The 72089-nt window shown below is 42.1% G+C and overlaps 1 protein-coding gene and 1 long non-coding RNA gene across 2 annotated transcripts; both read right to left on the reverse strand.

Annotated features, from left to right (window-relative positions):
• Positions 1-1865: 1865 nt before the first annotated feature.
• On the reverse strand, positions 1866-4713 carry LOC145877295 (uncharacterized). The gene is made up of 3 exons (XR_014391641.1): positions 4467-4713; positions 4279-4359; positions 1866-4127 (listed from the first exon to the last, which is right to left on the reverse strand). It is a non-coding gene; the product is annotated as an uncharacterized LOC145877295 (long non-coding RNA).
• A 16071-nt stretch (positions 4714-20784) lies between these two features.
• Positions 20785-23747, reverse strand: LOC145877289 (haptoglobin-like). The gene is made up of 4 exons (XM_082972598.1): positions 23611-23747; positions 23170-23282; positions 21735-22003; positions 20785-21549 (listed from the first exon to the last, which is right to left on the reverse strand). Exons 1-4 carry the CDS (start codon positions 23613-23615, stop codon positions 20986-20988), a joined length of 951 nt encoding a protein of 316 aa, XP_082828724.1. The 5' UTR covers positions 23616-23747; the 3' UTR covers positions 20785-20985.
• Positions 23748-72089: the final 48342 nt, after the last annotated feature.

Genomic DNA, 72089 nt, shown 5'->3' on the forward strand with positions numbered 1-72089 from the left:
CTTATCAGCCTGACTAGGGCTGGGCGATATATCGATATAAAAAAATATATCGATATATATTTTAAATGTGATATGAAATTAGACCATTTCGCATATATCGATATAGTTGAAATTTGCGCTTTGATTCTTGCTCCAAGCAAGCTGCAGACCCGGAGCTCTCTGCGCTGCTCCCCGCGCCTCCTCTTTCATGCATAGAGGGCGGAGGGGCAGGAACAGACACTTCAACAAACATGGAGGAAGCAACAGCGTCTGCGGAGCGTTTTGACGAGGAATTGGTTAGTAAAAGAAAAAGCATTGGCTCAGTCATTTGGAGATGGTTCGGATTCAAAGTATCAGATGAGCAACAAAATCACGTTATATGTAGGCAGTGCCATAAAAAAAAGTTACAGCCAGGGGTGGAAGCACTACAAATCTTTTTCACCACCTAAAACAGTGGCACAAACTGCAATACGAAGAGTGTGTGAAACTGCGCGCTGCAGAAGCCCCAGCCGCAAGCCGTCGACAACCCGGAAAAGCTCCAGCCCCGAAACAAAGCTCACTGCAAACTTCATTTTCCCGCAGTGAGCCTTTATGAAAAGAAAATTGGCAAGTGGTGTACTATAACTACAGCGGTGTCCTATCACATTGCTAAAGATATGGTCCCTGTTGCAACTGTGGAACAAGTCGGATTCAAAAAGCTACTGAAAACTATGGACCCGAGATATGAGCTTCCCAACTACTTTACACGAGAAGCACTGCCACAAATGTCCACTGAAGTCAGGCAGAGCCTTGCTGACCGGCTCGCTAACGGGACCCATTTTGGCGTTGACCAGCGATATGTGGTCGAGCAGGACAATGTGAGCCTTTACATGAAGCGTGACATGTTCACTTCATTCAACGACTGGGGGAGATGAAAACAGCGTCGTGTCTCCAAAACAAGTTATTTCCCCCCAGGATCACACCGGTGAGCATATAGCTGAGGCCTCGCAGGACGCAAGCTGGGAAACTCCAAGAAAAGCATCCGGTTGCTATAACAACCGCCAACGGGAGCGACGTGGTCAGAGCGGTGGAGCTGAACGATGAGGATGCAGTGCTTCGGTCAGACTACACTTGGCTATTGGGGAGTGCAGTGTTTTATTAAGGAGTATTCACATATTTTACTTTAAAGAAAAAAACATATTCAAATATTAGTTTTTTATTATTTTCCTTTGTGTCTGTCTGCAACTTTTTTTGTTTTATGCTGCTGTCTTGGCCAAAAATTGATTAATAAAACACAAAACATAAAGTGCTAAAAGTAAAATCACTTACAATACAGGATGGTAGATTTCAGAACCATATTTATTAGGTTATTGGATAAGAATTAGTGATGCATTGATGTGTTTACCACTTTAATGTTACAGCTGGTAAATGTGAGGTAATTATGACTTTAAAATGCTGGTTAGCCTGTTGATATCATCAAGGTAACATATTTAGTTATTATGATAGACTATAGTTTTTTCTCTGGATTGAAGAGCCAACTGCAAAGTAACTAGAAACTAATGTTGACACGTAGGTAGGCCTAAACATTGTGGAGTTTTTAGTGGAGTAGAAATATGAAGTAGCATTAAATACTAAGCATAAATACTAAGAACAACAACAAGAACGAAACATCAGTAAATGTACATACAGTATAGTCATCATTTATAAATTATACACAAATAATAATACATAAAAATCACTTACAGGATTCAAATTCACAAAATAAATGAATATAATATTTGATATTTATGATTAGGACTGGCGTTGATTAAAAAAAATAAACTATGAAACAAGAAAATATTAATGTAGAATATTTCTAAAGCTTGATTTTGGAAAGCACTTAGTTGTGTGAGTGTGTTAAAGTGAAAACAGAGTCAAATTTTCTCGCATAAGCACATTTGTTTAATAGTTTTTTTTATGATTCTGACAGGACATGGCATGAATGACAAGCGCGTCACCCGGGCCATTTCTCTGTGCAAGAGAATTGTAAGCTGTTTTTGGTTCAGCTGGAAGAAAAGGAGACATCTTGCTGAAGTCCAGATTCAGCTGGGTCTGCCAAGTCACCAACTCATAACCGAGTCTGCCACACGCTGGGGATCAAGGCAGCAGATGATAGAGTCCTGGAGCAGGAAGGAGCACTGGCCAAAGTCCTGTCTAATGACAAAAAGACCAGGCACCTTGTCCCTACCTGGCAGGACTTAGAGGTCCTAGAAGCAGTCCAAAAGGTCCTGAAACCTCTCCAGGACTTTACCGATGCTTTGTCAGGTGAGGAGTACGTCACTCTATCATATGTAAAACCTGTGCTGCACCTTTTTAACGAAAGTCTCCTGGCATGTGAAGAGGGTGATAGCGAGCTTTGCAAATCGATCAAGACCGGCATTGTTGAGTACCTCAACCGCAAGTATTCTGACCCAGCCACTACTGACCTATTGGAGATGGCTTCATTTGTGGATCCACGCTTCAGGGCCACCTATATCCCAAGTGAAAAAGTTGATGCATTGAAGCACAGAGCTGTCTTGGAGGTGGAGACGCTACTGGCTGATGAGAGCAGCTGTCAACCGCCTTACCTACGTGTGCCAACTGTGCCTGAGCCTGCAGATGGAGAAGCAGCAGTGGCACCAAAAGCTAAGACACTGGCAAGCTTCTTCAAGCAGCGCACAGCCACCACCACTGCACCACCAACCAAGAGGGAGGCTATTGAAAATGAACTGTCAAGTTACTTGCAGTCAGCAAGTGTGGAGAGTGACACTGATCCCCTCAAGTGGTGGAAGGATCATGAAGTTGTCTTTCCAGCTCTGAGCCACCTGGCAAAAAAGTATCTCTTGGTACCAGCTACCAGTTCACCCTCCGAAAGGGTTTTCAGCTGCAGTGGCAATATCGTGACCTGCCACAGAGCATCTCTGAAGCCGGATGCCGTTGACAGGCTGGTGTTTCTCGCACAAAATCTTTAAACGAAGGAGGACACGCTTGTCTTCTAATGTCTACCTCAAGACAGCATTACTGTTTATCAAAGTAAAAAAAGAGGGGGAAAATGTTTATTGAGTTGATAGTCTGTTTCTTGTGCAACTGGTTGAGGCTGTTCAGATAAGAAATTGAGTTAACAAAAAGCAAATGGTAATCTCAGGCTGATGTTTAAAAAACATTTTCTCAAACTGAGCACTTTATTTTGTTCTTTATTTATATATAATTGCTGCCCTTAATAGTGTTTGTCATAGTTTATTATTTTGTAATGTTCGTTATTTGCATCTGTGGATTTGTTAGAAAGGAGAAGAAATCTGTAAATTGATTTTAATAAGCCATTTAAAGTTGTCAAACTAAAAAAAAGTTGACTTTTCTCATAAATATATATAATATTTATTTCAGAAAAAGATAGGCCTATTTTATTTTATAGGCTATTTTTGTTTAAGATATTTGTATTTATTTAAATGTGCACCTTATGGAGCTTTGATTTCCAAAAAGGTCGTCCTGTTGTTCTACAGTGTTTATGTTTACATGTTGTTGTTATTTGAACAGCTGAGCATTTAATCTGAACCAGGTGAAGAGCCCTGTTTATTATTTATTCATTTGATTTTTCAACTGTTCACTGAAATAGCCGCTTTCAATAAAACTACTTGAGACATGTCATATCTGGCTTTGACTTTGACTGAACATTTGCTCTCACTTTGCGGAAGAAATATCAGGATATATATCTTATATCGATATTCAGACTAAATATATCGGGAAATGACTTCTGGTCCATATCGCCCAGCCCTAGCTCAATACAGAGAGGAGCACCACACCCTTTGTAATTGGATGTACAGTTCACATACAAATCCATTATGCAATTACAGTGACAATATCTCACCAACCTACCCACTGCCTCATCATCCTCTAACTTTCCTCATCCTCCCCACTCCCTCATAGGTAAAGTAATTACCTACCAAAAATACAGAGAGAACCTCATGAGAGAGCTGTTGGAGGAGCACCACACCCTTCGGCGCCCCTCCACTGGGGGGGGGGGGGGGGGGGGGGGGGGGGGGGGTCGCCCTGCTGTAGACAATCCCCTACGCCTCACTGCACGGCATTTTCCCTGCAAAGTCCCTCAAACTGCTGCTCAAGGTAGTCGCACACGGAGGCACTGCAAAGTCTGCCTGTCTGGCGCCAGGAGAAGTAAGCAGAGGAAGATGACAAAATACATGTGTTTAGCTTGTGATACACCTCTATGTATTTCACCATGCTTTGAGGAGTATCACATGCTCAAGCATTATTGAGCACATCTGCAGCAATAAGTGACTGACTGACCTGACAGGTGACTTGACAGGTGACCTGCCATGATACTATGCCTTTAGAGGTGGGGGTGGAAAGGCAGTTGTTGTTCAGTCACTGCATGAATATTAAATATGGGTTATGCATATTCCATTTTTTTGTCCTCTAGTAAAACAAGTTGTTGAACCAACTACCAATACTTCAATAAAATAGACGACTATTACATATTGGCCTATGTGTTTTCTTGCTGTGTTTCCATCCAGTAAAACTGTTAAGGAGAGAACGTTAGCATACAAAAGCTGTCCTCAATCTTCAGCTGGAAAGATGTCCAGTTCCAGTTATGATATTGGCAAATACTGTTTGTGGTTTCTGAAAGTACAGAATAAAGAGGAATTATTCATTAGAATACAATATAAGGATATAGCAATAAAACAATATTACAAATAACATAAAAATAGTTTATTGCATTGACAAAATCACAGATTTGAGTTATAACAGTAAGAAAGTAACTTTTGAGCTCCACAAGGGGGCAAGGCAGGGCAGAACAGAGCCATGCTGAATAGACCAATCAGGATATATATCTTATATCGATATTCAGCCTAAATATATCGGAATATGACTTTTGGTCCATATCGCCCAGCCCTGCCTACCAGACATCTTCTATAGAGAAGATAAGGTCAGGGACTCCTGACTTACTCTCTGTCATGTTGAAATAGGTTCTCCTGTCTTACTCTCCGTCATGTTGAGATGGGTTAGTTCTTCTTGAGAGAACTAACCCAAAATTAGTCCAACTAACCCAAAATTAGTCGAAAGGCTAAGGGATTCTCTTCCTGAGAAGAAGCTGACAGCCTTCAAACAGAGCAAAAAAAGTGGTCCCAAACAATATGTCAAAATGAATAAAATAATTATACCTTAAGTTGCAACTTATTCTGTTTAGGTTTAACCTCTATGGGCTAGGTGGGACGCTTGCACCTACTAAAGTGTTTTTAAATAGGCATCCTATCATTTGAAAATTAGTCGAAAGGCTAAGTGATTCTCCTCCTGAGAAGAAGCTGACAGCCTTCAAACAGAGCAAAAAAAGTGGTCCCAAACAATATGTCAAAATGAATAAAAAAATGATACAGCTGTCTTTAATAAGATCAAACTGAACTAACTGCTATCTTGAAATGTTGAAAAAGTGTTTTTAAATAGCTCAGTCTTATCACTCAATATGAGTCAAAATCTGTCACTTCCAGGAGTGCTCATTATGTCAAAAATGAAAAAACAGGTAGAACTGGGATAGAAGCTGTTCTAGAACCTGTGGTCCAGAAACTGATTTAACAGGCAGATAGAACTGGGATAGAAGCTGTTCTAGAACCTGTGGTCCAGAAACTGATTTAACAGGCAGATAGAACTGGGATAGAAGCTGTTCTAGAACCTGTGGTCCAGAAACTGATTTAACAGACAGATAGAACTGGGATAGAAGCTGTTCTAGAACCTGTGGTCCAGAAACTGATTTAACAGGCAGATAGAACTGGGATAGAAGCTGTTCTAGAACCTGTGGTCCAGAAACTGATTTAACAGGCAGATAGAACTGGGATAGAAGCTGTTCTAGAACCTGTGGTCCACAAACTGATTTAACAGGCAGATAGAACTGGGATAGAAGCTGTTCTAGAACCTGTGGTCCAGAAACTGATTTAACAGGCAGATAGAACTGGGATAGAAGCTGTTCTAGAACCTGTGGTCCAGAAACTGATTTAACAGACAGATAGAACTGGGATAGAAGCTGTTCTAGAACCTGTGGTCCAGAAACTGATTTAACAGGCAGATAGAACTGGGATAGAAGCTGTTCTAGAACCTGTGGTCCAGAAACTGATTTAACAGGCAGATAGAACTGGGATAGAAGCTGTTCTAGAACCTGTGGTCCAGAAACTGATTTAACAGGCAGACAGAACTGGGATAGAAGCTGTTCTAGAACCTGTGGTCCAGAAACTGATTTAACAGGCAGATAGAACTGGGATAGAAGCTGTTCTAGAACCTGTGGTCCAGAAACTGATTTAACAGGCAGATAGAACTGGGATAGAAGCTGTTCTAGAACCTGTGGTCCAGAAACTGATTTAACAGGCAGATAGAACTGGGATAGAAGCTGTTCTAGAACCTGTGGTCCAGAAACTGATTTAACAGGCAGATAGAACTGGGATAGAAGCTGTTCTAGAACCTGTGGTCCAGAAACTGATTTAACAGGCAGGTAGAACTGGGATAGAAGCTGTTCTAGAACCTGTGGTCCAGAAACTGATTTAACAGGCAGATAGAACTGGGATAGAAGCTGTTCTAGAACCTGTGGTCCAGAAACTGATTTAACAGGCAGATAGAACTGGGATAGAAGCTGTTCTAGAACCTGTGGTCCAGAAATTGATTTAACAGACAGATAGAACTGGGATAGAAGCTGTTCTAGAACCTGTGGTCCAGAAACTGATTTAACAGGCAGATAGAACTGGGATAGAAGCTGTTCTAGAACCTGTGGCCCAGAAACTGATTTAACAGGCAGATAGAACATAGAACTGGGATAGAAGCTGTTCTAGAACCTGTGGTCCAGAAACTGATTTAACAGGCAGATAGAACTGGTATAGAAGCTGTTCTAGAACCTGTGGTCCAGAAACTGATTTAACAGACAGATAGAACTGGGATAGAAGCTGTTCTAGAACCTGTGGTCCAGAAACTGATTTAACAGGCAGATAGAACTGGGATAGAAGCTGTTCTAGAACCTGTGGTCCAGAAACTGATTTAACAGGCAGATAGAACTGGGATAGAAGCTGTTCTAGAACCTGTGGTCCAGAAACTGATTTAACAGGCAGATAGAACTGGGATAGAAGCTGTTCTAGAACCTGTGGTCCAGAAACTGATTTAACAGGCAGAGAGAACTGGGATAGAAGCTGTTCTAGAACCTGTGGTCCAGAAACTGATTTAACAGGCAGATAGAACTGGGATAGAAGCTGTTCTAGAACCTGTGGTCCAGAAACTGATTTAACAGGCAGATAGAACTGGGATAGAAGCTGTTCTAGACCCTGTGGTCCAGAAACTGATTTAACAGGCAGATAGAACTGGGATAGAAGCTGTTCTAGAACCTGTGGTCCAGAAACTGATTTAACAGGCAGATAGAACTGGGATAGAAGCTGTTCTAGAACCTGTGGTCCAGAAACTGATTTAACAGGCAGATAGAACTGGGATAGAAGCTGTTCTAGAACCTGTGGTCCAGAAACTGATTTAACAGGCAGATAGAACTGGGATAGAAGCTGTTCTAGAACCTGTGGTCCAGAAACTGATTTAACAGGCAGATAGAACTGGGATAGAAGCTGTTCTAGAACCTGTGGTCCAGAAACTGATTTAACAGGCAGATAGAACTGGGATAGAAGCTGTTCTAGAACCTGTGGTCCAGAAACTGATTTAACAGGCAGATAGAACTGGGATAGAAGCTGTTCTAGAACCTGTGGTCCAGAAAGTGATTTAACCCTTCACGCGTGAGTTCCAAATATCTCTATCGGTCGCCCCAGCGTGAGTTCCTAATATCTCTATCGGTCGCCCCAGCGTGAGTTCCTAATATCTCTATCGGTCGCCCCAGCGTGAGTTCCTAATATCTCTATCGGTCGTCCCAGCGTGAGTTCCTAATATCTCTATCGGTCGCCCCAGCGTGAGTTCCTAATATCTCTATCGGTCGCCCCAGCGTGAGTTCCTAATATCTCTATCGGTCGCCCCAGCGTGAGTTCCTAATATCTCTATCGGTCGCCCCAGCGTGAGTTCCTAATATCTCTATCGGTCGCCCCAGCGTGAGTTCCTAATATCTCTATCGGTCGCCCCAGCGTGAGTTCCTAATATCTCTATCGGTCGCCCCAGCGTGAGTTCCTATTATCTCTATCGGTCGCCCCAGCGTGAGTTCCTAATATCTCTATCGGTCGCCCCAGCGTGAGTTCCTAATATCTCTATCGGTCGCCCCAGCGTGAGTTCCTAATATCTCTATCGGTCGCCCCAGCGTGAGTTCCTAATATCTCTATCGGTCGCCCCACAGCGTGAGTTCCTAATATCTCTATCGGTCGCCCCAGCGTGAGTTCCTAATATCTCTATCGGTCGCCCCAGCGTGAGTTCCTAATATCTCTATCGGTCGCCCCAGCGTGAGTTCCTAATATCTCTATCGGTCGCCCCAGCGTGAGATCCTAATATCTCTATCGGTCGCCCCAGCGTGAGTTCCTAATATCTCTATCGGTCGCCCCAGCGTGAGTTCCTATTATCTCTATCGGTCGCCCCAGCGTGAGTTCCTAATATCTCTATCGGTCGCCCCAGCGTGAGTTCCTAATATCTCTATCGGTCGCCCCAGCGTGAGTTCCTAATATCTCTATCGGTCGCCCCAGCGTGAGTTCCTAATATCTCTATCGGTCGCCCCAGCGTGAGTTCCTAATATCTCTATCGGTCGCCCCAGCGTGAGTTCCTAATATCTCTATCGGTCGCCCCAGCGTGAGTTCCTAATATCTCTATCGGTCGCCCCAGCGTGAGTTCCTAATATCTCTATCGGTGGCCCCTAGTGAGTTCCTAATATCTCTATCGGTCGCCCCAGCGTGAGTTTTTTATACTCATGATGTTAGAATGTTCTCTCCATTCCAGAATGTGATTGTTACGTCACAGTGCATTTAATCCGCGCTGCCCTCAAACCAAAGCACGCAGACTGTTTTTATTTATAGGCTGTTTTCAAACTTCAATTTCAAATGTTTTTCTTAACAAGTTTTTATTTTCTAAGAACAGTTTGAATTGAGGTGTGTTCCGGCTCCTCATTCATTCACATAAAAATAGTCTCTTTTTTTTTTACTTTTGCGGACAATTACATTTTTGGGACATTTCTGACCGGGACAAAATTCCCCAAGCACTTTCCAATTGTTTGTGCAGTTCAAGTCTGCAGACATTTGCTCATCTCCCGTCAGAACAGGATCTGCACACGTGTTGACATTTTCCATCTGTTGCCCTCATTGTTTTCCTTACTAATAATAACTTTGGAAATGTGTGCGTTTCTATCAAAGTAAGTGCATTATTACGTATGTCGTTTCTATTGTAGCATAATAGATTTGTGTATATTCTTTATAACCGCGGACACGTGAGGTAACGTTACTCATTTTATAACCTTTATGGTGTTATATTCAATCGTGCTTAGGTAGCTAGCTACATTTTTCTATCAGCTCTGTAAAACAATGCTAATTGCGTCAGAGAAGTATTATCTTGTGTTGTATTTTGAAGCTACATGGCCTTATGACTCCCTAGTGGCGCAGCGGTCAAAGGCACTGCACATCAGTGCTAGAGACGTCACTACAGACTCCCTGGTTCAAATCCAGGCTGTATCACAACTGGCTGTGATTGGGAGTCCCATAGGGAGTCCCATTGGGTAGCCTGGTCCTCGGAGGCGTACCAGCGACCAGATGCGCTGCGCAGGCATCCTCCTACCATGCTGGATGCCCGCTCTAGCACGGCACCTGCGAGGGGCTGGAATAATGCGCACCGGACTGTGCGTGCGTATGGGTGAGAGAGTGCGCTCCTCAGCGAAACATGGCGCTCTCCACCTCATACGCTCCTCCATATAACCACGGGTAGCTGGCTAAAAAATTTAAAAAAAAAAAATTTGAAAAAAAAAAACGGGTAGCTGGCTTCCGGCTCTTCCTAGGCCAAACTACCCGTGTGCCCCCCCCAAAAAAAATTATTGGGGGTGCCTCTCGTGCTTCAACGCCAGTCGTGTCCCTCGGAAACGTTCCCGGTCCATACCAGCCTTACTCCATGGGCCTTCTCCGGCCATAACCTGCTCCCAAGTCCATCTCTCCCGTTTGTCCAAATCAAAATTCCTCTGCTGCTTGGTCCTGGTTTGGTGGGAGATTCTGTCAGGGATTTCTTCGTCGGAGGACGATATGGCGAAATCATCATCGGAAAATGAGGACCAATATGCAGCAGATTTGAGATGGTTCATTTTGAACTTTTAATAAATTCCAAAACGAACATACAAAATAACAAAAACGAACGCACGATACACTGACAGTCCTGTTATGTTTACACACACTAAACACGGAACAATCTCCCACAAATACACAGACAAACACACCCAACTAATATAGGACTTCCAATCAAAGGCAACACCACACAGCTGCCTTCAATTGGAAGTCCATCCCAATTAACTCAACATAGAAACAGATCAACCAGACTACACATAGAAATACATCAACATAGACCATAACTCAAAACCCAAAAATAATAAATCAAACGCCCTCCTAACTAACACACCACCCTGAACCACATAAAACAAATACCCGCTGCCACGTCCTGACCAAACTAAAATGACAATTAACCCTTATACTGGCCAGGACGTGACACATCTTGTCTTTTATTATCTTCGGTTTCTGTGGGGGAAAAAAATGCATGGCTGCGCGCTGAAACTAATCTCGGATAACTTTCCATTTCTAGAAAGTGTTTTACCTAATTATTTCGATCAATGGTGAGCTCACCCCGTGATGTGATTAATTATACATAGTAATTGCAAATAGCTAATTCATATTGTAGTTTACGTCAGCCGAGAGTTAGAAAATATGACTGCTTGTGTTGGGTCAATCTTTCTTCAGTTAGCGCTACGACAAATGTAGCCTACATTTTTTCCGGTTAGGATGATTGTGTTGTGCTATATATATATATATATATATATATATACTTCTGTGAATATCTGAACCATTTGAATCCAAAAATAAACTGCTCACATTCAGGAGATAAACTTTGTAAGGACTGTGTGTGTTTTTGTGTAAATAGTTTCTGAAAAAAGTGTGTCCAGCTCAAACGCTGATTGTTGCGTCATTGGAAACTGTCCGTTTTAAAGAGAGTTCTAAACGAGCGTTCTAAATAAGCGTTCTAAATGAGTGTTCTAAAACAGCGTTCTAAAGAAGCGTTCTAAATGAGCGTTCTAAATGAGCGTTCTAAAGAGCGTTCTAAACAAGCGTTCTAAACAGCGTTCTAAAGAGCGTTCTAAATGAGTGTGTCCAGCTCAAACGCTGATTGTTGCGTCATTGTAAAGTGTCCGTTGTAACGGGGTTCCAACCTACTAATCAACCCGCTTCACTGTAGAACGGCTGGTATGAATAATAACAATGGCTGGGCTGATGGGCACTTCAGTGACTTGGAGCCTTTGATTGCCCTGCCTCTGGGAGCCTGTCGACTTGTTACATGATTACTGAGTGAAAGAGAGCCTATGAAAGTTTTCATGGAGGGTGGGGGACCCCTGGTGGCTGAACCTGAGATCAATGAGAGAACTTGTCAGAAAAAACGACAGAGTCCCACTTCTCTGTCATTGTACAAAGTAGAGAGTGGGGGACAAATGTGTAAAAATGTATACAGAGGCTCTTGAATTTGTCATAAAAAAATTAAAATAGTGAAAAAGGATTAAAATAAAGTTCCAACAGTACATGAGATGATCAGACTGAACCAACTGCTATCTTAAAATGTTTATTCAGTTAGGAAACAGAGGATGTATTACATAAAGTTATCACAGAATTAAAGTTATCACACAATTAAATAATACATCCTCACTCACACAAGACAAACATGGCTTCATTATTGTTGGCAGTTTATTATCATAGTTTCTCACAGATCCTGGCTTCCACTGTTAGAATGGCTGAGCGAGAGGAGGTGGGGCTTTTTTCATAGCCTGAGAGAGAGAGAGAGAGAGAGAGACATTCAGTTTTACTAGAGGGGTTGGGTGGCGCCCCCTGTTGGCTGAACCCGGGTGGGAGGTTCCCCCTTAGCAAGCAATGGACCCCAGCACACCACTGAAGCCATTAAGAACTATATTCAAAAACACACCTGGTAACCTGTTCAATCACCAGGCACACGGCTCAACATAGTTCAATGACAGAGACTGTGGACTTCGAATAATTTTGGGTAAAAAAAAAAAAAATGGTGAAAATTAATAAAATGAAGTAGCAGCTGTCTTTGATATGCTCAAAATTAACTAACTGCTATCTTGAAATATAGAGAAAGTGTTTTAAAATAGGCATCCTATCATTTCAAAATTAGTCGAAAGGCTAAGTGATTCTCTTCCTGAGAAGAAGCTGACAGCCTTCAAACAGAGCAAAAAAAGTGGTCCCAAACAATATGTCAAAATGAATAAAAAAAATGATACAGCTGTCTTTAATAAGATCAAACTGAACTAACTGCTATCTTGAAATGTTGAAAAAGTGTTTCTAAATAGCTCAGTCTTATCACTCAATATGAGTCAAAATCTGTCACTTCCAGGAGTGCTCATTTTGTCAAAAATAAAAAAATGAAAAAAATAACAACTCACAGCTGTGTTAATAGACCCAACTCAAACATCTGCTATCTTGAAATGTCCAAAAAAGGTATTTAAATGGGCCTACCAGACATCTTCTTGAGAGAAGATAAGGTCAGGGATCTCTCTGGTCACCCACAAAGCCATTTCCTCCTTTGGCCGCCTCTTCTTCCAGTTCTCTGCTGCCAATGACTGGAACGAACTACAAAAATCTCTGAAACTGGAAACACTTATCTCCCTCACTAGCTTTAAGCACCAGCTGTCAGAGCAGCTCACAGATTACTGCACCTGTACATAGCCCATCTATAATTTAGCCCAACTACCTCTTCCCCTACTGTATTTATTTATTTATTTTGCTCCTTTGCACCCCATTATTTATATTTCTACTTTGCACTTTCTTCTACTACAAATCTACCATTCCAGTGTTTTACTTGCTATATTGTATTTACTTTGCCACCATGGCCTTTTTGCCTTTACCTCCCTTATCTCACCTCATTTGCTCACATTGTATATAGACTTATTTTTTTACTGTATTATTGACTGTACGTTTGTTTATTCCATGTGTAACTCTGTGTTGTTGTATGTTGTCGAACTGCTTTGCTTTATCTTGGCCAGGTCGCAATTGTAAATGAGAACTTGTTCTCAACTTGCCTACCTGGTTAAATAAAGGTGAAATAAATAAAAATGTATATACTGTATTCCAGTCATGGTTCATCCTATATAACTACTGCTGTCCACTTCATATGTATATACTGTATTCTAGTCCTGGTTCATCCTATATAACTACTGCTGTCCACTTCATATGTATATACTGTATTCTAGTCCTGGTTCATCCTATATAACTACTACTGTCCACTTCATATGTATATACTGTATTCTAGTCCTGGTTCATCCTATATAACTACTGCTGTCCACTTCATATGTATATACTGTATTCTAGTCATGGTTCATCCTATATAACTACTGCTGTCCACTTCATATGTATATACTGTATTCTAGTCCTGGTTCATCCTATATAACTACTGCTGTCCACTTCATATGTATATACTGTATTCTAGTCCTGGTTCATCCTATATAACTACTGCTATCCACTTCATATGTATATACTGTATTCTAGTCATGGTTCATCCTATATAACTACTGCTGTCCACTTCATATGTATATACTGTATTCTAGTCATGGTTCATCCTATATAACTGCTGCTGTCCACTTCATATGTATATACTGTATTCTAGTCCTGGTTCATCCTATATAACTACTGCTATCCACTTCATATGTATATACTGTATTCTAGTCATGGTTCATCCTATATAACTACTGCTGTCCACTTCATATGTATATACTGTATTCTAGTCCTGGTTCATCCTATATAACTACTGCTGTCCACTTCATATGTATATACTGTATTCTAGTCAAGGACTATCCTATTTAATTATTGCTGTCCACATACTATTCTTCAGATATACTACATATTTGATCCATATTACCTATACATCCCTTTACATTTATATATACACTACCGGTCAAACGTTTTAGAACAATTAAGGGTTTTTCTTTATTTGTACTATTTTCAACATTGTAGATTAATAGTGAAGACATCAAGACTATGAAATATCAGATATGGAATCATGTAGTAACCAAAAAAAGTGTTATATTTATATATTTTATATTTGAGATTCTTCAAAGTAGCCACCCTTTGCCTTGATGACAGCTTTGCACAATCTTGGCATTCTCTCAACCAGCTTCATGAGGTAGTCACCTGGAATGCATTTCAATTAACAGGTGTGCCTTGTTAAAGTTAATTTGTGGAATTTCTTTCCTTCTAAATGCGTTTGAGCAAATCAGTTGTGTTGTGACAAGGTAGGGTTGGTATACAGAAGATAAGCCCTATTTGGTAAAAGACCAAGTCCATATTATGGCAAGAACAGCTCAAATAAGCAAAGAGAAACGACATGAATGTAAAAATAAAGAAAAACCCTTGAATGAGTAAGTGTGTCCCAACATTTGACTGGTACTGTATATACACTGCTCAAAAAAATAAAGGGAACACTAAAATAACACATCCTAGATCTGAATTAATGAAATAATCTTATTAAATACTTTTTTCTTTACATAGATGAATGTGCTGACAACAAAATCACACAAAAATAATCAATGGAAATCCAATTTATCAACCCATGGAGGTCTGGATTTGGAGTCACACTCAAAATTAAAGTGGAAAACCACACTACAGGCTGATCCAACTTTGATATAATGTCCTTAAAACAAGTCAAAATGAGGCTCAGTAGTGTGTGTGGCCTCCACGTGCCTGTATGACCTCCCTACAACGCCTGGGCATGCTCCTGATGAGGTGGCGGATGGTCTCCTGAGGGATCTCCACCCAGACCTGGACTAAAGCATCCGCCAACTCCTGGACAGTCTGTGGTGCAACGTGGCGTTGGTGGATGGAACGAGACATGATGTCCCAGATGTGCTCAATTGGATTCAGGTCTGGGGAACGGGCGAGCCAGTCCATAGCATCAATGCCTTCCTCTTGCAGGAACTGCTGACACACTCCAGCCACATGAGGTCTAGCATTGTCTTGCATTAGGAGGAACCCAGGGCCAACCGCACCAGCATATGGTCTCACAAGGGGTCTGAGGATCTCATCTCGGTACCTAATGGCAGTCAGGCTACCTCTGGCGAGCACATGGAGGGCTGTGCAGCCCCCCAAAGAAATGCCATCCCACACCATGACTGACCCACCGCCAAACCGGTCATGCTGCAGGATGTTGCAGGCAGCAGAACGTTCTCCACGGCGTCTCCAGACTGTCATGTCTGTCACATGTGCTCAGTGTGAACCTGCTTTCATCTGTGAAGAGCACAGGGTGCCAGTGGCGAATTTGCCAATCTTGGTGTTCTCTGGCAAATGCCAAACGTCCTGCACGGTGTTGGGCTGTAAGCACAACCCCCACCTGTGGACGTCGGGCCCTCATACCACCCTCATGGAGTCTGTTTCTGACCGTTTGAGCAGACACATGCACATTTGTGGCCTGCTGGAGGTCATTTTGCAGGGCTCTGGCAGTGCTCCTCCTGCTCCTCCTTGCACAAAGGCGGAGGTAGCGGTCCTGCTGCTGGGTTGTTGCCCTCCTACGGCCTCCTCCATGTCTCCTGATGTACTGGCCTGTCTCCTGGTAGCGCCTCCATGCTCAGGACACTACGCTGACAGACACAGCAAACCTTCTTGCCACAGCTCGCATTGATGTGCCATCCTGGATGAGCTGCACTACCTGAGCCACTTGTGTGGGTTGTAGACTCCGTCTCATGCTACCACTAGAGTGAAAGCACCGCCAGCATTCAAAAGTCACCAAAACATCAGCCAGGAAGCATAGGAACTGAGAAGTGGTCTGTGGTCCCCACCTGCAGAACCACTCCTTTATTGGGGGTGTCTTGCTAATTGCCTATAATTTCCACCTGTTGTCTATTCCATTTGCACAACAGCATGTGAAATGTATTGTCAATCAGTGTTGCTTCCTAAGTGGACAGTTTGATTTCACAGAAGTGTGATTGACTTGGAGTTACATTGTGTTGTTTAAGTGTACCCTTTATTTTTTTGAGCAGTGTATATAAATATATACACACATATATATATATACACACATATACACACAGTATATACTCACAGTATATATATTTATATTCCAGGACTGCAACATTGCTCATCCTAATATTTCTATATTTCTTAATTCCTTTACTTTTTACTGTCACGTCCTGACCAGTAATAGGGGTTATTTGTTATTGTAGTTTGGTCAGGACGTGGCAGGGGGTGTTTGTTTTATGTGGTTCGGGCTATGTATTTAGGTAGAGGGGTGTTTGGTTTATGTGGTTCGGGCTATGTATTTAGGTAGAGGGGTGTTTGGTTTATGTGTTTCGGGCTATGTATTTAGGTAGAGGGGTGTTTGGTTTATGTGGTTCGGGCTATGTATTTAGGTAGAGGGGTGTTTGGTTTATGTGGTTCGGGCTATGTATTTAGGTATTGGGGTGTTTGGTTTATGTGGTTCGGGCTATGTATTTAGGTAGAGGGGTGTTTGGTTTATGTGGTTCGGGCTATGTATTTAGGTAGAGGGGTGTTTGTTTTATGTGGTTTGGGCTATGTATTTAGGTAGAGGGGTGTTTGTTTTATGTGGTTCGGGCTATGTATTTAGGGAGAGGGGTGTTTGGTTTATGTGGTTCGGGCTATGTATTTAGGTAGAGGGGTGATTGGTTTATGTGGTCCGGGGTTTGTTAGTCTATGTTCTATGTTAGTGTATTTCTATGTTCTGTCTTGTCTATTGTAGTTCTTTGTTTAGTTAATTGGGGTTGGACCTTCAATTGGAGTCAGCTGGTTATCGTTGCCTCTGATTGAAGGTCCTATAATTAGGAGGTTGTTTGTCATGGGGGTTTTGTGGCAGATTGTTGCTGTGTATAGCTTTGTGCCTTACTGGCCTGTTCTTTGTCGTTTTGGTTTTCCTTCTTTGTCCTTTAATAAAAGAAGATGAGTGTATATTTTCCCACTGCGTCTTGGTCTAAACCCTACGACACCTGTGACATTTACATTAGGGTGTATTGTTAGATATTACTGCACTGTTGGAACCAGGAACACAAGCATTTCACTACACCCACAATAACATCTACTAAATATGTGTATGTGACCAATAACATTTTTATTTGATTGTATTTTTGAAAGTGTTACATAATTCTCAATCCGCTTTGCGTCGTGCCTAAAAACAGCACTTAGCCGTGGTACTGTATATTAGCCATATACTGTCACCACTTCCACCGAAGTCATTTCCTCTCCTTGTTCGGCGGTCGGCGTCACCGGTCTTCTAGTCATTGTCGATCCACTTTTTTCATTTTCCATTTGTTTTGTCTTGTTTTCTTACACATCTGGTTTCCATTTCCATCATGAATTGTTGTGTATTTAACCCTCTGTTCCCCCCATGTCCTTGTGTGGAATTGTTTGTTTGTAAGTGCTTGTACTCTGTTACTGGTGCGCATCGGGTTTTGTACCCATGTAGGTTCGTTTTGTATTAAACTGCTCCGGCTATTACCTATCTCTGCTCTCCTGCGTCTGACTTCACTGCCACCAGGTCCGCAATCCTTACATATACCACACCTCCTCAGGCCTTATTGCTTATTAGAACACATAAGTGTATTATAAGGCATTATAAAGGTCATTAAAATAATTCTAATATGTACTTCATAGAAACTGTTACCCTTTATATTCTAATAACTCACATTTTAAGATTCATTATTTCATTTATTCCATGTTAAGGGCTCTAACCAAGGAACAAGACTATTTGTCTCCCTCTTGCTGTTGCATGCAGTTCCTCTCTCTCTTCCTCCCTCCCTCTAACCCCTCCCTCCCTCTAACCCCTCCCTCCCTCTAACCCCACCCCTCTGGCAGAACCAGGAAGTCCCTCCCCCTCCCACAAACTCTCTTCTGAGGAAACGAAACTGATCTGAGTCTCTGTGTCGTCTGTCTGTGTGAGAGTGAACAACCGTCCAAATGGCTCAACAGGGAGTTCTGCTGGACCAGGACCAGTTCTGTTGTTCTGTCTGTCTGGATCTACTGAAGGAGCCGGTCACTACTGCCTGTGGGCACAGTTACTGTAGGAGCTGTATTGAGGGCTGCTGGGATCAGGATGTTCTGAAAGGGGTCTATAGCTGTCCTCAGTGCAGACAGACCTTCAGTCCGAGGCCTACGCTGAGTAAAAATAACATGTTGGCTGAAATGTAGAGAAAGTGTTTTAAAATAGGCATCCTATCATTTGAAAATTAGTTGAAAGGCTAAGTGATTCTCCTCCTGAGAAGAAGCTGACAGCCTTCAAACATAGTGCAAAAAAAGTGGTCCCAAAAAATATGTCAAAATGAATAAAAAAATGATACAGCTGTCTTTAATAAGATCAAACTGAACTAACTGCCATCTTGAAATGTTGAAAAAGTGTTTCTAAATAGCTCAGTCTTATCACTCAATATGAGTCAAAATCTGTCACTTCCAGGACTGCTCATTTTGTCAAAAATGAAAAAATGAAAAAAATAACTACTCACAGCTGTGTTAAAACCTCTTGGGGATAGGGGGCAGTATTGAGAATTTTGAAAAAAAATATGTGCCCATTTTTAACTGCCTCCTACACCAACTCAGAAGCTAGAATATGCATATTATTGTTCAGGTTTGGATAGAAAACACTGAATTTTCTAAAACTGTTTGAATGGTGTCTGTAAGTATAACATGGCAGTCAAAACCCATATGGCAGTCAAAACCCTGAGACAAATTCTGACAGGAAGTGGATACCTGATGTGTTGAATTACCTTTAAGCCTATGCCATTGAAACACACAGGGGCTTATTAATCGTTGAGCACTTCCTATGGCTTCCACTAGATGTCACCAGTCTTTACAAAGTGTTTTGAGTCTTATACTGTGAGATCTGACCGAACAAGAGCCTTGGAACGGTGATGGCCGATTAGACTCTGGCGCGCGAGTTCATGTTGGGTACTCTCGTTCCAATACGTTTTAAAAGAGAATGCAATCGTCCGCCTTGAATAGTATTCATGTTCTGGTTAAAAAAGGCACTAATGATTTATGCTATACAACGTTCGACATGTTTGAACGAACGTAAATATTTTTTCTCCCTTCTTTCATGAAGAGAAGTCCGGCGGGCTTAGATCATGTGCTAACAACACGGAGCTTTTTGGACATAAATTATGAGCTTTTTCGAACAAAACTACATTTGTTATGGACCTGGGATTCCTGGAAGTGACATCTGATGAAGAGAATCAAAGGTAATGGATTATTTACATAGTATTTTCGATTTTAGATCTCTCCAACATGGCGGTTAGTCTGTATCGCAAAGCGTATTTTTATGGGCGCAGTGCTCAGATTATTGCAAAGTGTGATTTCCCAGTAAGGTTATTTTTAAATCTGGCAATCCGGTTGCGTTCAAGAGATGTAAATCTATAATTCTTTGAATGACAATATAATATTTTACCAATGTTTTCGAATAGTAATTATTTAATTTGTCGTGCTGATTTGACTGGCGGTTATTGGAGGGAAACGATTTCCTCAACATCAACGCCATAGTAAAACGCTGTTTTTGTATATAAATATGAACTTGATAGAACTAAAAATGCATGTATTGTCTAACATAATGTCCTAGGAGTGTCATCTGATGGAGATTGTCAAAGGTTAGTGCATAATTTTAGCTGGTTTTCTGCTTTTGGTGATGCCTGTCTTTGAATTGACAAAACATTACACACAGCTATTGTCAATGTACTCTCCTAACATAATCTAACTTTATGCTTTCGCCGTAAAGCCTTTTTGAAATCGGACAACGTGGTTAGATTAAGGAGATGTTTATCTTTCAAAGGGTGTAAGATAGTTGTATTTTTGAGAAATTTGAATTATGACATTTAATAGTTTTCAAATTTGGCGCTCTTGATATTTCACCTGTTGTTGATAGGGTGTACCAGGGGTGGGACGCATGCGTCCCACATAGCCCCTAGTACATAGAGATTAAAGGAAAAAGCTTCTACCAGTCCGTGGTGAGTAATCCCAGTTCTGATGTCCAGAAGTTATTTTCGGTCGTAAGAGACGGTAGCAGCAACATTATGTACAAAATAAGTTAAAAAATAAGTTACAAACAACACAAAAAAATGAACAAAATAGCACAATTGATTACGGGCATGTAAAACATCAGCCATACTCTTAGGCACCATTTCTGAGATATCTCTTGTTGAAACTGAACAAATTGTGGTACAGCAGGCTGCTCCAAAGCAAGAGAGCTATTAACTAGTGTTGAGCTGTGATGACAAGCCTTTTGTCTTCTGTATTTAAATTAGTCACTAACCAGGAGTGACATGACCTCCATTCCCCTGCTGGGAGGGATTCTAGACCCTCGTTTATGTAGCTCTATTTTAGAACAAGTTATTTCCTTCTTGAATGATTTTCATGACAAATCTACTAAAAAACCCTTGCTGGTCTCAACACAATATCCTCCTTGGCCAGATAACAATTTTCCTTACTAATTCCATTACTTAAATGAACTTCAAAATCGTCTCATGTCCTAGCTGTAGGTTACTTGTTTTAATGGCTCTAACATGCTCTAAGGTTCCAGCTTGTAGAGATGATCTAAAACATGTTTCCCAGCATTCTAAAATGAGTTGAAGAAAATGTGAATAAAAGTTATAAGGTGAAACATCGGAAACCAAACTTCTTAGGAGAGATTAATTTATTGAAAATCCTTTGAAATCAACATCGGAAGACACACTCAATCAGGCGGGGGCACACACTCAATGAAAGTCGAAACTTGAGAGAGTTTTACAAGATCAAGTCAGAAAATTACTTTGTTAGCAAAGGCATAATGGAGATTATGAGCCCCGGCTCTCATATCTGAAACTGTGCTGAGTGGAGGCTACAACTGCCTCGAAAACATCTCAGACATTACACTGGAGCGGAGACTGGCTGATTTCTCACTGTCACCCCTGAGGACACTGTTGATCCAAGGCATGTAGGCAGAGAGCTTCATGTAGACAGCGTATTTCCTCACGGCACAGGCCTTATCGAAGGACAGGATCCCTGCAGCATACACTCTGCCGTCTTTGGGGTCCTGGACTGCCAGGGCACCGCCTGCATCCCCAAAGCACACATTCTCCTGGTACTTGCTGGCTCCAGTACAGAACATGTTGTCGTCTATGGTTGGAGTGCTGCCACCACGGTTGTACTCTGCCTTACAGAAGCTATGCGATGCCACAGGCAATACCAGGTGTTTCAGTGACTCAGCGGGGGTGAAGTGGACCCCCCAACCCCAGCCTGTGATGATGCCTTTCTCCTGGGCTGCCTCAGCCAGGTCCTCACCCCTCTCAGGCAGAGGGATGGGCATCACAGCCTCGCTCAGGGTGAATGGCTCCTTCAGCTGAATCAGAGCCAGGTCGTTGTCCCAGTCTGACACGCTCTGGAAGCCTGGGTGCAGAACCACCTAGAAGGGGAAGGGAATAATTCATAGGACCTTTTTTTTGACGATCTACTGTATTTGTGCTCTAACTACCTATAAGACTGAAAATGATGATGTAGGTGAGAGAGCCCAGTGCAGTTCTGCTTGCTGTAAATACTGAATTGTCTGTATATTGTTTGAAAGAGATGGTAATGGGTATACTAGCTCACCTTTTCTACAGCAACTTCTTTGGAGTCATTGGCTTGGGAGTATCGCGTGATGCCTAGGTACACCTTGGGGATGATTGGTTCTTTCCCCTGGGTGTCCTGCCTACTCTTCCTGACAAACAAGTTCCTGCCAGCGGTCAGGACCCAGCGGTCAGAGATTAGAGCTCCCCCAGCGAAGCCCCCGTTCATGACGTTTTTACTCAGATAGACCATGGCCTGCCAGGGGACATGAGGGGCCAGGGTGCCCCCAACCATACGCCTGAAGCGCAGGTCTGGGCAAGAAACACAACAACATTATTTCTATACAATCTCTATATGGTTAAAACATCCCCAACTCAGCACCACCTAGCACTTACTGCTGTGCAACTCAAACACAACCATAAAAGATTATTGCAGAAAAATGAAATGTGCCTCAATACAATTCCAGCCTTTGTTTTAGTTTGAGTTTGAGTTTGCTAAAATCAACACTATTCACTTGAATACACATAACATTTGGTAGTAGCTTTCTGGAACCTTTTAGCTTTGACCTGACAAAAGTTCAGTAAATTCATTAATCATCTACTATTATCTAAAAAAAATAAGTGTTGTCATGACTTGAGCCAGACAAGGCTAGCTTTCACAGAATTACCTTGGAGGTCACAATACGCAGAAACCTAGATGAGGATGGAATTAGTGTCATTTCTCTTCTCAAACATTTTCCTGAAACGTTTGATGAGAGGTGGATTTTGAGGAATTTTACTTTTCAAGGCTTTCATGCTCTGTAGATTTTCCTAATGACATATTTTACCATCCAGCTTGGAGGAAGCTGAGACTGAGGATCTCTCCTTCCTTTCCTCCCTGCTTGCCTTCTCTTTGATCCCTGTCATCTCATGTGTGTCGCTGCTGAATCGATTTTTAAGATAATCGGGATAATAGCTGTGAGCCGTGAGACTTAACAAGGTTCTCACTTGAAAGTGATGGTGACATCCTCATTTTGGCCACAGCTACTGTATTCTCCAACAGGCTGAATAGGAACAGCTTGTGTCTGCTCAGCTCAGAGTTGCGTAAGGGGATCCATAGTGAAGATTGGCTTCAGAACATCCGATGAGAGTGACAGTGTAATTGAAATGTGAGTGATATCCTTACACGAACCAGTCACAATGGGCCAGCAAATATAATATGTTTCGGAAATAGACAAATTGCACGTGTGAAAACACACGTGTAATGTGTAAGTCCAATATTTTTGGGCGATATTCTGCATCAATGGTGTCACTAACACCCACCTTAACATAGACATGGGACAAGAAAGGTTGTCAATGATCTTTAAAATGTACATGTTTTTGTTTGAAAACATTTCATCCCTCTCACTTTGTTGACATTTCAATCTAAATCAGAAAAAGTAAGCCCGTATTGGCATAAGGCAGGGAGTTGGTTATGTGTCAGTTAGACAGATAGCTACCTGAATTGTCTGACATCTCATCAATTGATTTGGTTTTGATTTTGATTTTGATTTTGATTTTGTCCTGTTCCAGACAGACACAGGAGGCCGCGAGGAGCACTACCAGGGATGACCTGCGGACAGAAGGAACACATAAGTACAGTACACACACACAGAGCCAACTGACAGACAGCGCCCAAACACTCACTAGTACCACAACTAACGGTTCCTTTACTTAGGAAGTCTCTGGGCTTGCTTGTTAACCTATATTTAGAAAAGGTCTCTAGCTAAAGCAATTTGAATGTTTTTTGAAAGATTTAAGTAGCTGTGTTTCCCTGCCATTTTACAAAGATCCATTGTCCAAAGACATTTCAGAGATTCATTTGGATTGGTACTGCAATGACAACAATTGCCAGGCAACTAGGGTTTTGTTGAAGAAAGAATATGAAAAGTATAACATACCACATTTTGATGGAAATATCTGTTTATCAGTTTGTATGTTGAGCTGTGTCTCCTCTGTAAAGACGATGTACTCCGTGAGAAGTTATAGGACCAAGGCCTTATATCTGCTGAGGAGAGAACTCACCCCCTGTCTGCCCACCGCTGGGAATTTTGCTGGACACAGCTTCAGTTCTGATTCCCGAAAATCGGAGAGATTGCAAAATCTCTGTTCATGCCAACCCATTATTGGAATCGTGTCCAAACCCTAACCCTGACCCCATCTGGAGCTCAGCCACAGCCAACTAGTATCAGAGAAGACCATCTGAGGGATAAATCATTTCATAGGGTATGAATTATGAAATCAGAACAGGACACAGCACATCTATAATTTGTGTGTCAATTTGGTTTATTGAAAGTAAATGAGGTGCATATAAATGCCGCATCAGAGTGTGTTATTTAAAAAATGTGATACCGTCATAGTTGTTGTTGTTTGTTGTTGACTCACATTTGCTGTTTACGACTCACTTTGGTAACACTGTACTTGACATCCAGCGTCATAAAACATTATGACACAGTCATAACCATGTCATAATATGTCATAACAGCTGACATAACTTGTCATAGCCTGTTATAATATGGTCATAACACTGTTATGACACATATTTGGACCTGTTGTGACATATATTGAGTTATTTTATGGCTGGTTATAACACCTACATAAGAGTGTCAAAACCCACAAAACCTACCACACAAGGCAAACCATTCCATTACACCATAGCCTACATGTCAACAGTATGTTTATGTTATATACAAATGTTTGAAATTGACCATATTCAATTATTGTAGTTGCTCACACATTGATGTCAGACATTTTTTTTTATAAACAAAAACATTTATTTCACCTTTATTTAACCAGGTGGGCCAGTTGAGAACAAGTCCTTTATTTAACCAGGTGGGCTAGTTGAGAACAAGTCCTTTATTTAACCAGGTGGCCAGTTGAGAACAAGTCCTTTATTTAACCAGGTGGGCCAGTTGAGAACAAGTTCTCATTTACAACAGCGACCTGGCCAAGATAAAGCAAAGCAGTGCGACACAAACAACAACACAGAGTTACACATGGAATAAACAAACACACAGTCAATAACACAATAAAAAAATCCAGTGTTATTAACACTGGAGTGATAGATGTGCAGATGATGATGTGCAAGTAGAAATACTGGGGGGCAAAAGAGCAGAAAAAGTAAATAAAACAATATGGGGATGGGTTGGCGCCCCCCCTTGGGTTGTGCCATGGCGGAGATCTTTGTGGGCTATACTCGGCCTTGTCTTCGGACGGTAAGTTGGTGGTTGGAGACATCCCTCTAGTGGTGTGGGGGCTGTGCTTTGGCAAAGTGGGTGGGGTTATATCCTGCCTGTTTGGCCCTGTCTGGGGGTTTCATTGGATGGGGCCACAGTGTCTTCTGATCCCTCCTGTCTCAGCCTCCAGTATTTATGCTGCAGTAGTTTATGTGTCGGGGGGCTAGGGTCAGTCTGTTACATCTGGAGTATTCTCTTGTCTTATCCGGTGTCCTGTGTGAATGTAAATATGCTCTCTCTAATTCTCTCTTTCTTTCTTTCTCTCGGAGGACCTGAGCCCTAGGACCATGCCTCAGGACTACCTGGCATGATGACTCCTTGCTGTCCCCAGTCCACCTGGCCATGCTGCTGCTCCAGTTTCAACTGTTCTGCCTGCGGCTATGGAACCCTGACCTGTTCACCGGACGTGCTTGTTGCACCCTCGACAACTACAATGATTATTATTATCTGACCATGCTGGTCATTTATGAACATTTTAACATCTTGACCATGTTCTGTTATAATATCCACCCGGCACAGCCAGAAGAGGACTGGCCACCCCTCATAGCCTGGTTCCTCTCTACCCAGTACAGCCAGAAGAGGACTGGCCACCCCTCATAGCCTGGTTCCTCTCTAGGTTTCTTCCTAGGTTTTTGGCCTTTCTAGGGAGTTTTTCCTAGGGAGTTTTTCCTAGCCACCGTGCTTCTTTCACATGCATTGCTTGCTGTTTGGGGTTTTAGGCTGGGTTTCTGTACAGCACTTTGAGATTTCAGCTGATGTACGAAGGGCTATATAAATACATTTGATTTGATTTGTAGGTAGTTGGATGGGCTATTTACAGATGGGCTGTGTACAGCTGCAATGATCGGTAAGCTGCTCAAATAGCTGATGCTTGAAGTTAGCCAGGGAGCTATACCGTTGAAGTTGGAGGTTTACATACACCTTACCCAAATACATTTAAACTCAGTTTTTCACAATTCCTGACATTTAATCCTAGTAAAAGTTCCCTGTCTTAGGTCAGTTAGGATCACCACTTTATGTTAAGACTGTGAAATGTCAGAAAGATAGTAGGGAGAATAATTTATTTCAGCTTTTATTTCTTTCATCGCATTCCCAGTGGGTCAGAAGTTTACATACACTCAATTAGTATTTGGTAGCATTGCCTTTAAATGGTTTAACTTGGGTCAAAGGTTTTGGGTAGCCTTCCTCAAGCTTCCCACAATATGTTGGGTGAATTTTGGCCCATTCCTCCTGACAGAGTTGGTGTAACTGAGTCAGGTTTGTAGACCTCCTTGCTCACACACACTTTTTCAGTTCTGCCCACACATTTTCTATAGGATTGAGGTCAGGGCTTTGTGATCGCCACTCCAATACATTAACTTTGTTTGTCCTTAAGCCATTTTGCCACAACATTGGAAGTATGTTTGGGGTCATTGTCCATTTGGAAGACCCATTTGAGACCAAGCTTTAACTTCCTGACTGATGTCTTGAGATGTTGCATCAATATATCCACATAATTTTCCTACCTCATGATGCCATCTATTTTGTGAAGTGCACCAGTCCCTCCTGCAGCAAAGCACCCCCACAACATGATGCTGCCACCCCCGTGCTTCACGGTTGGGATGGTGTTCTTCGGCTTGCAAGCCTCCCACTTTTTCCTCCAAACAGAACGATGGTCATTATGGCCAACAGTTCTATTTTTGTTTCATCAGATCAGAGGACATTTCTCCAAAAAGTATGATCTTTGTCCCCATGTGCAGTTGCAAACTGTAGTCTGGCTTTTTTTATGGTGGTTTTGGAGCAGTGGCTTCTTCCTTGCTGAGCGGCCTTCCTTTCTGAGTGGCCTTATGTTGATATAGGACTCGTTTTACTGTGGATATAGATACTTTTGTACCTGTTTCCTCCAACATCTTCACAAGGTCCTTTGCTGTTGTTCTGGGATTGATTTGCACTTTTTGCACCAATGTACGTTCATCTCTAGGAGATTTTCACCAAAGTTGATTTGTCACGTGCGCTGAATACAGCAGGTGTACAGTGAAATGCTTACTTACAGGCTCTAACCAATAGTGCATAAAAGGTATTAGGTGAACAATAGGTAAGTAAGTAAAGAAATAAAACAACAGTAAAAAGACAGGCTACATACAGTAGAGAGGTTATATACAGTAGCGAGGCTATAAAAGTAGCGAGGCTACATACAGACACCGGTTAGTCAGACTGATTGAGGTAGTATGTACATGTAGATATGGTTAAAGTGACTATGCATATATGATGAACAGAGAGTAGCAGTAACGTAAAAGAGGGGTTGGCGGGAGGTGGGTGGCGGGACCCAATGCAGATAGTCCGGGTAGCCATTTGATTACCTGTTCAGGAGTCTTATGGCTTGGGGGTAAAAACTGTTGAGAAGCCTTTTTGTCCTAGACTTGGCACTCCGGTACCGCTTGCCATGCGGTAGTAGAGAGAACAGTCTATGACTGGGGTTGCTGGGGTCTTTGACAATTTTTAGGGCCTTTCTCTGGCACCGCCTGGTGTAAAGGTCCTGGATGGCAGGCAGATTAGCCCCAGTGATGTACTGGGCCGTACGCACTACCCTCTGTAGTGCCTTGCGGTCAGAGGCCGAGTAGTTGCCATACCAGGCAGTGATGCAACCAGTCAGGATGCTCTCGATGTTGCAGCTGTAGAACCTTTTGAGAATCTCAGGACCCATATCAAATCTTTTTAGTTTCCTGAGGGGGAATAGGCTTTGTCGTGCCCTCTTCACGACTGTCATGGTGTGTTTGGATCATTCTAGTTTGTTGTTGATGTGGACACCAAGGAACTTGAAGCTCTCAACCTGCTCCACTACAGCCCCGTTGATGAGAATGGGGGCGTGCTCGGTCCTCCTTTTCCTGTGGTCCACAATCATCTCCTTAGTCTTGGTTACGTTGAGGGATAGGTTGTTATTCTGGCACCACCTGGCCAGGTCTCTGACGACCTCCCTATAGGCTGTCTCGTCGTTGTCGGTGATCAGGCCTACCACTGTTGTGTCGACTGCAAACTTAATGATTAGGTTGGAGTCGTGCCTGGCCATGCAGTCATGGGTGAACAAGGAGTACAGGAGGGGACTGAGCACACACCCCTGGGGAGCTCCAGTGTTGAGGACCAGCGTGGCAGATGTGTTGCTACCTACCCTCACCACCTGGCCCGTCAGGAAGTCCAGGATCCAGTTGCAGAGGGAGGTGTTTAGTCCCAGGATCCTTAGCTTAGTGATGAGCTTTGAGGGTACTATGGTGTTGAACGCTGAGCTGTAGTCAATGAACAGCATTCTCACATAAGTGTTCCTTTTGTCCAGGTGGGAAAGGGCAGTGTGGAGTGCAATAGAGATTGCATCATCTGTGGATCTGTTAGGGCGATATGCAAATTGGAGTGGGTCTAGGGTTTCTGGGATAATGGTGTTGATGTGAGCCATTACCAGCCTTCCACTAACTGTTGCTACGGGTCGGTAGTCATTTAGGCAGGTTACCTTAGTGTTCTTGGGCACAGGGACTATGGTGGTCTGCTTGAAACATGTTGGTATTACAGACTCAATCAGGGACATGTTGAAAATGTCAGTGAAGACACTTGCCAGTTGGTCAGCACATGCCAGGAGCACACATCCTGGTAATCCATCTGGCCCCGCAGCCTTGTGTATGTTATTTTTTATTATTTTTTACCCCTTTTTTTCTCCCCAATTTCATGGTATCCAATTGGTAGTAGTGACAGTCTTGTCTCATTGCTGCAACTCCCATACGGACTCTGGAGAGGCGAAGGTCGAGAGCCATGCGTCCTCTGAAACACAACCCAACCAAGCCGCACTGCTTCTTGACACAATGCCTATCCAACCCGGAAGCCAGCAGCACCAATGTGTCGGAGGAAACACCGTACACCTGGCGACCTGGTCAGTGTGCACTGCGCCCGGCCCGACACAGGAGTAGCTAGTGCGCGATGAGACAAGGATATCCCTGCCGGCCAAACCCTCCCTAACCCGGACGATGCTGGGCCAATTGTGCACTGCCCCATGGGCCTCCCGGTCGCTGCCGGCTGCGACAGAGCCTAGGCTCAAACCTCGAATCTCTGGTGGCACAGCTAGCACCTTAGACCACTGCGCCACCCGGGAGGCTAGCCTTGTGTATGTTGACCTGTTTAAAGGTCTTACTCACGTCGGCAACGGAGAGCATGATCACACAGTCGTCCGGAACAGCTGATGCTCTCATGCATGCCTCAGTGTTGCTTGCCTCGAAGTGAGCATAGAAGTGATTTAGCTCGTCTGGTAGGCTCGTGTCACTGGGCAGCTCGCGGCTGTGCTTCCCTTTGTAGTCTGTAATAGTTTGCAAGCCCTGCCACATAAGACGAGCATCGGAGCCAGTGTAATATGATTCAATCTTAGCCCTGTATTGACACTTTGCCTGTTTGATGGTTTGTCACAGGGCATAGCAGGATTTCTTATGAGCTTCCGGGTTAGAGTCCCACACCTTGAAAGCGGCAGCTCTACCCTTTAGCTCAGTGCGAATGTTGCCTGTAATCCATGGATTCTGGTTGGGGTATGTACATACAGTTACTGTGGGGACGACGTCCTTGATGCACTTATTGATAAAGCCAGTGACTGAGGTGATGTACTCCTCAATGCCATCGGAAGAATCCCGGAACATGTTCCAGTCTGTGCAGCAAAACAGTCCTGTAGTTTAGCATCTGCTTCATCTGACCACTTTTTTATTGAGCGAGTCACTGGTGCTTCCTGTTTTAATTTTTGCTTATAAGCAGGAATCAGGAGGACAGAGTTGTGGCCGGATTTACCAAATGGAGGGCGAGGGAGAGCTTTGTATGTGTCTCTGTCTGTGGAGTACAGGTGATCTAGAATTTTTTTCCCTCTGGATGCACATTTAACATGTTGATATAAATTTGGTAGAACTGATTTAAGTTTCCCTGCATTAAAGTCTCCGGCCACTAGGAGCGCCGTCTCTGGGTGAGTGGTTTCCTGTTTGCTTATTTCCTTATACAGCTGACTGAGTTCCAGCTTTGTGAAATCATGTGAATTCCACTTGGCTGTTGACAGAGGGAGAGAGAACAGGTAGCCTAATAGTGTAAAGTTGAGTAAACTATTAGTCTGTCCCTTTGCCATGCTTCTTGTCTCTCAACAACATTAGGAAAAGTCCAGCCTTGCAACTAAAGAATTTGCTGGTGTTGGGGAAAGAAATTGTAGTATTATGTGACTTTCTTCCACTGGGAGATCTGGTCATTATCTGATGTATTCAATTCTGAGTTTGCATCCCAATATTACACTTTATATACGTCATAGAATACTGAATATAACAAAACTGTTAGACATAGAAACACCGGATTTTCTGCATTAAAAAAAATAGAATAATGTTTATAAATGATTAAATTATGAAAAATAAGAATATCACTCCACCCGTGAGGCCACTAGATAATTTGACTGCAGGACAGGGCTACTACCACATCCCAGTTGAAAGCACCTTCTGACATGCATCAGTGTGCGATCTCATTCTTATGGCCACTCGTTGGAGTGGAGTAGTTTGTTCATAGCCATCCTCCTTTTTGTCCGTGCAAAATTATTTTGCTATAGTATCGATTAAATGTAAAATGAGAGGCTTTCATTGACAAACAGAAAAAAAGCTGCAGTGCTTTGTAGCAAAGAGGTGAGCGTACAACGTACAGTATGTTGTCGTGTACTTATATTGCTGTAGATCTAGGGATTGATACTGGCTGAACAGGTCATGTACCTCATCAGTGTAATTAAAGCATATACAACAGCCATTGTTAATAGGAACTGTGTCAGGGCTAACGAGTTAGCAGATTGTCTCTCAGATGGTCTCATCGGTATCATTCATTCATGTTTCTGAAACATGAACGGGCTGGCATAACGCAATGACTGATGCAAGGACAGAGGGATGGATTGCCTGGCACTGTAATGCTGTTGATGTCTCTGAACTGTCATGCTCTTAGTGCCTGATGTTACATAAGACTGGTAACGTCATTGTGGCTCTATGTCACACTGTCACAACCACTGATTGTCCTTAGTGCTTGTGATTCCAGACTGGAACCTGTGTGTTGTGTTGGGTATCACACTACAGGACAGGACATGATGTACAGGTACGTGTACAGATAAAAACACCCATCTGCCAGCAGCCATTACATTACATTTAGCATTTCACGTGTGTGTGTGTGTGTGTGTGTGTGTGTGTGTGTGTGTGTGTGTGTGTGTGTGTGTGTGTGTGTGTGTGTGTGTGTGTGTGTGTGTGTGTGTGTGTGTGTGTGTGTCAAATCAAATGTTATTTGTTACATGCGCCAAATACAACAGTGAAATGCTTACTTACAAACTCTTTCCCAAAGATGTAGAGTTTTAGATAAAATGATAAAAAAAGCGAGAAATAAAACACACAAGCATGAAGCTATATACAAGGAGTACCAATACCATATCAATGTGCAGGGATACGTGGTAGTTGAGGTAAATATGTACATGTACAGGAGGCTGGGGCTCCCGAGTGGCACAGCGGTCTAAGGCACTGCATCTCAGTGCAAGAGGTGTCACTACAGTCCCTGGTTTGAATCCAGGCTGTATCACATCCGGCCGTGATTGAAAGTCCCATAGAGCGGCGCACAATTGGCCCGGTGTCGTCCGGGTTTGGCCGGGTAGGCTGTCATTGTGAATAAGAATTTGTTCTTAACTGACTTGCCTAGTTAAATAAAGGTTAAATAAATATACACTGCTCAAAAAAATAAAGGGAACACTTAACAATGTAACTCCAAGTCAATCACACTTCTGTGAAATCAAACTGTCCACTTAGGAAGTAACACTGATTGACAATACATTTCTTTCACATGCTGTTGTGCAAATGGAATAGACAACAGGTGGAAATTATAGGCAATTAGCAAGACACCCCCAATAAAGGAGTGGTTCTGCAGGTGGGGACCACAGACCACTTCTCAGTTCCTATGCTTCCTGGCTGATGTTTTGGTCACTTTTGAATGCTGCCGGTGCTTTCACTCTAGTGGTAGCATGAGACGGAGTCTACAACCCACACAAGTGGCTCAGGTAGTGCAGCTCATCCAGGATGGCACATCAATGCGAGCTGTGGCAAGAAGGTTTGCTGTGTCTGTCAGCGTAGTGTCCAGAGCATGGAGGCGCTACCAGGAGACAGGCCAGTACATCAGGAGATGTGGAGGAGGCCGTAGGAGGGCAACAACCCAGCAGCAGGACCGCTACCTCCGCCTTTGTGCAAGGAGGAGCAGGAGGAGCACTGCCAGAGCCCTGCAAAATGACCTCCAGCAGGCCACAAATGTGCGTGTGTCTGCTCAAACGGTCAGAAACAGACTCCATGAGGGTGGTATGAGGGCCCGACGTCCACAGGTGGGGGTTGTGCTTACAGCCCAACACCGTGCAGGACGTTTGGCATTTGCCAGAGAACACCAAGATTGGCAAATTCGCCACTGGCGCCCTGTGCTCTTCACAGATGAAAGCAGATTCACACTGAGAACGTGACAGACGTGACAGAGTCTGGAGACGCCGTGGAGAACGTTCTGCTACCTGCAACATCCTCCAGCATGACCGGTTTGGCGGTGGGTCAGTCATGGTGTGGGGTGGCATTTCTTTGGGGGGCCGCACAGCCCTCCATGTGCTCGCCAGAGGTAGCCTGACTGCCATTAGGTACCGAGATGAGATCCTCAGACCCCTTGTGAGACCATATGCTGGTGCGGTTGGCCCTGGGTTCCTCCTAATGCAAGACAATGCTAGACCTCATGTGGCTGGAGTGTGTCAGCAGTTCCTGCAAGAGGAAGGCATTGATGCTATGGACTGGCCCGCCCGTTCCCCAGACCTGAATCGAATTGGGCACATCTGGGACATCATGTCTCACTCCATCCACCAACGCCACGTTGCACCACAGACTGTCCAGGAGTTGGCGGATGCTTTAGTCCAGGTCTGGGAGGAGATCCCTCAGGAGACCATCCGCCACCTCATCAGGAGCATGCCCAGGCGTTGTAGGGAGGTCATACAGGCACGTGGAGGCCACACACACTACTGAGCCTCATTTTGACTTGTTTTAAGGACATTACATGAAAGTTGGATCAGCCTGTAGTGTGGTTTTCCACTTTAATTTTGAGTGTGACTCCAAATCCAGACCTCCATGGGTTGATAAATTGGATTTCCATTGATTATTTTTGTGTGATTTTGTTGTCAGCACATTCAACTATGTAAAGAAAAAAGTATTTAATAAGATTATTTCTTTCATTCAGATCTAGGATGTGTTGTTTAAGTGTTCCCTTTATGTTTTTGAGCAGTATATATATATAAATATAATAATAAGAGTGAAAAGTAGCAGCAGTGTATATGCTGGGTGTGAGTCTGTGGTGGCGTGTGTGTGTGTGTATGTGACATCAGTATGCGTGAGTGTGTTATGTGTGTGTGTTGTGTGTGTGGATAGAGACATGTGTATGTGTATATAGCCAGTGCAGGTAGAGTCAGTACAGATAGTCTGAGAAGCTATTCAGCAGTCGAATTGCTTTCAAGATAGAAGCTATCTTGGAGCCTGTTGGTCTGAGACCCATTGCTCCGGTAGCACAGAGAACAGTCCATGTGCTTAGGTGGCTGAAGTCTTTGGCAATTTCCTGGGCCTTCCTTAGACACCGCCTGGTATAAACGTCCAGGATGGCATGGAGTTCGGCCCCAGAGAAGTACTAGGCTGTCCGCACCACCCTCTGTAGAGCCTTGTGGTCAAGGGCGGTGCAGTTGCCATACCAGACGGCGAAGCAGCCAGTCAAGATGCTCTCATTGGTGCAGCTTTAGAACTTCTTGAGTATCTGAGGACCAAATCTGTGTGTGTGTGTGTGTGTGTGTGTGTGTGTGTGTGTGTGTGTGTGTGTGTGTGTGTGTGTGTGTGTGTGTGTGTGTATCCTGTGTGTGTGTAGTGTATAGTGTGTGTGTGTGTGTGTGTGTGTGTGTGTAGTGTATAGTGTGTGTGTGTGTGTGTGTGTGTGTGTGTGTGGTGTGGGTGTGTGTGTGTGTGTGTGTGTGTGTGTGTGTGTGTGTGGTGTGGGTGTGTGTGTGTGTGTGTGTGTGTGTGTGTGTAGTGTATAGTGTGTGTGTGTGTGTGTGTGTGTGTGTGTGTGTGTGTAGTGTATAGTGTGTAGTGTGTGTGTGTGTGTGTGTGTGTGTGTGTGTGTGTGTAGTGTATAGTGTGTGTGTGTGTGTGTGTGTGTTCTTTGTTATTGTTTTTGTTTTGTTGTTGAAACAGAGGAGAGGAGACTCCGGCAGCGACGTCAGAAAATTGCAGTACATATTGTGCTGTTCTATCACGCATGCAATAATGTCAGAGGGAAAAACAGTGTTGGTTGTTTGCAGTAACTTCTTTGTTGTTGTAATCCCAAACGGATGTGGCAGTTTCACCAATTAAGGATTCCAGCTGTAGCCCTTTCCTGCAGTCAAATGACCTAGTGGCCTCAAAAAGGAGGATGGTTATGAACAAACCACTCCTACGAGTGGAGTACTTTTGTTTCAAAGTAGAATTGTTTGACTACCAAGAAACACTCTGTGTGACACTGATGTAGTCCTCTGCAGTAAAAGGTTTTTAAAGCAGGAGAAAGAGACGAGTTGGTGCACTGTTACCAGCCTTTACTCTTCAGCTGTATGGTTGCACTTTCACGTTGCTGTACTATGCATTACTGTACTATGCATCCTCTCTATTTTCGCTGCAGCACAAATCAGGATAGCTATGTCTGTCTATACAAAGGTCTTAGTCAGGAATGTTTCAAGCTATTCACGTTGATTCAATCACTGCTATTCAATACGGAATCAACAAAGGTTTACACCACACACTGATTGCCAATCAGAGGATGGTGAACTGTCCCTTTGAACCAGGTGACTCAAATGCCTGAGTCATATGTGATCATATAACATTCAAAACCTCCTGAGATCAACAAGTTATCACATAGTCTTGAATGACAACTACAGGAATTTTGTAACTCTGGACGTCATTCATTTCTTTGATATTTTATTTTGAAAGAATATTTCAAATCCATTGCTCTGAGTCATAAGAGTTCATTGTATTTCAGTTGAATTAATTGTATTCACAAGTGCTGCTCCCATTGAGGAGCCTCTCTATCTATGTAAATAGTGTTGTGTATTTTTCCAGACCCTTAATAAAAAATTGTACTCTTCTGAATAGCAGGAGTCAGGCAAGTGGGCTATGGACTTTCTTGACTTTTCTTGACGTCTTTTAGTTTGATTGACTCCACCAAGGGGCAAAGATATAATCCTGTCAACAGTTTAATTTATAGATTTGTTGCTTCAGAGTGCAATCATTTATGATGCTTACGCATTTGACCTTCACTGTCCTCAAACCTCTGTCAGACCACATACAAACAGACATCTGTTGTTAGATGTTCGTTACAAATATGAAATATTAAATCAGTGACTTTCTATATATTTCTGTGTTGGTATCAAAGCAGAGCACAGCTTGTGTGAGCAGACAAAGGTGCTCAGGCAGCAGTCTGGAGGACTGGCTGCTGGCTGCTTGTCAACAACTTTTCAATACATCTATTTATGACCTTAGTTTAACTGTTGTACCCCATCAGAATGCAAAATATAATCTAGTTTAACTCCATTGTTTGGAAACAATGTGAATGTAAACAAACACTGTATAGCCTCAAAACATGGTTAAAACTATAACTTTGATACCGTGGAAGGTCAGTCCTTGCATTCATAACTCTGTCTATAATTTTGAAAGTGGTTTCATTTCTCCAGTGCCATCCCTCATCCCTTTACTAAAACGTTGTTATGGTTCAAACTGCACATTACCATTGGCTACATCAGAGTGCTTCTGAGACAGGATGGAATAATTCACAAATGACACGAGGAGAATCTACATAGTAAAGCACTCGTAGCAAAAATATCAATAACACCACTCTCAGTACAGATGCTATGACTCTACCTGACAGCCATGTGGTTGAAAATACAGTACATTCTTACCAGAGTGCCGTACCTTTAAAGAGATAGGGTGTGCTGTGGGGGACCATATGTTGTGTTGTCTCTCTTGTTTTGATGTGTGTTTTGTCCTATATTTATATTGTTTTTATTTTTTATTTTTAATCCCAGGCCCACGTCTCTGCAGGAGGCCTTTTGCCTTTTGGTAGGCCGTCATTGTAAATAAGAATTTGCTCTCAACTGACTTACCTAGTTAAATAAAGGTTCAATTAAAAATAAATATGGTGAGAGGACACCAAGGGACTTTGCAGATCATAATGAGGTATGGGGTCATTAAGTGGGAGGGGGTGGGGAAAAGGGTGGGTGGGGTGCTGTGACTGACCGAGAAAATGGGCGGAGGGCATGGGAAGGCAATGGGAGCAGTGCTTCCCAGGTCTGACATTGTGATGTCAGCGTAGTAATCTACCGATCAGCTGCATTCCCCAGTTGTCTCTCATTGTGGGTCATATGACCATAGAATTATGAATTAGAATACTAGAATAGTTATTTAATAGGATCTCTATACATATTATTCAGCTGGAGTGGACCGACAAACTCATTAGCTAGCTACATCGCCTCATGAGAAACAAAAGTCATTTCAGAAAATTAGTCAAATTAACCGCATGGGTGAGCTTACTTTCATTCAGAGCATAATTTAGTTACATGGAGAGTTTTTCTCCTGGAATTTCTATTTTGCATCAGGCTATGTCACTACATGCTGATTAGCTTTTAAAAGAGGATAATAAACTGTCTTTTCTCTGGGTATTGTTTTGCTATCTTGTCTGTGTAATTCAAGGACAAGTTGACTGAGTGTGATCGTGGAGGGAAGACACTGTGCTGAAAATATACATATAAATAGCAACTGTCAGGCCCATTGACTGCACTGATACAGGTGGAGACTGTTGTATTATTCATTACATGAGCTTGAAGCCACAACAGACAGTGAAGTCATATGTTTGTCCCACTCCATTAACAGTCAGCACGCCATTTTAATTTAGCCTTCTGGATTTGAAGGTATGTGGACTCCATACCACACAAATGCATTATAAGACAAGACAAACATGGACATGCTAGGGGAATGCTTTGACGTTGCCAGATTATCCAAATCGGAAAGAAGAATGACCTTGTTATATTGCTATGAGATTGAGTGTGTGCATTTATATGACGTTCATTTATATATTGTTAACAATTATGTGGTAAGTCATTAATAGTTCACCACCCCAGTATTACAATCTAGTGATTAAAGAAGTGTTTACCTGGCTAGGTGGATCTACCGTTGACTGCAAGCTGTTGTTATTTTATTGTGATAAGTTATTATGATTGGGTGAAGCAGCCATGAATGCTCAGTGCTTACACATGAAGTGCAGTGATAGTGGAGGGGGGAGTTGACTAGGATGGTGCCTCCCTGAAGGCTGCGGCAGGGCCGTGGCAGGATGTGACCCATGCCAGGGCCCCTAAGCGATATGCTGCTACCTCATCAACTGGAGCTGGGCTGACGGTCGCCAGCGTATGCTCTCTGCTCTACAAGGGCATGGACTCTGGCGGGGGGATTAAGAGTGCACTGCCAGGGGTGGAAGAATGAGAGAGGAACAGAGTAGAGAGGGGGAGAAAGGAGAGAAAGGGGGAAGAGGAGAGAGCGAGTAGGGGAGGGAGAGAGTGCCCAAACAAGGAAGCCAGGGGAAAGAATACAAGCCACAGAGAGAGAGAGAGAGAGAGCTAGGTAAGGGTTAGTCACGTGTCAAACTCATTCCACAGAGGGCCAAGAGTCTGCAGGTTATCCCTCCACCCTTGTACTTGATAGATTAATTAAGGTCACTAATTAGTTAGGAACTCCCCTCACCTGGTTGTCTAGGTCTTTATTGAAAGGAAAAACCAAAAACCCGCAGACACTTGTGAATCGAATTTGACACCCCTAGGCTAGACGTTGTTGACTGTGGAGTTGTTGACTGTGGAGTTACTGGAAAAAGACTGACTGAGGGAGAAAAAAAGAGCTAGACAGTGCCTAATTTGTAAATCAGGAGTTGCCGGAACAAGTGAGCACGAGAGGGGGGTGACCTGCATTGCATGCATATCATCACATTTGCGTAGTGGCATAGAGCAGTAAGTAGAGGCATTTACAGAAGTTGCCCACATGGGGAAAAAAGGTTTGTGGCCTAGGGTCCAGAAAATGTTTGGCCTTTTTATAAACGCATTTAATGCAATTCTACGTCATTTTACGATTGGAGATTTTGGCACGATCTTTTTTTAATGCTGCGTTCAAAACAACTGGGAACTCGGAGCTGGGCAATCTACGACTTCAGACTTCAGTGCGTTCAAGACAACTGCGAAATTGGGGAAATAACGAGCTCAGACTGGAAAAATTTGTTTTGGATGGTCATCCAATTTGAAATTCCACATGGGGAACTCTGGCCTCTTCTAGAGCTCCGACTTTCCGACCTGACGATCACTGACATCATGATTCGGCTTATTTGTTTTCGAGTTCCAAGTTGTCTTGAAAGCACAAAATGATCGAAATGACAGGCAATTTAGACACGGACAAACTGAGAATCTGAGATCAATGAAAACGACATTGAATCCATCAATAGCCTAGGCCTATTTAATTTATTTCTCAACAGACAGCAGTAACCATAACTTTGTCAAATGTATTTCAACCCTTTGCGCGGCTCTATAAGGACATTATGAATTGCAATGCTGGAGAGATGAGAGTTGCAGGCTCATGTCTATCGGAGTAGAGAGCGGGAGAGAGAGATAATAGAAAGTGAATCTCATTGTAGTGAGAGATGGGGGGGGATTAAAGAAGAGGCAACTCCAAAGAACTTTGATCACGTTTATTAGAATCTTTACATTGCAAAAAGTGACAATTATTTTTCATGCCAGAAGAGGTACCGGATCCGGACAAAACGAAACTGTTCCAAGACGGAGAGGTGCCAGATCCTGTTCCAGTAGGATCCGGCTAAAATTAAGCACTGGAGAGAGGGCAAGTGCTGAGCGATTAACCGAAATTTCGTATTTTTTTTCTCCGGTTATTCAACAACTAATTGACCAATGTGGGTTCAATGACTTGAATTCCATTTAGTTCGTTATTTCTGTGATCCCAACGCGCCGTTTCTCCAGAGAGAAATCAAATCATTCACGAGAGAAATCAAGTCAAGAACTATGTGGGACACTGGGCTGAAGGGAGTTGTAGTTTTCATTAACCAAATATTCAACCTAGTTCAGCGCAGAAATGTCGTAATTAACTACATTAACCACGTTTTTATCAACAGTTTTTAATTTGTTCGTTCGACATGGTGGGATATTTTTGTCTGTAAAATTAATTATGCGAGAAATGGCGGTGGAAACGCCTTTATGCTCAAATCTTTATGTCATTTCCATCATATCGAAGTAAACTTGTCACGCGATGATATTGAGTGTGGCCCTCCCACTACTACTCAGGAAACCATGCAGTTTCTTAGGCAACAGATTAAGTATATTATGATGAATTTCACAGTGTTGAAAGTGCACGGTGATGAGCTTGGTGCTCCTTTCCAATAAATATCGAGGGTCTTATTCTGGTGACACGATGCTCAACTGCCCTTTTGACAAATACAAATATCATAAAGCCTTAGGAAGTGCAAAATGAACCCTAAGTCACTATGTTTGATAGGCAATGAGTTGAAAAACTACAGATCTCAGAATTCCACACTTCCTGGTTGGATTCTTCTCTGGTTTTTGCCTGCGATATGAGTTCTGTTATACTCACAGACATCATTCAAAACGTTTTAGAAACTTCAGTGTTTTCTATCCAAATCTACTAATAATATGCATATCCTATCTTCTGAGCCTGAGTAGCAGGCATTTTACTACGGGCACGCCTTTCATCCGGACGTCAAAATACTGTCCCCTACCCTAGAGAAGTTAAGACAATTGTCAAATAATCATTACATTCATTACAGACGACAATTGTTGTTCAACATCATGGCTACGCTGTTGGCATCACCTTTTACAGTGGATTTCTGCTGTTGTGGGCCTTTAATCATCTGTCTAACTTTGTTGTTCACACAGGAGAGAGATGTGACTATCGTGGATCCTCTGGGGAGCCTCAACAACATCATGATGCTGACAAGGCAGAGAAGAGTCTCTCCAGATCAGAACACCTCAAGAAACACCTGCAGAGATCCACAGGGAAGAGAACTCACTGCTGCTCTGACTGTGGGAAGAGATTCACCTCATCAGGCATTAAAATTCATCAGAGAATCCACACAGGAGAGACATCTTATAGCTGTGGTCAATGTGGGAAGAGTTTTGTTCAATCTGGCCAGCTGACATTACACCAGAGAACACACACAGGAGAGAAATCTTATATCTGTGGTCAATGTGGGAAGAGGTTTACTCAGTCAACCAGCCTGATATCACACCAGAGAATACACACAGGTGAGAAACCTTATAGCTGTGATCAATGTGGGAAGGGTTTTAGTATGTCTGGCTCTCTGACTTTACACCAGAGAACACACACAGGAGAGAAACCTTATAGCTGTGATCAATGTGGGAAGGGTTTTAGTATGTCTGGCTCTCTGACTTTACACCAGAGAACACACACAGGAGAGAAACCTTATAGCTGTGGTCAATGTGGGAAGAGTTTTGCTGCATCTAGCACGCTGACTCTACACCAGAGAATACACACAGGAGAGAAACCTTATAGCTGTGATCAGTGTGGGAAGAATTATGGTCGATCTGGAGAGCTGACAGTGCACCAGAGAATACACACAGGAGAGAAACCTTATAGCTGTGATCAATGTGGGAAGAGTTTTAGTAAGTCTGGCTCTCTGACTTTACACCAGAGAACACACACAGGAGAGAAACCTTTTAGCTGTGATCAGTGTGGGAAGAGTTATGGTCGATCTGGAGAGCTGACAGTGCACCAGAGAATACACACAGGAGAGAAACCTTATAGCTGTGATCAATGTGGGAAGAGTTTTAGTAAGTCTGGCTCTCTGACTTTACACCAGAGAACACACACAGGAGAGAAACCTTTTAGCTGTGATCAGTGTGGGAAGAGTTTTGGTCGATCTGGAGAGCTGACAGTGCACCAGAGAATACACACAGGAGAGAAATCTTTTAGCTGTAATCATTGTGGGAAGAGTTATGGTCGATCTGGAGAGCTGACAGTGCACCAGAGAATACACACAGGAGAGAAACCTTTTAGCTGTAATCATTGTGGGAAGAGTTTTGGTCGATCTGGAGAGCTGACAGTACACGAGAACACACACAGCCTCATAGCTGTGACCAGAGATAATCTGATAAAAGACCTCTGATCAAATATCAGAAAATACATGGAGTTGTTAAATGATATCAATATATTTTAATGATGTCACAATGTAGAACCCTAAACGTTTGCCCCCTGTTCTATTGATTTCAACGTGATATGGATATTAGCCTCAGGGGGAAAATCCAGGCTTTGAAATGGAAGAGTTACTATTTATGTGATTTAACAAAAAGTGACTAACAAAAAAAGAGCTGTGTTACATTTACAGCATTGGTGACCCACTTGAATCAAAATGTAGCCAGCTGTTTTCTATCAGTTGTCCTCTAACCAGGGATGTACACATTATTCCCAGATTCCGTGTGGTTTTTGAGCTGTTAGTTTTAACAGGACGTGCAACCTCATCTCCCTCCTCTCGCACAATTGATTTCAACATGATATCGATGAGTGATGACAAATAAGTGTTGTGTTCCTTTGTTTAGTGACCCCTACATTTAAATGCATCACTCCAAAATGTAGCTGACTGTCTTCTGCAGGTTGTCCTCTAACCAGTGAGGTAAAATATATCTCCATTTCCATGTGTTTTGTTGTGTTAGTTTCAGGAGCAGGTTCAACCTGATTTCCCCCCAAATGGATATAAGATTTGTGTTTTGTGTTTAGGCAGTGCGTTGCCATGGATCAGAATTTATTTTGACTGCACGTTTTTCCGTATTGGAGATGAGTTTTGTTTGGGCTCGTTCCAAGGGGACGAGAGTTCTAGAAGCTAGTGGGTTTTAGGAAGATGAGAGTTCTAGAAGCTAGTGAGTTTTAGGAAGAGGAGAGTTCTAGAATCTAGTGAGTTTTAGGAAGATGAGTGTTCTAGAAGCTAGTGAGTTGTAGGAAGACGAGAGTTCTAGAAGCTAGTGAGTTTTAGGATTCTATAGAAAGAAAAAGGAGAAACAAATAATCCTATTGTATATTATTATTTAGAAATACGTGTTTTTTTCTTGTTTTTAATTGTTGACATCCAGTAGACACCATGTTTATATTGGTGAAGGTGAAGCATTGTAGTTGATTATAATGTGAAATGGAAGTTGTAGAGATACTCTGAATGATTGGCTATGAAAAGCCAACTGACATTTACTCCTGAGGTACTTGTTGCACCCTCGACAACCACTGTGATTATTATTATTTGACCCTGCTGGTCATCTATGAACATTTAAACATCTTGGCCATGTTGTGTTATAATCTCCACCCGGCACAGCCAGAAGAGGACTGGCCACCCCTCATAGCCTGGTTCCTCTCTAGGTTTCTTCCTAGGTTTTGGCCTTTCTAGGGAGTTTTTCCTCGGCACCGTGCTTCTACACCTGCGTTGTTTGTTGTTTGGGGTTTTAGGCTGGGTTTCTGTACAGTACTTTGAGATATCAGCTGATGTAAGAAGGGCTATATAAATAAATTCGATCTGAATTGATTGATTGTACAACTGAATGCATTCAACTGAAATGTGTCTTGGGTACATATTGGTGTCGCCTGGTTAGTCAGTATGTGTTACACCTGTGCTGGCTTGTCCATCTCGTTAGTGGGAAGGTGTTTCACCTGAGCTGGTCCAGGTTCTATTTAAGAGTGTCTGGCCCAGTGCTCCAGTTGTCTTGATACATGTGGAGAGTCAACACCTTTAGTTGCTCTACCTTTTTGGTTTGCTTCCTGTCTTTAAGTTTGGTGTGGGTTTTTCTTTTGTTTGCCTCTTCTTGGGCAGATTTAGTGGGTCTCATGGTGGGTGTCTTTTAGGTCCCAGTTGTTGTTACTAGTCAACTTTCAGTGGACACTGAGAGCAAAACTACAAGATTATGTTATAATACTTTTATTGCATCAAATGGTTGTTTAATGCAACAGAATAGAGGGTTCTTAGAACTATTATGTCTGTGTTCTACTGAGGATGGGCCTCTGGGAGAAAACACTGACAGGAGATTTACAATGTCTTTTGGGTGATAAAACCTAAAGAGACTGCATTCCAGAACATGAGTTAATGTTTCTGTTCTATATGGTACCAGGGAGAGATGACCCCAGGGCCAGACCCTGGTCTCTACACAGAGTACTGTTTTTACAGCAGATACTGTCTGCTGAGAATTATAAGTATCTTTCATACAAATCTTAACCTTGTGACCCGTTCTATACATCTGTTGTTGGTCATGTAGGTTGAAAGGGGTGTATCTTGGCTTTAAAATACCTTTGTACTTTTGTCTCATAGCTCTCAACGAATCATCTGGGGGTGATTCATCTCTCAACGAATCATCTGGGGGTGATTCATCTCTCAATGAATCATCTGGGGGTGATTCATCTCTCAATGAATCATCTGGGGGTGATTCATCTCTCAATGAATCATCTGGGGGTGATTCATCTCTCAATGAATCATCTGGGGGTGATTCGTCTACCAGCCATCATTATCGTAGAACACTCAATCGATTCACTTTGTATGTGTGTGTTGTATTGACCTGCTGCCTTATAAGTGAATAAAGATTTAGTTTTAGAGTAACTCTGACTTGTGTGATAAGTTTGTCTCCTCATTTGATATTAAAGAAATTAACCACCACATTTGGCGATGGGGATGTGAATCTTCACTTGGTGACCGCTCCTGATGACCTGGGTAAATGGTGCACCAGGGATCCCTCTAACTTGGGATCTCAGGGAGACCACACTTCAGGAACGGAGCAGATGAACCCACCTTTGATCTGAGAGGCAGCGAGCCGAGTGGATACCACATCTCGAACGTAGTTTAAAAAAAATAAAGAGGTGAGCAAAACACGTTAAGTGGAGTTTTTAGAAAATCCTCGTAGGCTCTGAGTGTGTATTCCTGTGTGGAGGTGTAAACAGGGCCCAGTCAGTAGGCTCTGAGTGTGTATTCCTGTGTGGAAGTGTAAACAGGGCCCAGTCAGTAGGCTCTGAGTGTGTATTCCTGTGTGAGGGGGCACCTTGGAGGCGTGAACAGGGCCGAGTCAGTGGAGGATGATCTGAGAGTCAGTCGACTCAGACACCTATCATTGGTCGGTTGCGGGCGACCTAGAGCTGTCCTGACACTGAATTGATCACAGTGGGGATTGGTCTGTAGGGGTGAGGGGCCAGGGTGACTGTGGGTTCTGTGTGAAACACGGTACCTGGTTAAACTCTATTGGAAGAAGGACCTCATTCTGAAAAGTGTCTGTGTGACTCTCAGAAGTGGTGAATTCCAATGATTTTAAACGTGCTGCCAGGTATGCCCTGGGTTCGGTCATTTAGCGTTAAATATCTAGAATCTGTGTGAACGAGATGACAACTAGAATCTGTGTGAACGAGATGACAACTAGAATCTGTGTGAACGAGATGACAACTAGAATCTGTGTGAACGAGATGACAACTAGAATCTGTGTTTACTAGTTAAGACCATTTATAATATAGTACAAGATAGTAAGGTGCACCTGTAATTGTTTTAAACATGTAATTATTTTAAACCTGGACCCCATTTCATATTTTCTGATATGAGAGTTGTGTGACTGTGATATGAGAGTTGTGTGACTGTGGTATGAGAGTTGTGTGACTGTGGTATGAGAGTTGTGTGACTGAGTCATAATCTGATGTTTGGATAGTAACAGAGATCTATAGTTCCTCCTAGAGATCTATAGTTCCTCCTAGACATCTATAGTTCCTCCTAGAGATCTATAGTTCCACCTAGAGATCTATAGTTCCTCCTAGAGGTCTATAGTTCCTCCTAGAGATCTATAGTTCCTCCTAGAGATCTATAGTTCCTCCTAGAGATCTATAGTTCCTCCTAGAGATCTATAGTTCCTCACAGAGATCTATAGTTCCTCCTAGAGGTCTATAGTTCCTCCTAGAGATCTATAGTTCCTCCTAGAGATCTATAGTTCCTCCTAGAGATCTATAGTTCCTCCTAGAGATCTATAGTTCCTCCTCTATAGTTCCTCCTAGAGATCTATAGTTCCTTTAGAGATCTGTAATTCCTCACAGAGATCTATAGTTCCTCCTAGAGATCTGTAGTTCCTCATAGAGGTCTATAGTTCCTCCTAGAGATCTATAGTTCCTCATAGAGGTCTATAGTTCCTCCTAGAGGTCTATAGTTCCTCCTAGAGATCTATAGTTCCTCCTAGAGATCTATAGTTCCTCCTAGAGATCTATAGTTCCTCCTAGACATCTATAGTTCCTCCTAGAGATCTATAGTTCCACCTAGAGATCTATAGTTCCTCCTAGAGGTCTATAGTTCCTCCTAGAGGTCTATAGTTCCTCCTAGAGGTCTATAGTTCCTCCTAGAGGTCTATAGTTCCTCCTAGAGATCTATAGTTCCTCCTAGAGATCTATAGTTCCTCATATAGAAATATGCTTAATCAGATGATTGACATGTGCATAATGAGCTTTATGATAACGTTATCTTGGGGTTCCGTTCCTTCACTGCCCATCATAGAAGATCACGGGGTGGTATTGAGAGGGGGATGATATTTTAGAAAGCAGCGGAAGGTCTATAGTTCCTGTGAGGGTTGATTTTGCCGTGGTCTCTGGGAGGTTAGAGAACCGTTGAGGATCCCATGGTCATTGTCCGGGAAACAAACGTATATTTTTTGGTTCCGTTGTGAGTATGTTTGGAGAGATGCTTCGTAGCTGTGGAGAGTCCTTGAAAAAGCAAATGGAATGGTTGTCGTGAGTACCTAAGAATGTCTTATGTTTTCTATGGATTCTGTGAATATATGAAAATATGATGAATTGTATGTGTGTATAATGATTAGTAGAGATTTGATGAAGTAATACTGGGAATATAATTAGATACAATTTAAACAACCCATATATAGACGAACGTAGGCTTTGAGTTGGTATCTTTAATGGATAATTTGATAAAGATGAGGTTTAAGCATTATTAAACTGTCTATAAAGTCTGGGCAGTTGTCTCAGAAACTGGAGTGAATCACAGGTAAACTAACAATATTGTAGACTTGATGCTAAATACAGATTTTTCAGCTTTAGTGTGTATATCGTATCCACTTAGTTATGTTAGGAAGTTTTCCATCTTTACGACCGGCCCTGGTAACTTCACCCCAACTTCTCTGATCCCTAGAACACAGTAACTTAACAACATAAGTGTTATACTGACATTTTTGGGAAATTTAAGGGAAAATAAAAAATCCAGCCGTAGCAGAGCCCCAAGTCCCATGGGGACGTCCTCGAGGGCCTGGATGTTCTCCCCATCAAAGGCCAGCGGGATTTCACTCTCATGGTGAAATGGATTTCCACCGATGTGCAGTAAAGGAGTGAAGAGCGGTGAAATCTGTGTCAACAAAAGTAAGAAAAGATTAATACACATACAATTAACAAAGAACATAACAAATGTTCAGCTGTAGTTTTATATAAGCATGCACACCTATGTTTATGAAGAAACAGATGATTGGTGCAGAGGCATACCTTGTCACGGACATGAAGGCCACTCGGGTCCTCATTGAAGAGGTAGGGCAAGAGCAGAATCGCTGCTGTGGTCTCCAGTCCTAGTAAAGTAAAGCAATGATCTTACTACACTTGCTCATTTTATTACAAAATACATTAGAGAAAGGGAAGGAATAAGAGCAAATCCCTCTTCTGTATTGTCCTTCAGGGACTGTCAAAATAGCAGGATGATGTCCTCACCCCTGCCTCGCCTCTCTACCTCTGATAGTCCTTGAATTATCTTTTTGTCTATATCCATTCCATGGACTTGATTCATTTCTGAGAAGATCTGAAAAGATCATTTGCACACATTTGTACGCAAATAGATTTCAGTTTGTATTGACTGCTATGTAGGTTAAATGTGCACTTCAAATGCAGCTGTCCTACAATATATCTGTACCTTCTTCTTGATCCCAATTGCATTGTGTCCATGTTCTGTCCTATAAGAGTTTCAAAGGAAGAGAAAATGTGTCAAAGAATAGTCTTACAAGCATTAATATATATATATATATATATATATATATATGAAATAAATATTGAAAGATAAATGGCATCAACATACAATGTAATGTAAAATAGAAGAACATATTGGAGAAAGCACTAGCCAATACAGTACTGCCATACAGTAACAGTACTGTCATACAGCCCTAATATCACATTTCAAGATATCTTTGTACACAAATTGTTCAATATTTTATCAGGCTGACTTGAAAGATTATACGCAACATTTTGCTGCGTGGCAATACTGTGTTTGGATTCTGAAGAGCATTTATACAAAAGAGGTAGTCTAGACACTGTATTAATACCATTATGCATTGGAATCCCATCTACAGCTACCATCTAAGATATTAATTTCCCTCCACAAGGGGGCGAACATGTAACGTTTCCAAAATGGGATAGTATTGTACATGTAACGTCTCCAAAATGGGATAGTATTGTACATGTAACGTTTCCAAAATGGGATAGTATTGTACAAGTAACGTTTCCAAAATGGGATAGTATTGTCCATGTAACGTCTCCAAAATGGGATAGTATTGTACATGTAACGTTTCCAAAATGGGATAGTATTGTACATGTAACGTTTCCAAGATGGGATAGTATTGTACATGTAACGTTTCCAAAATGGGATAGTATTGTACATGTAACGTTTCCAAAATGGGATAGTATTGTCCATGTCACGTTATGCCCCCTTGTGAGTTAATAGTATTGCATGCTGTAGCAGGCTATATAAAGAGGAAGACCTCCATTGACGATTCAGTTCGTTGTAACATCTGGTCTGGACAGGTCACCGTCCTAAGTTAGTTAGTTAGTTAGTTAGTTAGTTAACGAAGCTAACGTTAGCTAGTTCATTATCACAAAAGTGAGAACTGCTCTAGATTGGAAACTTACGTTAATGAGTGTAAAGCCATGTTGGCTTTATAGAAACGATATACAATATATGGGAAAGAATACAGTTGAGGAAATAATCCAAACCTAGTTGTGCCTAGTTAGGACATAACGTTAGCTAGCTAGCTAACGGTACTGTACTGTAGCTCATACAACGCCGACGGTCAAACCCGGCTTTCTAATATTTACGTTCATTAACTATAGTAACGTTATGGAAGATATTCACAGAAAACCATCATTGTCTTCGTTATTCATTATTAGTATGTTATATTATTATAATACATTATTTCGAGACATATTCAGAGCCAAACATCAACCCAACTTAACCTTTTTAACTGTTGTCGCATCCAAACTTGTCACCATCGTTTTCAGTTGTAATTGCGAAGTTCCCGGAAGAAGTCCAGCAACAACGGAGGTTCCTCGATGAACCCACCTTCTAACAAGTTCTTTGAAGAACCTTTTGGGGCTGTTTTTTATTGACCAAGAACCCTACGGTTCTTAGGGGATCTGAGAACAACTCCAGTTGAACCCTTCATTTTTAGAGTGTAGTCGGCTCTATTTACTCTCAGATTCAAACATGATGATTAGTATCAACGATCAAGTCAGCTGCTGCTGCTCCAATACAGTATGAGGTGAGACGGTGAACTGATGTTGAACTGGGCAGTCAGCTGCTGCTGCTCCAATACAGTATGAGGTGAGACGGTGAACTGATGTTGAACTGGGCAGTCAGCTGCTGCTGCTCCAATACAGTATGAGGTGAGACGGTGAACTGATGTTGAACTGGGCAGTCAGCTGCTGCTGCTCCAATACAGTACGAGGTGAGACGGTGAACTGATGTTGAACCGGGCAGTCAGCTGCTGCTGCTCCAATACAGTATGAGGTGAGACAGTGAACTGATGTTGAACTGGGCAGTCAGCTGCTGCTGCTCCAATACAGTATGAGGTGAGACGGTGAACTGATGTTGAACTGGGCAGTAAGCTGCTGCTGCTCCAATACAGTACGAGGTGAGACGGTGAGCTGGGCAGTCAGCTGCTGCTGCTGCTCCAATACAGTATGAGGTGAGACGGTGAGCTGGGCAGTCAGCTGCTGCTGCTCCAATACAGTATGAGGTGAGACGGTGAACTGATGTTGAACTGGGCAGTCAGCTGCTGCTGCTCCAATACAGTATGAGGTGAGACGGTGAACTGATTTTGAACTGGGCAGTCAGCTGCTGCTGCTCCAATACAGTGTGAGGTGAGACGGTGAACTGATGTTGAACTGGGCAGTCAGCTGCTGCTGCTCCAATACAGTATGAGGTGAGACGGTGAACTGATGTTGAACTGGGCAGTCAGCTGCTGCTGCTCCAATACAGTATGAGGTGAGACGGTGAACTGATGTTGAACTGGGCAGTCAGCTGCTGCTGCTCCAATACAGTATGAGGTGAGACGGTGAACTGATGTTGAACTGGGCAGTCAGCTGCTGCTGCTCCAATACAGTATGAGGTGAGACGGTGAACTGATGTTGAACCGGGCAGTCAGCTGCTGCTGCTCCAGTACAGTATGAGGTGAGACGGTGAACTGATGTTGAATCATAATGATTAAGTTAATTAAAATGAATTAGTGAAACTATTAAAAAATAGTATTTGTCATATTAAATATATTACTCTATTGTTATCATATAGAAACATGATGGAATATTGTACATCATATTAAATATATTACGCTATTGTTATCATATAGAAACATCATGGAATATTATACATCATATTAAATATATTACTCTATTGTTATCATATAGAAACATCATGGAATATTATACATCATATTAAATATATTACTCTATTGTTATCATATAGAAACATCATGGAATATTATACATCATATTAAATATATTACTCTATTGTTATCATATAGAAACATCATGGAATATTGTACATCATATTAAATATATTACTCTATTGTTATCATATAGAAACATCATGGAATATTATACATCATATTAAATATATTACTCTATTGTTATCATATAGAAACATCATGGAATATTATACATCATATTAAATATATTACTCTATTGTTATCATATAGAAACATCATGGAATATTATACATCATATTAAATATATTACTCTATTGTTATCATATAGAAACATCATGGAATATTATACATCATATTAAATATATTACTCTATTGTTATCATATAGAAACATCATGGAATATTGTACATCATATTAAATATATTACTCTATTGTTATCATATAGAAACATCATGGAATATTATACATCATATTAAATATATTACTCTATTGTTATCATATAGAAACATCATCATCCTTGGGACATCCCTACCCTGAACCCTAACCTTAACCCCCTACCTTAACCATTTTAAATGTCAACTTCCACCGGCTAAGGACGTCCCAAGGATGTATCTCTACCTGAAAATACATGATCTAAGTGATTGATAGTTGGTATTCAGCAGTCATAAAGCCTTATTTACTTTAATGAACTACTAAAATAGTGAATTTGTCAGACAGCATAGACAGCAGCTCTACACTTTATTGACTGACTGATCCATTCATCCTTCCATCCCTCCTCAGCCTTCCTCTCCTCTGAAGACCCAGTGAGGGTGGAGCTCAGTCAGAGAGCTGTTGAGGGACTGGTTAGGAAGACCACTTCTACAACCAGAGAGGTGAGAGGTCACACATGGTTTAGATGGTAAATATTTATGTCCCCTTAGCGGTTCATCACATCAGCAAAAGGTGATATGTTCCATCTATGTTTATTTACATTAGTGCAAATTGTCCACTGATATTGGTGTAATTTCTCACCCCTCTTGGCTGTATGAAGTTAATTTCCCCTCAGGCACACACATTTGTTCTTTGATATTATGAAGGTAATTTGTGTCAAATGTACTTTTCCCCTCATGCACCCCATCTCTTTACATTGCTGATGCATATTCAGTGGCCTGACTGCATCCAGACTATGTCAAAGGCTCATCCTGGTAGATCTGAACCTAATGCAGCTTGGAGTGATCAGATGACAGAAGTCACATTTAGGTGCCAGGTGTAACTGAGGCCATAGATGCTCCATATCCATTACTTTGAGTGTTTTATATAATATGACTAAATGTGTTTCTGTGTTGCAGGGTCAGTCAATAAATGGAACGACAAGGCCACAGAACATGACATAATCAGAGCTGTGGGAGACCACCTCAAGCCCCTGGTAGAGCCGGGGGTGGTGTTTACCACTCCACCATGCCTTCAGCAGGCTGGAAAAGTGGGATTGATCTGTTTGATCCATTTGTTTGTTTCAGTTTGCAGTAGTTGAATCCTTTGACATATTGTTGAATTAAACATTTATCTTCAACAAATGCACTGGGTTGGTTGAAAAGTGATACTAAACGTACATACCAGCACTATTTTGACATAGTGGGAGATGTACTGACTTTATACTGTTTTTCATACTAAGATGGATAAAGATGTGTTGCTTTTGCACATATTTGTTCATTGGTTTAGCAAGAGTCTGTTGATTGTCAGTCATTGGGTTCATTTCTTTTGCAATATGTTCAAATCAAGCTTTATTTATACAGCACATTTCAGACATGGATGCTTCACAGGAAAAAATAATAAAACAATGAAAATAAACAGAAATATTTACCACAACAAACATAAGATTAACAACTGAAAGACGAATTAGCATTCTAAGGAAAATCCATTGATTAAAATATTAATTGGATGCAACATCCAACCCAAAATATAAGCTTGTTTTTTAGGAGGGGCTCTGAAAGACACTATGGGGGTGTCCACTGGAAGTTGACTAGTAACAACAACTGGGACCTAAAAGACACCCACCATGAGACCCACTAAATCTGCCCAAGAAGAGGAAAACAAAAGACATATCCACATCGAACTTAAAGACAAAAAAGGTGGAACAACTAAAGGTGTTGACTCTCCACATGTATCAAGACAACTGGAGCACTGGGCCAGACACTCTTAAATAGAACCTGGACCAGCTCAGGTGAAACACCTTCCCACTAACGAGATGGACAAGCCAGCACAGGTGTAACACATACTGACTAACGAGGTGACACCAATCAGTGCGTCCTACGTGCTAACGAGCTAGACGGGCTAACGAGCTAGACGGGCTAACGAGCTAGACGGGCTAACGAGCTAGACGGGCTAACGAGCTAGACGTGCTAAAGTCCAACTTCAAAACATAAATGGAAAAACCAAAGCCTGTAACACCTTAAGACAACAAATATATCCTATATTTTTGTTGGAAAAGTTTGCTCACCACCAACAGAAAACAACTTCCATTTCACATTATAATCAACTACAATGCTTCACCTTCACCAATAGAAACATGGTGTCTACTGGATGTCAACAATTAAAAACAAGAAAAAACCACGTATTTCTAAATAATAATATACAATAGGATTATTTGTTTCTCCTTTTTCTTTCTATAGAATCCTAAATCCCACTAGCTTCTAGAACTCTCGTCTTCCTAAAACTCACTAGATTCTAGAACTCTCCTCTTCCTAAAACCCACTAGCTTCTAGAACACTCGTCTTCCTAAAACTCACTAGCTTCTAGAACACTCGTCTTCCTAAAACTCACTAGCTTCTAGAACTCTCCTCTTTCTAAATCCCACTAGCTTCTAGAACTCTCGTCTTCCTAAAACTCACTAGCTTCTAGAACTCTCCTCTTTCTAAATCCCACTAGCTTCTAGAACTCTCGTCTTCCTAAAACTCACTAGCTTCTAGAACTCTCCTCTTTCTAAATCCCACTAGCTTCTAGAACTCTCGTCTTCCTAAAACTCACTAGATTCTAGAACTCTCCTCTTCCTAAATCCCACTAGCTTCTAGAACTATCCTCTTTCTAAATCCCACTAGCTTCTAGAACTCTCGTCTCCTTGGAACAAGCCCAAACAAAACTCATCTCCAATACGGAAAAACATGCAGTCAAAATAAATAAAGATCCATAGCAACGCACTAGCTAAACGCAAAACACAAATCTTATATCCATTTGGGGGGAAATCAGGTTGAACCTGCTCTTGAAACTAACACAACAAAACAAAAAACACATGGAAATGGAGATATATTTTACCTCACTGGTTAGAGGACAACCTGCAGAAGACAGTCAGCTACATTTTGGAGTGATGCATTTAAATTTAGGGGTCCCTAAACAAAGGAACACAACACCTATTTGTCATAACTCATCGATGTCATGTGGATTTTTTTTTCTTTTTACCGTTGTTTTACCAGTTAAGTTGACTGAGAACACATTCTCATTTACAGCAACAACCTGGGGAATAGTTACAGGGGAGAGGAGGGGGATGAATGAGCCAATTGTAAGCTGGGGATGATTAGGTGGCCGTGATGGTATGAGGGCCAGATTGGGAATTTAGCCAGGACACCGGGGTTAACACCCCTACTCTTACAATAAGTGCAATGGGATCTTTAATGACCTCAGAGAGTCAGGACACCCGTTTAACGTCCCATCCGAAAGACGGCACCCTACACTGGGCAGTCACTGCCCTGGGGCATTGGGATATTGTTTAGACCAGAGGAAAGAGTGCCTCCGACTGGCCCTCCAACACCACTTCCAGCAGCATATGGTCTCCCATCCAGGGACTGACCAGGACCAACCCTGCTTAGCTTCAGAAGCAAGCCAGCAGTGGGATGCAGGGTGGTATGCTGCTGGCAACAATTGTGCGAAAGGAGGAAGATGAGTTTACACGTCCTGTTAAAACGAACAGCTCAAAAACCACACGGAATCTGGGAATAATGTGTACATCCCTGGTTAGAGGACAATTTGTAGAAAACAGCTCACTACATTTTGAAGTGTTGCGTTTTGATTCAAGTGGGTCACCAACATGGTAAGTGTAACAACTCTTTTTGTGTTAGTCACTTTTTGTTAAATCTCATAAATAGTAACTCTTCCATTTCAGAGCCTGGATTTCCCCCCTGAGGCTAATATCCATATCATGTTGAAATCAATAGAACAGGGGACAAACATTTAGGGTTCTACATTGTGACATCATTAAAATACTCCTACTACAATGTTAAAACATTCCACATTGTGAGATTTCATTTCATTGACATCATGAAACAATTCCTTCCTGTATGTATTTTCTGATGTTTGATCAGAGATCTTTTATCAGAGTATCTCTTCCCACATATATCACAGCTATAAGGTTTCTCTCCTGTGTGTCTCCGCTGGTGTATAGTCAGATATCTAGATGTAGTAAAACTCTTCCCACATTGACCACAGTTAATGTTTCTCTCCTGTGTGTGTTCTCTGGTGTCGAGTCAGAGTGCCAGATGTAGTAAAACTCTTCCCACATTGACCACAGCTATAAAGTTTCTCTCCTGTGTGTGTTCTCTGGTGTAAAGTCAGACATCTAGATGTAGTAAAACACTTCCGACATTGATCACAGCTATACGATTTCTCTCCTGTGTGTGTTCTCTGGTGTATCTTCAGTTCGCCAGATTGAACAAAACTCTTCCCACATTGACCACAGCTATAAGGTTTCTCTCCTGTGTGTGTTCTCTGGTGTAGAGTCAGAGTGCTAGATTTAACATAACTCTTCCCACATTCATCACAGCTATAAGGTTTCTCTCCTGTGTGTGTTCTCTGGTGTGCAGTCATATTTCCAGATAGACCAAAACTCTTCCCACATTGAGTACAGCTATAAGGTTTCTCTCCTGTGTGTGTTCTCTGATGAATTTTAATGCCTGATGGGGAGGTGAATCTCTTCCCACAGTCAGAGCAGCAGTGAGTTTTCTTCCCTGTGGGTCTCTGCAGGTGTTTATTGAGGTGTTCTAATGTGGAGAGACTCTTCTCTGCCTCTTCAGCATCAAGAGGTTGTTGAGGCTCCCCAGAGGATCCACGATAGTGCCATATCTCTCCTGTGTGAACAACAAAGTCAGACAGATGATTAAAGGCCCACAACAGCGGTAATCCACTGTAAAAGGTGATGCCAACAGCGGAGCCATGATGTTGGACAACAATTGACGTCTGTAATGAATGTTAAAATTATTTGATATTTGCCTTAAAATGAGCAAGAATAGTCATATTTTGTCTTGTTTTCACATTCGTAGTGACATTGATGATTGTAGGCTAGAAATAAGTTATTCATGTTGTTGAACCTCTAAGCAGTGTGCCAGACGACTTTTGGTCTCCAATATAGGCCCCTTTCTGTGTTTGCTAAAATTGCGGCACTAGGGCAAGCGTCCCACCCCTGGTACACCCTATCAACAACAGGTGAAATATCAAGAGCGCCAAATTTGAAAACAATTAAATGTCATAATTCAAATTTCTCAAACTTACAACTATCTTACACCCTTTGAAAGATAAACATCTCCTTAATCTAACCACGTCGTCCGATTTACAAAAAGGCTTTACGGCGAAAGCATAAAGTTAGATTATGTTAGGAGAGTACATTGACAATAGCTGTGTGTAATGTTTTGTCAATTCAAAGACAGGGTCACCAAAACCATAAAACCAGCTAAAATGATGCACTAACCTTTTACAATCTCCATCAGATGACACTCCTAGGACATTATGTTAGACAATGCATGCATTTTTAGTTCTATCAAGTTCATATTTATATCCAAAAACAGCGTTTTACTATGGCATTGATGTTGAGGAAATCGTTTCCCTCCAATAACCGGCAGTCAAGTCAACACCACAAATTAAATAATTAAAATTAGAAAACATTGGTAAAATATTATATTGTCATTTAAAGAATTATAGATTTACATCTCTTGAACGCAATCAACTTGCCAGATTTAAAAATAACCTTACTGGGAAATCACACTTTGCAATAATCTGAGCACTGCGCCCAGAAAAATACGCGTTGCGATACAGACTGGCCGTCATGTTGGGGAGATCTAAAATCGAAAATACTATGTAAATAATCCATTACCTTTGATTCTCTTCATCAGATGTCACTTCCAGGTATCACAGGTCCATAACGAATGTAGTTTTGTTCAAAAAAGCTCATCATTTATGTCCAAAAATCTCCGTCTTGTTAGCACATGATCTAAGCCCGCCGGACTTCACTTCATGATCGAGGGGAAAAAATATATTTACGTTCGTTCAAACATGTCAAACATTGTATAGCATAAATCATTAGGGCCTTTTTTAACCAGAACATGAATAATATTCAAGGTGGACGAATGCATTCTCTTTTATAACGTATTGGAATGAGGGTACCCAACATGAATTCGCGTGCCAGGTGTCTAATGGGCCATCATCGTTCCATGGCTCTTGTTCGGTCAGATCTCCCTCCAGAAGACTCAAAACACTTTGTAAAGGCTGGTGACATCTAGTGGAAGCAATAGGAAGTGCCAAAATATTCCTCAGCCCCTGTGTTTTTCAATGGCATAGGTTTAAAGGTAATACAACACATCAGGTATCCACTTCCTGTCAGAAAATGTCTCAGGGTTTTGCCTGCCAAATGAGTTCTGTTATACTCACAGACACCATTCAAACAGTTTTAGAAACTTTAGAGGGTTTTCTATCCATATATAATAAGTATATGCATATTCTAGTTACTGGGTAGGATTAGTAACCAGATTAAATCGGGTACATTTTTTTATCCAGCCGTGCAAATACTGCCCCCTAGCCCCAACAGGTTAAAATCAATTTTTATGCCATTTTTCTCGTAAAAAAGCGATAATATTCCGACCGGGAATGTCCATTTAGCTAAACAGAGGAAAGTAAACAAAGCTTTCGGTCGACGCGGGCACGAGCCTGAGTCTCACAGTACTGTAACCAGCCACTACCCAAACGCGCTACTTTGTTTCAGCCAGAGACTGCAAAGCCACGATTCAGCTTTTTACCACCTTCTGAGACCCTATGGCAGCCGTAGGAAATGTCACGGGACAGCTAAGATCCTCACTCTTCAATAAACAGAGACAAGAAGAACGACACCTTGTCAGACAGGCCACTTCCTGCATGAAACCTTCTCAGTTTTTTGCCTGCCAAATGAGTTCTGTTATACTCACAGACACCATTCAAACAGTTTTAGAAACTTTAGGGTGTTTTCTATCCATATGTAATAAGTATATGCATATTCTAGTTACTGGGTAGGAGTGGTAACCAGATTAAATCGGGTACGTTTTTTATCCAGCCGTGAAAATACTGCCCCCTAGCCATAGCAGGTTAATGTCAGGATGATTTGTTTTTAACTTAGGAACAGGAAGAAGAGTTAAAAGCGGTACCCTCCATGTTAGGGTCCCAAGGACCCATTGATGTGGGGTTAATTAAAGGAGTTATTTTAGTGTAAGTAGTCCTGAAGTCAAATTATAGATTTTATTAAAAGTAAATATTAGTAATTTAGGAAAATTTGAGCCCCGAAGGAAGCTAAATTTTGATTTATGAAAATGATATTTTACGAATCCTTCTCAGGAGGGCTGTAAGGCAGACTGTTAGTATTCTTAGCAGAACAAGGTCATAAAGTCAGCAAGAGGAAGTTGCAACTCTGGCAGGAGGAAGTTATCTATTTGGGGCACACTATAACTCAAGAAGGGAGAACACTTAATTCTACCAGAAAGACAGCCATCGTAGAAGCACCTAAACCACTCAATAAGAAACAAATGATGAGTTTTCTTGGAATGATTAACTATTGCCGTGCGTGGATACCCCATTTTGCATTACATACAGGGAAGCTTAGTGAGTTGATATATGGTAAAGCTATGGCAGCAAAAGATAAGATCAAGTGGACAGATGAGGCTGAAAATCAGTTTTTAAACATTAAAAAGTTATTAACATCTAGCTCAGTACTGGCGTTTCCCAGATATGATCGCCCCTTTACCCAGAAAGTAGACTGTAGGGAGGGGTTCATGACATCAGTACTGACCCAGAGACACGGGGGAAAAAAATAGGCCTATTGCTTACTATTCCTCCCGATTAGATGAAGTAGCCCAAGCCATGCCACTATGTTTGCAGTCTGTGGTGGCAGCAGCTCAGGCAGTTGAGGACTCGGCATCTGTTGTGCTCTATCATGATTTGACTTTAAAAGTTCCTCATGCCGTATCCATACTGTTGTTAGAACATAAGATGGCTTACATGTCACCAGCTAGACATTTGTCTCATATGATAATTCTTTTGAACATGCCTAATTTGACAATAGGATGTTGTACTACTCTGAACACCTCAACATTAGTTCCTATTGCAACAGATGGCAGCCCACATGATTGTGTAACAGAAACTGAGAAAGTTGTCTTACCAAGACCCGATTTGACTTATCTAGCTTTACCTGATGGGGAACTGACTATGTTTGTAGATGGATCATCAAGAAAGAACAATGATGGCACTAATGCGACAGGATATGCTATAGTTACAGACACAGAGGTCTTGGAAGCAGAGCCGTTACCGAGAAACTATTCAGAACGATAAGCAGAAATAGTAGCACTTACCAGTGCGTGTCAGTTAGGGACAGGAAAACTTATTACTATTTACACAGACAGTGCCTATGCATTTAACACAGTACACATATTTGCAGCCCAATGGAGAAACAGGGGAATGGTAACCACTTCTGGGAAACCTATTACACACGCTCAGTTGATTTTGAATCTATTAGATGCTGTACTTTTGCCAGAAAAGTTAGCTATTTGTAAATGTGAGGCCCACATTAGAGGGACAGATAGTGTCAGTAACAACAACAGAAAAGCAGATGCGGAAACGAAAAAGGCAGGTCTTAAACCGCAGCCGTCGACACAGCAGTTCTTAAAAGAGGAAGTAAACATAGACAAAGCTATATTAAAATTGTCAGTCTAGAGCACAAGTGAAAGGGATTTCGAAATGGGAGAAGTTAGGAGCAATTTATATAAGGACGGTATTTGGTATCATGATAAGTTACCAATACTACCTAAGTCATTGTTTAGATATGCGGCAAGATTGACACAGCTCACTAAAAGTGGCAGCAATAAAGCCTCTCTTGAATAAGCCGAATCTTGATCCAGAAATTATAAAAAACTATTGGCCTATATCGAATCTTCCATTCCTCTGAAATATTTTAGAAAAAGGTGTAGCGCAGCAACTCACTGCCTTCCTGAAGACAAACAATGTATACGAAACGCTTCAGTCTGGTTTTAGACCCCATCATAGCACTGAGACTGCACTTGTGAAGGTGGTAAATGACCTTTTAATGACGTCAGACCGAGGCTCTGCATCTGTCCTCGTGCTCCTAGATCTTAGTGCCGCTTTTGATACCATCGATCACCCCATTCTTTTGGAGAGATTGGAAACCCAAATTGGTCTACATGGACAAGTTCTGGCCTGGTTTAGATCTTATCTGTCGGAAAGATATCAGTTTGTCTCTGTGAATGGTTTGTCCTCTGACAAATCAATTGTAAATTTCGGTGTTCCTCAAGGTTCCGTTTTAGGACCACTATTGTTTTCACTATATATTTTACCTCTTGGGGATGTCATTCGAAAACATAATGTTAAATTTCACTGCTAACCTACAAAGCATTACATGGGCTTGCTCCTACCTATCTTTCCAATTTGGTCCTGCCGTACATAACTACACGTACGCTACGGTCACAAGACGCAGGCCTCCTAATTGTCCCTAGAATTTCTAAGCAAACGGCTGGAGGTAGGGCTTTCTCCTATAGAGCTCCATTTTTATGGAATGGTCTGCCTACCCATGTGAGAGACGCAGACTCGGTCTCAACCTTAAAGTCTTTACTGAAGACTTATCTCTTCAGTAGGTCCTATGATTAAGTATAGTCTGGCCCAGGAGTGTGAAGGTGAACGGAAAGGCTGGAGCAACGAACTGACCTTGCTGTCTCTGCCTTGCCGGTTCCCCTCTCTCCACTGGGATTCTCTGCCTCTAATCCTATTACAGGGGATGAGTCACTGGCTTACTGGTGTTCTTCCATGCCGTCCATGGGAGGGGTGCGTCACTTGAGTGGGTTGAGTCACTGACGTGGTCTTCCTGTCTGGGTTGGCGCCCCCCCTTGGGTTGTGCCATGGCGTAGATCTTTGTGGGCCATACTCGGCCTTGTCTTAGGACGGTAAGTTGGTGGTTGGAACCATCCCTCTAGTGGTGTGGGGGCTGTGCTTTGGCAAAGTGGGTGGGGTTATATCCTGCCTGTTTGGCCCTGTCCGGGGGTATCATCGGATGGGGCCACAGTGTCTTCTGATCACTCCTGTCTCAGCCTCCAGTATTTATGCTGCAGTAGTTTGTGTCGGGGGGCTAGGGTCAGTCTGTTACATCTGGAGTATTTCTCTTGTCTTATCCGGTGTCCTGTGTGAATTTAAATATGCTCTCTCTAATTCTCTCTTTCTTTCTTTCTTTCTTTCTTTCTTTCTTTCTTTCTTTCTTTCTTTCTTTCTTTCTTTCTTTCTTTCTTTCTTTCTCTCGGAGGACCTGAGCCCTAGGACCATGCCTCAGGACCACCTGGCATGATGACTCCTTGCTGTCCCCAGTCTACCTGGCCGTGCTGCTGCTCCAGTTTCAACTGTTCTGCCTGCGGCTATGGAACCCTGACCTGTTCACCGGACGTGCTTGTTGCACCCTCGACAACTACTATGATTATTATTATTTTATTATTATTTGACCATGCGGGTCATTTATGAACATTTTAACATCTTGACCATGTTCTGTTATAATATCCACACGGCACAGCCAGAAGAGGACTGGCCACCCCTCATATCCTGGTTCCTCTCTAGGTTTCTTCCTAGGTTTTTGACTTTCTTGGGAGTTTTTCCTAGGGAGTTTTTCCTAGCCACCGTGCTTCTTTCACATGCATTGCTTGCTGTTTGGGGTTTTAGGCTGGGTTTCTGTACAGCACTTTGAGATATCAGCTGATGTACGAAGGGCTATATAAATACATTTGATTTGATTTGATTTAAAATGCAGCCGTCGACACAGCAGTTCTTAACCTCTCTAGGGTAGGGGGCAGTATTTTCACATCCGGATAAAAAACATACCCGATTTAATCTGGTTATTACTACTGCCCAGAAACTAGAATATGCATATAATTGTTTGATTTGGATAGAAAACACCCTAAAGTTTCTAAAACTGTTTGAATGGTGTCTGTGAGTATAACAGAACTCATATGGCAGGCCAAAACCTGAGAAGATTGTGTACAGGAAGTGCCCTCTCTGACCATTTCTTGGCCTTCTACACCCTCTTTATTGAAAACAGAGGATTATTTCATATTATTTCCATTACAATCCACCCTATTGGCAAAATATTTCACATACACTATAACACATCTATTTTTACTGGATTCGGAAATGTCACACAAAATCAAACTAGATCAAAGAAAACGAATACATGTATTTTCATTACATAATTATCAATGACTGTTCTAAGCCTATGTCCAGTCATAACTCTTCAGATTAGGATTTTTGCTATGACCTTCATTTAGAGAAACAGTCTTCCTAAACATTAAAGATGGTCTCGTCTAACATGGGCTCCTCATAATTGAATGACTCCTCCACCAGGCTCGGCGGTAGGTATTTGTCATCCCACTGGTCTGAACTTGGAATCGGTCCATATCTCACCATCTGTTCCGTCATCGATCTCTCCAGAACCCTGGAAATGAGACCTCTCGCACAAGGGACCAAACAACAACCACATAATATCAACACAGTCATACAGGTAAAAGCAGCCCACAACACCGTGATTACAACCTTTTTCCATTTTCCTAACGTACTATCAAACCATCCCGTGAGTGCCATGTCCACCCCAGAATTTTCTGCTAACTCCTGAGCTAAATTGTTTATACCGGCCAGGGCCTTGGTCATTGATCCATCTGGATGTGTTCTCAGGGATGAAAGTACAGCATTCAGATCCGAACATCACACACACACCACCCTTTTCAGCCAAAATACATATCCAAAGCTATTCTATTCTGCAATACCATCAAAGTGGTCGCAGCTGTCTGTTCAGCTAACCCTTGAATTGCCTCTCTGGTATAGTTGATGAAACGCTGTTGGTTATAATAAATGTAATTTATCCAATCCACATTTTTATTGAGAGTCGACCGCCAAAAAAGACTTGATTCCAATCCAGCCCATATCTGATTCCTAGCTTTAAACTCATCAGGCACCCCCCTTGGAACCCCAATGCTATCAATGTAAATTCTATCATCAAAGGACCCTGACGGAGCACTCCTCCCCTCTCTTTCACCTGGCACTAGGTCTTTGTGTTGTATAAGGGTGAAGGGCATGCCTAACTGTACCAATGCACAAAAACCAGTCCAATTTGCAGGCAGGTTTGGCCACAGCTTCATACCTCCACACAACCACCAGACATCCGCTCTCGGCCTTTTTATCTTACTAAAGTCCTCGGAACTCAACCACCCAGTCAGGTCCCTCATTGTCTCGTCAGTTGTAACATTCTCTGTCCTATTGCATGTTCTTACTTCCCCAACGTTCCATCCGTGTGTGTTGTGTCGAGCCACACAATAATAGTCTCCTCCTGCGACTGTGAAAGGGGGAAGTCTGGATCTAATGGGCACATAGGATACAGATAATGCAGATCAGTGCAACTGTCTGGCTTCCTTGCCTTCATGAACAGCTTTACCATACAGGCCATTCCCCTTGGTAAATTAATTCCATCGGGTAGAAAGGGGATGGTTGTCAACTGAAGTTTGGCTGTTGCGCAGGCATAACCTTCTTCTTTAGCTACTGATCTAGCTGTATACTGAATCCATTCCAGCCATAGGTTGGAATCCCCAAACCAAGTCTCCACCTCAATCACTTCCTTAAGATCTTTCATCTGAATTATCCTCACCGGTCCTTGGCTCTGGATGACTACACGGGTAATGTCCATTTTATCAGGGGAACAACTGGTATTCTGGCTGGCGGTAGAACTATCTCCTGTCCTAACCTCTATTACTCGGAATGGTACCGCAGTGTCGACAATGGTCTGGTCAAGGCCAACATACCATAATCCTAAATCCTCTTTCTTTATGCTTTTAATGGTCATTCCTATCTTCAAGCAATACTTCCCTTGCTCTGGATTGCAGTCAAAAACCCTGGCCTTCACTATACTCCATCTGTTTCTATATTGGGTGTGTGGATTGACATAGCCTTCTCTCTCTGTGTGAGCTATGACCTGATTCCATGAGTTACACCGGGATCTACACAGAAGGGGAGACTATGTATTGAGACATCCTTCCCTAACTCTACTCTCACTTCCTTTTTATCCAGATCGAGTGACCTTTTGTACCTAGGCCATAAAAACTCCTCATCTTCTACACTATGGGTCAAGTTACAACTTTCTGACTTCTCGAGTGGTTCATGGTGTATTAGGAATATGGCTCCCAAAATCAGACAGCTCAGACTGACCAGTACCCCTGTAAAGCCCCACCCCCTCCCGGAGAATATATCACTGGCTAGAGGCCAACCCACACTTTCACTTCTATGAACGCACACAGTGAGGATCGGGCGGGTTAGGGAATCTTTGTTAGAGAGGTAACCCCTGAACCTTATTGGTATTCGGTTCTTCTCCTAACTCTGTGATTGTTCGACAGTTTCAATGTGTCTTACCCTCCCGCAATGTGTGATATGAACCCAGGTAGCTCTTTCAGCTATTCTCACCACGAAGGCTATTACCAGGAACACTTGGTATGGGCCCTCCCACCGTGGCTGCTTCCAGTTCTTTTCTCCTCAGGGACTGGATCCACACCCAGTCTCCTGGTTGGATTGAGTGAATCATCTTCTCCTGTAATTCACCTGTTGGACACAAAGTCTCGGACATACGGGTTTGGTTAACCATGTGTTCTGTTAGTGTATCTTCAACTTCTATGTCTACCTGTTCTGGCCTCCCTAACTCTGGCATTCTATATGGTTTACCTGATCAGCTAAAATGTAATCCATTATTTAAAGAGATAGATCCTAGTAAACCAACTACCCTAATCGTATTCTCCCAGTAAGTTGGGAACGGTTCTTCCCATTTAATATACTTGTCTATTATATTTTTTTATTTTTTTAAGTAGTTCGTTATCCAATAGGCCACAAAGTGTTTTCTAACCTGCTCTACCACCTGCTCTACTATCCCCTGTTGACACATGGCTCTGCCCATGTGTCAATCTTGCCGCATATCTAAACAATGACTTAGGTAGTATTGGTAACTTATCATGATACCAAATACCGTCCTTATATAAATTGCTCCTAACTTCTCCCATTTCGAAATCCCTTTCACTGGTGCTCTAGACTGACAATTTTAATATAGCTTTGTCTATGTTTACTTCCTCTTTTAAGAACTGCTGTGTGGACGGCTGCGGTTTAAGACCGGCCTTTTTCGTTTCCGCATCTGCTTTTCTGTTGTTGTTACTGACACTATCTGTCCCTCTAATGTGGGCCTCACATATACAAATAGCTAACTTTTCTGGCAAAATACAGCATCTAATAGATTCAAAATCAACTGAGCATGTGTAATAGGTTTCCAAGAAGTGGTTACCATTCCCCTGTTTCTCCATTGGGCTGCAAATATGTGTACTGTGTTAAATGCATAGGCACTGTCTTTGTAAATAGTAATACGTTTTCCTGTCCCTAACTGACACGCACGGGTAAGTGCTACTATTTCTGCCTATTGTGCTGAATAGTTTCTCGGTAACGGCTCTGCTTCCAAGACCTCTGTGTCTGTAACTATAGCATATCCTGTCGCATTAGTGCCATCATGGTTCTTTCTTGATGATCCATCTACAAACATAGTCAGTTCCCCATCAGGTAAAGCTAGATAAGTTAAATCGGGTCTTGGTAGGACAACTTTCTCAGTTTCTGTTACACAATCATGTGGGCTGCCATCTGTTTTAATAGGAACTAATGTTGAGGGGTTCAGAGTAGTACAACATCCTATTGTCAAATTAGGCATGTTCAAAAGAATTATCATACGAGACAAATGTCTAGCTGGTGACATGTAAGCCATCTTATGCTCTAACAACAGTATGGATACGGCATGAGGAACTTTTAAAGTCAAATCATGATAGAGCACAACAGATGCCGAGTCCTCAACTGCCTGAGCTGCTGCCACCACAGACTGCAAACATAGTGGCATGGCTTGGGCTACTTCATCTAATCGGGAGGAATAGTAAGCAATAGGCCTATTTTTTTCCCCTGTGTCTCTGGGTCAGTACTGATGTCATGAACCCCTCCCTACAGTCTACTGTCTGGGTAAAGGGGCGATCATATCTGGGAAACGCCAGTACTGAGCTAGATGTTGATAACTTTTTAATGTTTACAAACTGATTTTCAGCCTCATCTGTCCACTTGATCTTATCTTTTGCTGCCATAGCTTTACCATTAATCAACTCACTAAGCTTCCCTGTATGTAATGCAAAATGGGGTATCCACGCACGGCAATAGTTAATCATTCCAAGAAAACTCATCATTTGTTTCTTATTGAGTGGTTTAGGTGCTTCTAGGATGGCTGTCTTTCTGGTAGAATTAACCTGTTATGGCTAGGGGGCAGTATTTTCACGGCTGGATAAAAAACGTACCCGATTTAATCTGGTTACTACTCCTGTCCAGTAACTAGAATATGCATATAATTATTGTCTTTGGATAGAAAACACCCTAAAGTTTCTAAAACTGTTTGAATGGTGTCTGTGAGTATAACAGAACTCACATGGCAGGCAAAAACCTGAGAAGATTTCATGCAGGAAGTGGCCTGTCTGACAAGGTGTCGTTCTTCTTGTCTCTGTTTATTGAAGAGTGAGGATCTTAGCTGTCCCGTGACACTTCCTACGGCTGCCATAGGTTCTCAGAAGGCGGCAAAAAGCTGAATCGTGGCTTTGCAGGCTCTGGCTGAAAATAAGTAGCGCGTTTGGGTAGTGGCTGGTTACAGTACTGTGAGACTCAGGCTCGTGCCCGCGTCGACCGAAAGCTTTGTTTTCTTTCCTCTGTTTAGCTAAATAGACATTCCCGGTCGGAATATTATCTCTTTTTTACGAGAAAAATGGCATAAAAATGGATTTTAAACAGCGGTTGACATGCTTCGAAGTCCGGTAATGGAATATTTAGATTTTTTTTGTCACGAATTGCGCCATGCGCACGACCCTTCTTTACCATTCGGATAGTGTCTGGGACGCACGAACAAAATGCCGCTATTCGGATATAACGATGGATTATTTTGGACCAAACCAACATTTGTTATTGAAGTAGCAGTCCTGGGAGTGCATTCTGACGAAGACAACAAAAGGTAATCAAACTTTTATAATAGTAAATCTGATATTGGTGAGTGCTAAACTTGCCGGGTGTCTAAATAGCTAGCCCGTGATGCCTGGGCTATGTACTTAGAATATTGCAAAATGTGCTTTCACCAAAAAGCTATTTTAAAATCGGACATATCGAGTGCATAGAGGAGTTCTGTATCTATAATTCTTTAAATAATTGTTATGCTTTTTGTGAACGTTTATTGTGAGTAATTTAGTAAATTGTTAGCAAATTCCCCGGAAGTTTGCGGGGGGTATGCTAGTTCTGAACGTCACATGCTAATGTAAAAAGCTGTTTTTTTATATAAATATGAACTTGATTGAACAAAACATGCATGTATTGTATAACATAATGTCCTAGGTGTGTCATCTGATGAAGATCATCAAAGGTTAGTGCTGCATTTAGCTGTCTTCTGGGTTTTTGTGACATTATATGCTAGCTTGAAAAATGGGTGTCTGATTATTTCTGGCTTGGTACTCTGCTGACATAATCTAATGTTTTGCTTTCGCTGTAAAGCCTTTTTGAAATCGGACAGTGTGGTTAGATAAAGGAGAGTCTTGTCTTTAAAATGCTGTGAAATAGTCATATGTTATATATATAAAGCCACGTTTCAGATTTTTGCCGCCTTCTGAGAGCCTATGGGAGCCGTAGGAAGTGTCACGTTATAGCAGAGATCCTCAGTCTTCAATAAACAGAGGCAAGATGAACGACACCTTGTCAGACAGGCCACTTCCAGCATGAAATCTTCTCAGGTTTTTGCCTGCCATATGAGTTCTGTTATACTCACAGACACCATTCAAACAGTTTTAGAAACTTTAGGGTGTTTTCTATCCATATGTAATAAGTATATGCATATTCTAGTTACTGGGCAGGAGTAGTAACCAGATTAATTCGGGTACGTTTTTTATCCAGCCGTGTCAATACTGCCCCCTAGCCCTAAGAGGTTAAATTACTTTAGAGAGTATACAGACCTTCATACCCACTCTCAGACCACCATAGTATGGTCCCAAGTCATGGGAGCTTGCCTGAGGTATTTTTGGATGTTTGAAAAAAATCCCTTCCCTACTTAAGAGAGTCATAGTTACTCACACATTTTACCCGAGTTCATTGATGGCTCATCATGTCTATATTTTGGGATGGTTCTTAACAAAGGAGTGTACATTTGGTTTTTATATTTCATGTTTAATATTCATGTAAGATTTAGTAATCATAATTATTTATGAAACCAACTGACAATTTTTGGTACAATTTATATTGACATTGCTGCCCTGCTTTTAGAATATCAGGGTTCATTCTCAGATGTGCCAACCCAAATGTACTAGAGCATGACATTGGGGACTGGGCCCCGTTCCAACAACATGCCTATCTAGTGAACCCTGAAAAGAGAGAGAAGCTCCGCAGTGAGGTGGAAAGTTACTATGGATATTGCAGGAGTTTCCTCTTGAAATCAGACATGTCCGTGGTAAGGACAACTTGGTTTCTGATTGTCTCAAGGGTGGGCAGTCAAAAAGATTTGTGTTTTGTCAGTGCATTACAATTTATTTTGACTGCACGATTTTCCGTATTGGAGATGAGTTTTGTTTGGGTTCCAAGGGGATGAGAGTTCTAGAAGCTAGTGGTATTTAGAAAGATGAGAATTCTAGAAGCTAGTGAGTTTTAGGATTCTATAGTAAGAAAAAGGATTTTCTTTAAATTAGATTGTATAGTATTATTTAGAAATGTGTTTTTCTTGTTTTTAATTGTTGACACTTCTCGCTCGTTAGCACGTATAGCCCGTTAGCACGTTTAGCTCGTTAGCCCGTCTAGCTCGTTAGCCCGTCTAGCTCGTTAGCCCGTCTAGCTCGTTAGCACGTCTAGCTCGTTAGCATGTATAGCCCTTTTAGCCCGTCTAGCAAGTCTAGCTCCGTCAGCACGTCTAGCTCCGTCAGCACGTCTAGCTCCGTCAGCACGTCTAGCTCCGTCAGCACGTCTAGCTCCGTCAGCACGTCTAGCTCGTTAGCACGTAGGACGCACTGATTGGTGTCACCTCGTTAGTCAGTATGTGTTACACCTGTGCTGGCTTGTCCATCTCGTTAGTGGGAAGGTGTTTCACCTGAGCTGGTCCAGGTTCTATTTAAGAGTGTCTGGCCCAGTGCTCCAGTTGTCTTGATACATGTGGAGAGTCAACACCTTTAGTTGCTCCACCTTTTTGGTTTACTTCCTGTCTTTAAGTTTGGTGTGGGATTTTCTTTTGTTTTCCTCTTCTTGGGCAGATTTAGTGGGTCTCATGGTGGGTGTCTTTTAGGTCCCAGTTGCTTTTACTAGTCAACTTCCAGTGGACACCCCCATAGTGTCTTTCAGAGCCCCTCCTAAAAAACAAGTTATATTTTGGGTTGGATATTGCATCATATTGTTGATATTTTAATCAATGGCATTGTCTTTCAGTTGTTATTATTGTTTTTTATCCTCATATTTGTGTACTAAATATTTCTGATTATTTTCATATTTTTTTCCTGTGAAGCCATTGTGTTGCATCCATGTCTGACATGTGCTGTATAAATAAAGCTTGATTTGATTTGAACATATTGCGAAACATATGAACCCAATGACTGACCAATCAACAGACTCTTGGTCCCTCTTAGTATCCCCCTTGTCCCTTTCCCAATGCCATGAACTAGACCAGGTACTGTGTTACAGCTGCTCTCTCCTCCTCAATGCCATGAACTAGACCAGGTACTGTTACAGCTGCTCTCTCCTCCTCAATGTCATGAACTAGACCAGGTACTGTGTTACAGCTGCTCTCTCCTCCTCAATGTCATGAACTAGACCAGGTACTGTTACAGCTGCTCTCTCCTCCTCAATGTCATGAACTAGACCAGGTACTGTGTTACAGCTGCTCTCTCCTCCTCAATGTCATGAACTAGACCAGGTACTGTGTTACAGCTGCTCTCTCCTCCTCAATGCCATGAACTAGACCAGGTACTGTTACAGCTGCTCTCTCCTCCTCAATGTCATGAACTAGACCAGGTACTGTGTTACAGCTGCTCTCTCCTCCTCAATGCCATGAACTAGACCAGGTACTGTGTTACAGCTGCTCTCTCCTCCTCAATGCCATGAACTAGACCAGGTACTGTTACAGCTGCTCTCTCCTCCTCAATGTCATGAACTAGACCAGGTACTGTGTTACAGCTGCTCTCCTCCTCAATGTCATGAACTAGACCAGGTACTGTTACAGCTGGTCTCTCCTCCTCAATGTCATGAACTAGACCAGGTACTGTGTTACAGCTGGTCTCTCCTCCTCAATGTCATGAACTAGACCAGGTACTGTGTTACAGCTGCTCTCTCCTCCTCAATGTCATGAACTAGACCAGGTACTGTGTTACAGCTGCTCTCTCCTCCTCAATGCCATGAACTAGACCAGGTACTGTTACAGCTGCTCTCTCCTCCTCAATGTCATGAACTAGACCAGGTACTGTGTTACAGCTGCTCTCCTCCTCAATGTCATGAACTAGACCAGGTACTGTTACAGCTGCTCTCTCCTCCTCAATGTCATGAACTAGACCAGGTACTGTGTTACAGCTGCTCTCCTCCTCAATGTCATGAACTAGACCAGGTACTGTGTTACAGCTGCTCTCTCCTCCTCAATGTCATGAACTAGACCAGGTACTGTGTTACAGCTGCTCTCTCCTCCAAAGTGAAGGGGTCTGAATACTTAACGAATGCATTGTAAACCGCTGGCAGAGTTTTCTACCATTGGCAGTTTTGTACACAGTCATGTGATACGTGGTATAGAAAAGTCCAATCTTAGGAGAGTACATGGGAGGCACTATACTGTGTATCTGCAGGTGTCTATCTGGTCAAAACCACTGATACAGGAGCCCCTCTACCCTCTGGTGGGATGGATCATGTCTACAGAGAAACCTAGATTCAAATACTTAGATGTGTGTGTATTGGGTATATGTTGTGAAATTGTTAGATATTACTTGTTAGATATTACTGCACTGTCGGAGCTAGAAACACAAGCATTTCACTACACCCGCAATAACATCTGCTAAACATGTGTATGTGACCAATAAAATGTGATTTTGATTTGAAATAAACGTCCTATTTATCAAAGGTGCTTTTGTCTGGGGTCGAAATGACTCCAAAGGATTTGAATTTGTTAAAAGTCCATATTGATACAGAAACACTAAACCATGATTTAGATTTATTAAGAACAAGTTGATTGACAAAGTCATGAAGAATTGAATAAACTACATTTTTGCTATGATAAAAGATATGCCTCTGGGGTCAAAATGATCCATGTCAGAAGTATGGTTCAATGCAAATATGTAGTGGGTGTAAAGTTTGTATTAAATTCTCACTCATTAAAAACGAATCAATCAACACATGCTGCTCTTTGAACGACTTAATATAATATTAAACTTTTATGAAATAAATGAAAAATAAACGTTTGGTTCCTCAACTGCGTTGCCCAGTACAGTCAGCAGATGGCGATGTGCGTCTTTTAGGTTCAGGCGATGCTGCCAGTGTGACGTAGAATCTAGTGGACGGGACGCTCCTTCAACAACAACAGCTAGTCAGACACCTCGGTAGCTTTCTAACAAACATAGCTACAACATTCACGCTCTTTACACTGGTTTGGTGTATATTAGTCGCTGTGTATTAAACACACTTCTGTCGTATGTACTTGTTGGACCATTTAATTATATATTTACGTTGTTTGTCAGCTAGCTGGTTTGCTAAGTTAGCTTAGAACAAGGCTAGTTGCTAATGCTAACTAACTAACATCTCCGACCATGAGTTCACTAAGTTACTCTCCTCCTGCTAAAGAAGAGGAGGTCTGCTGGACGGAGAAAGAAACTCTTGTGAAAGAGGAGGAGGAGGAGAAAGATGTTACAATACAAAAACAAGTAGAGGGTGAAGCTGTTACAGTGAAAGAAGAAGAGAAAGACGTTTCAGTGAAAGAAGAGGAAGACTCGTTCAGAGTGAAAGAGGAGGAGGATGTTACAGTAAAAGAAGAGGAGGATGAGAAAGAGGAGGATGCTGTTTTTGGAGTGAAAGAGGAGGAGGAGGAGATCACTGTCACATCGAAAAAGGAGGAGGAAGAAGAAGAGGAGGAAACTGGATATCTGGGCCCGGTTTCCCAAACGCATCTTAAGGCGTCCAATGGTTCTAACGGTGAACTTAGCAATAAGATGGTTTTGAGAAACCGTTCCCTGATTAACACTAGTAAGTACTGTCTTAAAAACAGAGGCACAAACTCTGCAGTTGTTGAACTGATGTGTGGTGTTAAAGGGGAAATATGCAATAGCTACATCCATATTTAGACTTTATAATTATTTATTTATAGCCATTGATTCTTGAAGAATATAACACGTCTCATGAGCTTAGTTCAACTGTTGTACCCCATCAGAACCCCAAATAAGCTTTTTTTACTCCAATGTCTAGAAACAATGTAAATCAACACTGTATAGCCTCAACATGATTAAAACTATAATGTTGATATCATGGATGATCAGTCCTTGCATCCATAGGTCTGTCTATGAATTTGAAATTAGTTACATTTCTCCAGCTCCATCATCATCTTATTACCAAGACAGTGATGGAATTACAACTTTGTTATTGTTTCAACTGCATATTGGTTGATTGATTGTTGTGTGGCTTGTTTAAAGGGGCAACCTAGGTTTTAAACAGAAACAAAATGGCTGCCCTGAGTCTTGGTTTGGTAAACAGCTGAGGGATGGGGGAAGGAGAAGTGTAACCACTCTCAAATTCATAGAGAAAGCTATTGTAGCAACCGTAACCCAACACCTAGCGACCTCTTCAAGAAGTTCAGACATCTTGGCGTAACAGTTATGTTGGCTTGACAGTTGCTGGACCCAGGTTTGAGTCCAGCTCAGGGCTACCCCCTGAATTGACTACACTATAAATACAAGGACTGGCCACCCATGAGGTCAAAATTA

This window comes from Salmo salar, unplaced genomic scaffold (assembly GCF_965601325.2).
Source record: "Salmo salar unplaced genomic scaffold, fSalSal1 ptg000838l, whole genome shotgun sequence".
In the NCBI taxonomy this organism is placed as follows: Eukaryota; Metazoa; Chordata; class Actinopteri; order Salmoniformes; family Salmonidae; genus Salmo; species Salmo salar.

Bases quoted from the DNA above. Each gene is read 5' to 3' on its own strand.
- LOC145877289 (XM_082972598.1), bottom strand. The intron at 22,004-23,169 runs GTAGCTATCTGT...TTTCTTGCCCAG, and splicing joins TGAGATGTCAGACAATTCAG to ACCTGCGCTTCAGGCGTATG. The intron at 21,550-21,734 runs GTGAGCTAGTAT...TTCCCCTTCTAG, and splicing joins AAGAAGTTGCTGTAGAAAAG to GTGGTTCTGCACCCAGGCTT.